At 40.8% G+C, this 72,089-nt stretch overlaps 1 protein-coding gene across 1 annotated transcript; it reads left to right on the forward strand.

The window, feature by feature from the left end:
• The first annotated feature begins 17,238 nt into the window (after positions 1 to 17,238).
• Positions 17,239 to 48,040, forward strand: LOC132419274 (uncharacterized). Its single transcript, XM_069540394.1, has 3 exons — positions 17,239 to 18,177; positions 29,713 to 29,803; positions 43,361 to 48,040. The coding sequence occupies exons 1-3, from the start codon at positions 17,239 to 17,241 to the stop codon at positions 43,492 to 43,494; spliced, it is 1,164 nt and encodes a 387-aa protein (XP_069396495.1). The 3' UTR covers positions 43,495 to 48,040.
• The last annotated feature ends 24,049 nt before the right edge of the window (positions 48,041 to 72,089 follow it).

Here is a 72,089-nt window from a genome sequence, read left to right on the forward strand (position 1 = left end):
TCGGGGGTTAAGCCCTCATTCTCAGAGTGGTATTGAGCTCCTGGTGAAATATAATCATCATTTCCTCAGAATCGAAAAGCAGTTATCTCAGGTGTATAGTCCCATTAACTATTTATACATTTACGTATGATACATGTATTTATTGTACCTACGAGGTGTGTTCTCTTTGGGAAGTACAAAGCGCTTAGAGACATAGGTTGTTCATTTTTTTGTTTTCCCACAAATACTGTGACCCTTTGAGCAGGAAGGTCTATATTTTACTAACATCTAGAACCAGCAGTTAACACGGTGTCTAAGATGTCGTCAATAATCATGAAATAGATAAACGAACACATTTTTATGTAAGGGCCAGGACATGGACAAATAGAAATTTTTCATTTTCAGTCACAAAGCAACAACAGACATAAAAATGATACAGACAACAAGTGCTACGGTCATTCAAAGAAGGCATAGAATAGATAGAAGGATCTCCTCTATGGCACAGGGAACTATACTCAATATTTTGTAATAACATCTGTATGGGGCATCTGCTCCACACCAGGCCCTATGACAGGTGCTTACATACTTTCCCTCTCCCCCATCCTATGGGGAAAGTACCTCTGCTATAGATTTAACATTTGCCTCCCCCATTAATACCTTTTTTAAACCTTATTCACATTGCATCAAAGGGATGCTTTGATGCACTGCTGAGGTCTTCTCAGCAAAGCTCATGGGAATTTGGTATATGAGGATCCACAATAGCGATCCATTTCATCGGTGTCAATCTTTCTGGACAGTTTGGGTGGAAAGGACAATTCCTGAAGGTGCGATACCTTCACCGCATGTACTAGCATTGGGTCTTGCTTGTGTGTGTGTCACCGACTTCAGCCTTGCTGTAGCAATAATAGCTAAGATACTGTAGAGCTGAGAGGCTATTTAAGTATTTATAGATATATACATAAGATAAAAGCACCTGACTTTTTTCTACCTATTGCTTACTTTCCACAGTGGTGTACACACCACCCTTTAGGAAACAGTGATGTTGTCCAATTTGTCTTCTCATTTGAAGATGAGAAATGAAGGTCTGGAGACCTTTCATTGCTCAAGATCATTCGAGTGTTTAAGGCAGGATGCTGGGGTTCCTGACTTCCAGGGAACCTAACTTTTCTCTGAAATTATACTGCCCCTTAATCTCTTAGCAGTACATAAAACAAATATTGGTGACCTCGTGACATGCCAGCCCTTGGGTGAAATGGAGATCTGTGACTGGCTCTCAAAGTTTTAAGAAATGGGAGTCTAGAAAAAAAAACCCAAAACAGTCATGCAAAGACTCACTGGGCTGGAAGGGGAGCCCGTGGTCGTCTAGCTCAGTGCTGGGCTGAACCCTGGATCGTCCAAGGAGGGTCTTGGAGGCCTCTCTGCAGGCCAAGTAGTCAAGGCATAAGGGGGAATCAGGCAGGTTTGCTTCTGTTTCTTCATGTTATTTTCATGTAAGATAGCACTGAAAACTGCAAAAGTAACACTGGAAATGTGCTGTGCTTGTCCATTTTCATCTTATAGGTAATGACATGAAGACTCAAAGGGGGATCATGTTTTTCTAGTTAATAACAGACAACATTCCTCATCCAGCATTCCTATAGCTTAAAAAAGCAATAGAGGCAAGTGGGTCCATGAACGTGGGTTTTGTGGTCACGCAGATTTGAACTTGCATCCCAGCAGGGCTTGAATGGAGTTTTTCTCTCCAAATTAGGCAAATTGCTTCTCCAAGGCTCATGGGGTGGTCAGTGTTGTTATAGGGGAGTGAGGTAAAAGCATTTTCTTCACCATATCCTGCCCCAGACATGTTATCTGAAAGGAAGGAAGGAAAAATGGGAGGGATATATGGAGAAAGAGGGAGGAAACTAAGGTGGCAGAGAACATTCCTAAAAGTCCTCCATGTTACTTCTGCTGTGCTTCCACACGCTCCTTGGGATCTCGCTTGCCAACAGAAATGTTGATTAAGCACTCTGGTTCTTATGTACTTTCTGCATGTACTTTCTGCATGTACTTTCTGCATGTACTTTCTGCATTAGGTTTCAGGGCTCTGAACTCCCCAAACTGGGGAACTTGTCATTAAAAGGTCCTTTTAAAAATCACAAGTGCCCCAAAGTTTAATGGCATTAGATTTTGGAAATGATTTCTTGAATATGACACCGAAGGCACAGGCAACAAAAGGAAAATAGAGAAATTGGACTTCATGAAAATTTTTAAAACTCTGTGCATCAAGACCCGATCAACAGAGGAAAAGGGCAATCACAGAATGAGAGGAGATGTTTGGAAATCATATATCTGATAAGGGATTAATATCTAGAGTGTACAGAGAACTCCTAAAACTCAACCACAAAGCAAACAACCTGGCTAAAGAATGGGCAAAGGACTTGATTAGACATTTCTGCTAAGAAGATACATAAATGGCCCATAAACACATCAAAAGATGCTCAGCATCACTGATCATTAGGAAAATGCAAGTCAAGACTATAGTGAGACACCACCTTACACACATTAGGGTGGCTACTATGAAAACAAAAAATAACAAGGGTTGATGAGGATGTAGGAAATTGGAACCCTGTGCACTACTGGTGAGAATGTAAAATGGTACAGCCATTGTGCAAAATATCATGGTGGTTCCTCAAAATTAAAAGTAGGATTACCATATGGTCCAGTTCCACTTCTGGGTATATACCCAACATAACTGAAAGCAGGTTTTCCAAGATACTTTGTATACCTACGTTCATAGCAGCATTGTTCACAATAACTAAACTGTGGAAGCAACCCAACTGCCCACTGACAGATGAATAGATAAGCAAAACGGGGTGTATACACAACAGAATATTATTCAGCCTTAAAGAGGAAGTTCTGACACAGGCTACAACATGGATGAATCTTGAGGACATGATGCTAACCTACCAGTCACAGAAAGACAAATGCTCTCGATTCCACTTGTATGAGGCACCTAGAGTGGTCAAGTTCATACAGACAGAAAGTCGAATGGTGGGTGCCAGGGGCTGGGGGTAGCGGTTGCTGGAGGGCAGAGAGTTCCAGTTTTTCCAGAAGAAAAGAGTTCTGGAGATTGGCTGCCGCACAACGGGAATCTCCTGAACGTTTCTAAACTCTACACTCATAAGTGATAAGATGATACAATTTTATGTGCATTTCACTACAATTAAAAACCAAACATGGACTTCCCTGGTGGCGCAGTGGTTAAGAATCCGCCTGCCAATGCAGGAGACACGGGTTCGAGCCCTGGTCCGGGAAGATCCCACATGCCGCGGAACAACTAAGCGCGTGCGCCACAACTACTGAACCTGCACTCTACAGCCTGCGAGCCACAGCTACTGAAGCCCGTGTGCCACAACTACTGAAGTGCATGCACCTAGAGCCCGTGCTCCGCAACAAGAGAAGCCACCACAGTGAGAAGCCCACACACCGCAACGAGGAGTAGCCCCCGCTCGCCGCAACTAGAGAAAGCCCGCGCACAGCAACGAAGACCCAACGCAGCCAAAAATAAACTAATTAATTAATTTAAAAATTAATTTAAAAAACTATTAAAAAAATAAAACACCAAACACAAGTGGCCCTCGGAGACACAGTAAATATTTTTGTCATTCACAGTTTAGAGCTGCCTCATTGTCAGGGTGCTAGTCGTCAGTCAACTAGCTGAGAACTGGTAGGGAGGGGATGGGAACTTCCATGAAAGAGCTTCTGAAGCTAAGTAGCCTGGTCCATTTCCTAATTTCTTCAACGAATATCTGAGTGCTTGCTGGAGCCAGTCACTGTACTTGGTCCTCGAGACAGACAGCTGTGAAAACATGTATAGAGAGCCTTGCAATCTGGGAGTGAGAGGTGGGGTAGGGAAGGACCCGCAAATGAAAGCATGGAAGTTTTTAGCATGTTACCAGATGATGCAGGTTACGGGAACAATAAAGCATCAAAGGGAAAGAGGCCTACCCTAATTAGAAGGGGACATGTGGACGGACCAGAGAGAGCAGCCACTGTAGATACGGAGAGAAAGAACATTCTAGGCAGAGAGAATAGTAAGTGCAGCAGGCTACGGGGAGGGAGCTGCTAGGAACAGCCAGGGACAGCGTGCCAGTGCGTCTGGAAGCGCTTGAGGGAAGGGGAGGGACGGTGTGTGTGTGTGTGTGTGTGTGTGTGTGTGTGTGTGTGTGAGAGAGAGAGAGAGAGAGAGAGAGAGAGAGAGAGAGAGAGAGAGAGAGACGGGGGAGGGGATGGGGAGGGGGAGAGAGGGAGAAGACTGCTTTTATTCGAATCCAGATGGGAGCCTCTGAAGGGTTTTGAGCTCCGAGCAACACGATCTGACTTGGGACTTACCAGGATCACCGTGACCGCTGTACCTAGAACGGATTGAATGGGAGGGGGCAAAGCAGAAAAACGCATTTGAAAGGGGTGCACAGAAGGGGAGAGCAGGGCTGGTGGGACCTGAGGGGAGAGGTTTTCTGTCTCTTGCAGGGTGCCGGCTAGGGTTTAGTCTGGGAGTGGCCGCCCCGCTCCCCGTCCGCAGCACTCTGCCCTCCTCACCTCCTGTAAACAGAGGCTAAGTGCATCCTTGAGGCTCTCCCAGAGAGTTGATGGCCTGCCTGGGACAGTCCTGAGTCACAGCCCCTTGGCTGTCACCAGCTCCAGGGATGCTCCTGTCCTGAGCATTAACCTCCCTCAGGGGGAGTCCTCATTCTCCAGGGAGGAAATGGATATCTCACTGCTGCGGACTCTTAACTCCTGTAAAGCTGCAGGACAAATGACTTCGCTGAACATGCTTCATGCAGGGAAGAATGGGTAATCTCAGAGAAGGGAATAAAACTTCTCAAAACTCCGAACCAGGGGATTGCAGAGAAGCTCGCTGTCTTCTCTCTTGGGTGCGTGTGTGTGAATCGGGGAAGGAGAGGGCGGGCACCGACTTGGGTCTCGGTTCGCCCCCGCGGACCATTCTTCCAGGGCAAGTTTTTCTTAGCGTCACTCGATTTCCTGAAGTGGGAGAATGAATACCCAGTGTAGAAAAGGGGGAAGAAAAGCGTGTTAGTTAGCATGAAATATGGTCATCTGATGACTTGTCCATTATGTATTTGAGGAAGCGAAGATTCTGAAGACCTTCACCTACTCAAGGAGAGGAAATTGCCTCTGTCTACACCAGGACCTCTTACTTTTGCCACTGGTGACATTTTGTGTCCAATAATTCTTTGCTGTGGGCTGTCCTGGGCATTGTGGGATACTCCTACAGTATCCCTGGCCTCTGCCCAGCGGACGCCAGCAGTCCTTCCCCAGCTGTGACAGCAGAAATGGCTCCTGAACTTGTCAATTGTCCGGGGGGGCAGGGAGCTGGGGGGAGGGGGGCAGAGTTGCTCTGGGTTGAGAGCCCCTGACCCAGGTTCAGCAGGCACATGGGTGAAGTCAGGACTGTGTATGTCATGTCCTCTCTGGATAACAATAATCGATGGAGTTAAAACTAATAGTGGCTTCTGCTTGGTCTCTGGGACAGCAGAGCATTCACTGTTCTGCCTTGAGAGAACAATTTTCCTGTGTTTTAACTAATAAGGCCCTTGTGATGGCTGGATTCTGGGCACCCCAACTAATAAGCGTGCCTATAAGGCAAAGAAACCAAAACCAACGTCCTCCCTGATTGCCAGGGAAGGGGCATGTTTTCTTTCCCCTCCCTCTCCTGGATCCATGCAGTAATTAGCCAAAGTAAAATGAATATTAGCTCATGCTTAATTGCCTTTACAGTGTACTCGCCAGCACTGATGCAGTAGTGCTAAAGCAATGTTTTTTAATAAATGTTTTTAAATTTATTTTTATTTTTGGCTACATTAGGTCTTTGTTGCTGCACGTGGGTTTTCTCTAGTTGTGGTGAGCAGGGGCTACTCTTCGTTGCGGTTCACGGGCTTCTCACTGGGTGACTTCTCTTGTTGCAGAGCACGGGCTTTAGGCGCGTGGGCTTCAGTAGTTGTGGCACGCAGGCTCCGTAGTTGTGGCACACGGGCTTAGTTGCTCCACGGCATGTGAGATCTTCCCGGACCAGGGCTCGAACCCGTGTTCCCTGCACTGGCAGGAGGATTCTTAACCACTGCACCACCAGGGAAGTCCCTAAAGCAATTTTTTTTTTAACTTTATGGCTTTAAATAATCCTTGGCTCTGAAATTCCCTGTACCCCTCAGCTACGTAACCACAGGCCCCTCTGCCCTAAATCCTTTTCTTATACTTTGTAGCTTTTTAAGCAATTCCCCTCTTTAGGAAGACATAATCCCTTCTCTGTAGAAAACATGAAAGACCTGAACAAATCAAGATTTCTCCATGGAGAATTCAGCTAGTCCTGTGCTTAGCTCCGAACAAGGAAATCCATCTCTACACCAAGCACGCCATTACCCGGACTAATGCCTGACTTGAATAACAAGCAAATTATTGTGCTTTTAATTGTACCCTGCTCAGTCACAAAGCACGTGTGAGAGAGGAATGTGCCCAGCTTCTCCAGGAGAAATAGGTCAGGCCTCTAATCCTCCTTTTCTGTCACCTTCCCCTCCCCCTTTCCAATCCTTTCTCTTCTCAGCAGAGCAGAGGGAAAAAAAAGAGACAGCTAAATTATGTTTAAAATGGAAGAGTCTCAAAGAAGAAAAACGGCGGTCAGTACTGACTTGGGAGAGGATGCATTATCTATCCACAGCCTCTGCAGTGTGGGCCATTTGAGGACAATCAGTGTTCTAACCGGCTTGCTGGAGGGCGATATCTGCGAGCCTAAACCAGGCTTTCTCAGCCTCAGCACGACTGCTGGGTGGGGTTGGATGCTTCTTTGCTGTGGGCCTGTCCTGTGATGGAAGGACTTTTAGCCTCCCCTAAGCTGTGACCATCCAAAGTGTCCCAAGACACTTTCAAATGTCTCCTGGGTGCAAAATTGCTCCTGGTTGAGAACCACGGCCCCAAGCCCTTCCGTATTGGGATGGACTTGCTCTCTCTCCCATTCTCTCCCCCCCCCCATACACAAAACCCAAGAAAATCATGGTTCCTGTGTTAAAACTGGGGAGATCAACATGCTCTTCATGTAGGTAGAATGAGCGGAAAGGAAAAAGACACTGACTTGTGTGTAGTCGGGACAGAGTGGGAACCCCCTCAACGCCAAGACTGAAAAGAGTCTTAGGATGTGGGTGTGTTTCTGGCTCCCTCTGGGAAGTGGCAATGCCCCTGGTTGAACAAGCCAACTTTTGAACGCCTCTACCCTGTGCACTTTGGAATCGGGCTTGCTGTGGGCGAGATGAGGAGTGATGGCGAGGCTGCAGAGATGAAGGCGTCTGTGAAGGTGCTGACTGTCTCCTCCCACACTACTTGGGACAGGGGAGAACTACACAGCTTCGTAGAGATACCCATTGCTCAGACAATGACGATCCTGGCTTGGACCTAAACATCGGGATGAAAGAGAGCTACTGACAAGATAGACGTTGTGCAAGCACGGGGTTGCACTTTCATTACAGTCATTGAGGCAAACATTTCACTCCTGGTGATATAAGACCTCCCCTATTTTTAGGAACTTACAAGAAGCATTATTGCTTGTTCTTACCGGCCAGAAGGAAAGGCGGGAGAACGAGCACACTGCAGTGAGCCCCCATCTCCACTAGATGGCAGTGTACATCTTCCTCAGAAGCCAGGCGGGCAGCGCTCTGGGCAGCTCGTTGGCCTAAGCAAGACAAGGGCCACTCTTCTTTCGGGAGACAGGCGTCTCCTGTCATTGTCGGCACAAACTGCCCCAAACAATTGCACTGACCACACAGCTCTAAGCCACGTTCCAGGGCACTGCCGTCTGTTCAGGAGTGAATGCTGGGAAAATGAACCACGCTGCTAATTTGCTTGATTGGGGGGAAAATAAGATCTCAAGTGACAGTGGGTGTAATTTATTTTTCCAACAAGAATAGGGGCAAAGCCATTTCATCCCCCCGCCCCAAGTGCTACCGTAAATGAAAGCAATCACCTAATTAGTCCTGAATTACTAACTGGCAGGGTAAAGATCTGCTGGAAGTCAAGCTGAAGTGGGGAGTCTGGAGAAAGGGATGTGATTTCTGCAGGGGAGGAGGGGAGGGGTAGGGCGGGGTGGGAGGGGCGGAAGGAGAGGGGAAGGCCTGAAGCCCATTGTGGCCTGCGCCCCTGTGGTCTGGGGGCCGTGCTGGCCCTGACCCTGGGAGAAAAAGAGGCTCAGTCATGTCTTCAGGCCGTTTATTTTGTGCAGGAGAATGACTTTATAAACTGAAGGAAAAAGAACCTGTTGGAGAAAACCTATCCGAGAGTTTCTCTGAAAATGCTACAGATGGAGATGAACTGGCTTGGGAAAGAGAGCACAGCCCTGTGGCGCCTGGCCACCCCGCTGCTGGTGGACCCCCCCAGGAAGGCTCTGTCACGGAAACGACAGGCAGATCTGAAACCAAGTTGGGCTTTACGTCATTAAGAAATCCCCCAAAGGAATGGAATAAAGGCCTCCTTTCACACTTTGGGTTTTGCATGTGTCCTGAGGAAGCGCCTCTTCCCCAGCTGAGACAGCGCGCTGTCCCCGCGACCCGGTGAGCGGCCCTCGTCCTGCGGGGAAAGCAAAACAGCAGCGGGGTGGGTGCGCGCCCAGAGCTGCCCCTCTCGCAATTGATTTGTTCAGGGGTGACTTCTTGCGTTCTAGTTAGATGTGACTTTAATCGAAGTGCTTTCCTAAGGCGATTTATCACAACTGTGAACCCTCGGTTTGCACAGCTGCTGCTCTTTTAGGGAAACGCACAGGCTCGGGAGGCGGAGGGGCCGGCGCGGGCTCTCCTCTTTCCCACGGACCGGCCCGCGTGCCCCTCGCCCACCGGAAATATGTGCGCCGCGTCCTCAGAGGCCGCCGCTTCTGTGCTCGGGCTCCTGTGCTGTTTCTGGCTGCTGAACAGCCATCTCCTCTCTCCTGGGAGGGGCAGCTTGTTTCCTTTTGGGGCGCTCCCCTTCTCCCCGTCTCAGCTCCTGCAGCGGAGACGAGGCTGCCCCTCTCTCCCTGCACGCTGTGGGCTGGGTGTGCAACCCGGCTCGGGCCACAGTCCCCCACCGTCCCCGCCGACCCCGCTCGGCGCCCACCACAGCCGGCAAAGCCCACACGGGGCGCCCAGTTAAAGCTGAACCGCAGATGAAAACCACGACTTTTTAGGGTGTCTTCAACATTGCATGCAACATACTTCTACTAAAAAAATTACTGTTTATCTGAAGTTCAGCTTTAACGAGGCGGGCATCCTGTATTTTGTCTGGCAGCCTTCTTGGTTCTAAAGAAAATGTTTGTCCAGAGCAGGTCAAATTGGAATCAGCCTAGGACTTTTAACTGGAGCTTTGGGGAAAAAATACTTAAAATGTATCTGTTGGGACTGCTAGGCTGGTAGGATTCATGCTTGCAACTGCTGGGAGCCAGCTTTGCTATCATGTGGGGAGAGCTGCTTGAACTAGAAGCCAACACCACAGAGAGCAGACCTGTTTCATTTGAACAGGTGGATCCAGCTGTTCCGGTGGGTGGTAGAGGTCAGGGTGCTGATGGCCAGGAGGGATAATAATTTCCTACCCCTCAAATCTGGGAAGTGAAAACAGCAGGGCTGAATGTGCCCACGGGGCATGGCTTCTGTTCAACTGGAAGAGTGGTGAATGGCTATTGGGTGACAAAAACAGCCGATCTACTATATTCTTACTTTGTTTGCTAATTGTTTTGCTGCATGTAAACTCTTTGTTGCATTAGCTCTTGTTCATGATATCATGTCTGGAGACAGGGTCTGATAGACTTACATGTGGAATTGGAGATTTAAATTTCAAATCTGCCTCTGCCTGGTTGAGTGGCTTTAGGGTCCTCGTAACCTCTACAAAGTTGAGTTTCTGGGTCTGAAACCTAAGGACAGAGGTAATCGTAATCCATTTGGGCTGCTATAACAAAATACCAGAGCCTGGGTAGCTTATGAACAACAGAAATTTATTTTTCATAGTTCTGGAGGTTGGAAGTCTAAGATCAGGGTGCGAGCACATTCACAGTCCGGTGAGTATCCTCTTCCTGGGTCAGAGTTGGCATGTTTTCTCTGTAACCTCCCATGGCAGAAAGGTCGAGGGACCTCTGCGGGGTCTCTTTTATGAGGGCACTAATTTTGTTCATGAGGGCTCTACCCTCATGACCTTATCACCTCCCAAATGCCACACCTCCTGATACCATCACTTTGGGGGTTAGGATTTCAACATATGAATTTTGGGGGAGGCAAATGTTAAATCTATAGCAGAGGTACTTTCCCCATAGGATGGGGGAGAGGGAAAGTATGTAAGCACCTGTCATAGGGCCTGGTGTGGAGCAGATGCCCCATACAGATGTTATTACAAAATATTGAGTATAGTTCCCTGTGCCATAGAGGAGATCCTTCTATCTATTCTATGCCTTCTTTGAATGACCGTAGCACTTGTTGTCTGTATCATTTTTATGTCTGTTGTTGCTTTGTGACTGAAAATGAAAAATTTCTATTTGTCCATGTCCTGGCCCTTACATAAAAATGTGTTCGTTTATCTATTTCATGATTATTGACTACATCTTAGACACCGTGTTAACTGCTGGTTCTAGATGTTAGTAAAATATAGACCTTCCTGCTCAAAGGGTCACAGTATTTGTGGGAAAACAAAAAAATGAACAACCTATGTCTCTAAGCGCTTTGTACTTCCCAAAGAGAACACACCTCGTAGGTACAATAAATACATGTATCATACGTAAATGTATAAATAGTTAATGGGACTATACACCTGAGATAACTGCTTTTCGATTCTGAGGAAATGATGATTATATTTCACCAGGAGCTCAATACCACTCTGAGAATGAGGGCTTAACCCCCGACTTGACTCACTGCATCGCTTTCCTATATAAAAATAGACAAGTCTGTACATACGCTCTAGAAAAAGGCTTATCTGGCATGCATTTCAGATAGCAAGAAGAAAACTTCAAGAGGTTCAGAGAAGCATCCAGAAGCTCAGATGACTGTCTGGCACTAATACAACTTGCTTGACAGGAAAATAGAGCTGTAAATCTCACAAAACTAGATGATCTTTTAAGAATTTCAAAACCTCCTGCTATTAATTGGAAATCCTAGAAGAATAGCTTCTTTTAAAATGTACTGATAATATGCTTTACAGCTTAATATTCAGAAGCCTATGTTTTGGCTAAGTGAGCTTCAGGAAGGAAGGAAATTTGTGGTTTACCTCCACTTACTTTGGAACCGCTGGTTCCAAACATCTACTTCTATGCACAGTCATCTTATCCTCTGTAAAATGGAGGCAACTCTAAGACAACAGAGTTACAGAGATGTTGCACAGCTCCATGTGTCATTGTCTTCATTTGTTTCAGAATACCAATAACATCTAAGCTACTACTGAAAGAGTGCTATATTATTTGGGGTCATCTAGTGCAGCTCTGTCAAAGTAAAGAAAAGGGACCTAGAATGACTATAATTTTCCCAAGAGCACACAATTATTTTATGGTAAATCTGGGACAAGAACCCTGATCTCTTTGATCCCATTCCATTGTTCTTTCATTGGGTTCTGAACAACCCAGAGAAATAAAGAGAAATAAAACTCCTGTGTGCTGTGTCACTGGTACAGGACATGGCAGGATTGGAATTGGAGCACTACATATTAAGAGGTATCTGAGAAATTCTTCAAACTAATTGAGATATATACCAGGTACATAGAAAACAGTATGATTTATGAAGATGATTCTGTGCAATGAACAGAACTGGTAACACACACTGGAAGGTGAATTCTCATTTTCTGGCCCCTTGAAAACTCCACCTCAACATACACGTTAAAATAAACATTTGAACTGGGTCATATTTAATTCTGCATGCTCTTGTAAGTCAGAAAAATATTCCATATATCATTTAAGCTGTCACTCACTTTTTAACTTGACTTTCAATTTCTAAAAGTCTTTCCAAACATAAAACAGAGGTGGGAAAATGGTATATGGGAAGCTGCAGAGATGAAATAAGCTTACTTCATTCGGCATAAAGATGAATAGCCAAACAACTTCTTCATGGCTGAAAGTGTCCAAATCTACTGTCTTCATTTTGTAGTCAAGGCTTCCGGAAAAATATGCTAATGGATTCCTTATTACCCGAATGCCCCATATCAGTTTCAGTAGGTATCATTATATATTATGGAAATTTTTCTCAGTGACAGTGAAAGACATCCTGGCTGAACATCCCCCTGCCCATGACACAGAGATGATGGTCTCAAGCTACCTTGAAGGCACTGGAGCCCACACTATCCGTTACTAATATTAATGGAGGATAAAACTTCATATTCTGTTTGCTCTATATTTGTTAAATCACTTCTTCCCTTCATTAAACTGGATGGCCCATAATTGAGTCTGTAGTGTGTCTATCATTGGAAACTGAACAAATTTTTGTTGGTTTTATTAATGTCATACGTTTCTAGGGAGGGTCTATTCAATAACTAAGTCTAGTTTCACAGTTACAAATAAATTATGATGTAACTTTGAATAAATTAAGCTCATCATAAAGGAAGGATACTGAGAGTTGCTACTACTCCTTCCTTGAGGGGCTCTTGTAAAGCACTAAGTAAAGTAACACAGGTGTATATGTATGCATATATTTTCAATGATATTTGTACAGACTTAAAAAGAACTCTACAGAATGCATTATAAAAACCTTAATGCTGTGTGTCCCTAGTTCCCAGCTCTCTCATTAAAACTACTTAAATGAACACAATCTTATCTGTTAGGATACTACTTCTTGCAGTACCCTGTCCCAACCATTTGCCATCCTCTTCCCATTAGTCCTCAAGTCAGAAGCCCCGAAGATCTGTTCATTAATTTATGAACACATTTCTTCATCCAGCCAAGAAAATTGATTGATCCCTTACCAAATTTCAGGCACCCTTCTTCAGTATGATTTATAGGCATGTTCAGGAAACACAGCAGTGATTAACACAGATGAATATAGTCTCTCTTGAGCTGAGGTGGGAGACAAAAGTAAATAAGCAAATATAAAATCATAAGTATAGTGCTTCCCTGGTGGCGCAGTGGTTGAAAGTCCCCCTGCCGATGCAGGGGATACGGGTTCGTGCCCCAGTCCGGGAAGATGCCACATGCTGCGGAGCGGCTGGGCCCGTGAGCCATGGCCGCTGAGCCTGCGCGTCCGGAGCCTGTGCTCCGCGTCGGGAGAGGCCACAACAGTGAGAGGCCCGCGTACAGCCAAAAAAAAAAAAAAAGCTATGAAAACAAAACCTATGGATGGAGACCTACATGAAAGATGGAAGAGTATAATAATGGCCAGAGTACATTACTGTGGCAGAAGCAGCAGCCCTTAAGGAGGACAACTTTGTAAATTACAAATTGGATTTAAATAGACAGGGAATTGAAAGTGGAGACATTATTTTCTGCAGAAGATGATGGACAGGGGAGAGCAAAGAAAATAAAACTGAGATTGTTAACAAAATACAATGCTAAGCATATAAGTTAGGACTGAGTCCTTAACTTTCATTTTTATTAATGACTGGGTGAGTATAGATTACTGACTACACAGAACCAAGCCTGGGAACACATTTTATATTTATGATCTTTGTGCCTAAAACTAGATTCTCCTGGAATTTAATATGACACTAGGACAATGACTGGCCAAGTTTTAGATTAATCACTCTTACACAAAGATTTTTCATTCATATAATCTCAAACAAATACTGCGTCACCAATTAAGTTCCAGATCCTATGCACTCTGGCTGAAGATATAAATATCTTGCAAGCCCAGCGTCACTTTCCTCCTTCTCTGGTAACAAATCACACTTTCTATTATGACAATGGCCCCAGTTATCGGCCCAGGAATAAACACTTGACTCAGGAAGAGCCAATTAAAGCCCTCCTTTAGAGTTGATCGAGAGCTGTAAGGTTAGAGTATTTCAATCTTATGAAATTTTTGTAAAACAACATTATTTCAAAATCTACTAAGTATTCTTTAAGTTCTAGAAACTGCATTCTGTGACTAAGAGGACAACTTATTTGCCGTCGTTTCTGCTCTGCCCACTTTATGTTTCTGGTATTGTGAGATAAAGGCAGTGGGGAATGGCAAACCAATTCTGATTCATTCAACACATGAGTGCTTCTTAGGTACAAAACACCATTCTGAACATTGTCCGAGGTAAAAAGATAAAAAATACCTAGCCCCTTATAATACCTAGCCCCTTACCCTCAAGGATCTTCCAGCTTAGCAAGGGAAATAAAACATGCACACAGATGACTGCAACAAAAAGAAGATAATGATTGCTGCCACATGTTTGGGGAGAATGAGTAGAGCAAAGAGAGAACACAGAATAAGGCAACATTCAACAGTCAGCCAAGAACTATTTGTTGAGCAGTTGCAGGCTGTGACCTGGAAATGGAAGAGGAGAGCATAAATCTTCACATGGGCAGGTGAAAATTCAAGTGTTATTACTTGTAACACAGCTCTTCAAATATATTTTTTGGCACCAAGTGCCTACTAAATAGCCTTAAATTAAAAACTAAATAAGGATACAGTCTCTATCAAATATAGCCTGAGGTACTGATGCCTAAATACTAGGATCACAGTATTTGTGTCCCCAAGGATGCCTTTCTATTGCTTTGCTTCTTTCCCCCTTTCCAAATTAGCTAATGCTGTCTTAACAGGATATCTATTTCACTTGTTCCAGCCTTTTTGATCCAATGTATTGAATAGCAGAATAGGTGAGTTACAAGAGGATATTTTGACTTCAAACAACAGAAATAAAATACTATATAATTGAAAAAAAAAAAAAAAAAAACAGAGGCAATCTTTCAGGCACATGTGGATCCAGGAGTTCACATGTTTTAACCAGGTCCCTTTCTCTCTTCCCCACCCCTTCTTCTCTCTGCCTTTTCTCCTCTCTGGTATCTCTCATTATGGGATTCAAATATTTCCCTGTTTATGTGGGAGCTTCTGGCACAGCTGCAGGCTTATACCCTCGCAGCTCCAGGGCTGCCTGGAAGGGGCGGGCGCATCACAGCATAAGGTTGCACAAGGTGTGCACTTATATAGCAGGGCATCACATCTATGAGTGATGGATGATCACATTGTATACAGGGGTAGCTTCGCATAGTGGGTTGTTTTTTTTGCGGTACGCGGGCCTCTCACAGCTGCGGCCTCCCCCGCTGCGGAGCACAGGCTCCGGACGCGCAGGCCCAGCGGCCATGGCCCACGGGCCCAGCCGCTCCGCAGCACATGGGATCCTCCCGGACCGGGGCACGAACCCGCGTCCCCTGCATCAGCAGGCGGACTCCCAACCACTGCGTCACCAGGGAAGCCCTTCGCATAGTTTTTACGTCACTTTTCTTGAAGATGGCAGTAAAATGGTATGTTTTTACAAAATCAAATAGTGTAACATTGTCCAAAAGATATACATAAAGCATTTAGAGGAAGGAGGCTCCTTTTTCTTTTAACTCCGGCACGGATTGTCTATTGGACAGTGGTAACCCTATGTCATCACCCTCGTTACTCCAGCAGAAGTCCAGGGATTAGCCCTGCATAACTCTTGTTAGCCTCTATTCCCTTCCTTGAACACTGTAGCCAGAAGGATTTTTTCCTCCTCAAACCTTAAGTATTGAAACCTGGAGGAGGGGCATGTCTGAAAAGAAAATGATGGACTGGACTCTCCCTAGAAGGACGATAAATGGGTGGTCAACAAGAAAAAAAATATCCTCTGTACCAGGAAATGTTTGAAGTGTTGTTTGGGTATCAAAAAACGGGTGCCCTACACATAAAGCAACAAAGGATATTGGTCTAAAAAGAACACCATGGCCAAAGGTGCATGGCCTATTTCAACAGAGGATTTGAAAGTTAAAAGTTAACCTGTAAAACATTCAATTCAATTTCATCATTTTACAGATGGGCAAAGTAAAACTCAGGCACAGGAACAGAAGTGCCAAGGTCATACAGGTGGTTGGTGGAAGAGACAACCAACTTCCCAACTTCTGACTTTTTAGTGGTCTGTGTGTGTGTGTGTGTGTGTTGTTTTGTTTATGTGCAAGGACATTTTTCTTTAGTACACTAACATTACAACAGGAAGTATAGTCTTGTTTTGGTTTTCTCTGCGCCCTCAATTCTGTATAAGACAGTTTCGCTGCACTCCAACAGAAAGGCTCAGCAAGAGTAGAGACCACCATAAGCAGTACACGTGGGCACCAAGGGCAGATACATTGCCCTTCCTTGTGTAGGAACTAGGGCCACTTGTTGCTTTACTGGGCCAAGTTTGGGCTGGACCTGCAGGAGGGGACACCTTTGAAAAACAGCTTCCTAACTGCACTACAACCTGCTCTGGCATCCTGATTCCACTCCCCAACCCCCCCAAATCTTCAGCCAGAAAAAAAAAAAAAAAAGAATGGATCACTGGATCGATGGGGAGATTTCTGTCTGCTCCTCCTACTGTCACCTCTTTCTTGCTATTTCCTGCCCGAGGAAACCTGACATCAGCCCAAAAGCACCTCTGGAAATGGGTAGGAGGGAGCCTTACACCTGTCAGCGCCAGAGAAGAAAGTGCGCTCTGCAGAGTTCTCAGTTGTTCCATCTCTTGCGATGAAAGGAAGAAAAGGAGCGAATCCGCCACAGATTTACTGGAGACCAGGGTTACTTCATTCGGCTCCGGCCACAGTAACCCCTGAAGACCAAAGATGCATTTCCATTCCCAGCAGTTCTTGTTGGCGTCTTTCCCTACAGGCTAGCCCAGTGCCTGGCCCCGGAGAAGTCTCTCCGTAAAGGTTCTTTAGGTCATAAATCAGGCTCCTGTGTGTATGTGTGTTTTTCTTAGGAAAAACTGGCACAGACGAGTTAGCAGTAGAGACTGGGCTCTCCCTACTACCCTTCATGCTTGGCGGCATCACCTTCGACTACCTCGCATTCTCCCGGCGCTGACAGTCCCGGCTCCGGACCTCAGGGTTGGAAGCAGTCAGCCCCAGCTAGAACCGCCCTGTCCGGGGCTGATGCCACCCTGTGCCTAGAATGTGCGTGTGGGTGCAGGCGGGCGAGCGAGCGGCTTCTACAGTGAGACCGAAGCAGGAGCTCAGCCTTCGCCTGCGACCTGCGATCCCCAGATTCCCTGGGGACCTCGAAACTCCCAATCGGAGGTACTCCCCCCCGCCCCACAGCCGCCCACCCATTCCCTCCCCCCTTACCTCAGCACGCAGCCCCTCCCTGCGTGATGTTGCAAAACCGTGGGGAGGGTGGGCGCTGGGAAGGGTGGGGAGAGCCTGAGAGCGAGCGAGGGTGGGAGGGAGTGGGCGGAGGAGGAGAGGGAGCCGAACGCGCATTTAAAGCGATAGCCATCCTCGCTCTCTCCCCAGTGCTGGGCTGTTGGAGAGCTCGAGCTGCAAGCCACCGGGCGCGAGCTCGAGCGCGGCGCGCTGGCCGGGGAACCCGAGAGCGCACGGCGCCCCAAGCTGGCAGGCGCCGCGGGACCTCCCACCCTCGCCGGCTGCCCTTCCCCGGGCGCCCCTACCCTCCTCGCCCGCAGGAGACCCTGGGCTTCGCCGGAGGAGCTCACCCCAAGGGGCCAGGGCTCCGGCGGGCCCGCCACCGTCCCCTCCAGTGCCGCCGCCACCGCCGCAGCCGCGGGAGCAGCATGGTCCAGCTGGGGAAGCTGCTCCGCGCCCTGACTTTGATGAAGTTTCCCTGCTGCGTGCTGGAGGTGCTTCTGTGCGCGCTGGCGGCGGCGGCGCGCGGCCAGGAGATGTACGCCCCGCACTCCATTCGGATCGAGGGGGACGTCACCCTCGGGGGGCTGTTCCCGGTGCACGCGAAGGGTCCCAGCGGAGTGCCCTGCGGCGACATCAAGAGGGAGAACGGGATCCACAGGCTGGAAGCGATGCTCTACGCCCTGGACCAGATCAACAGCGATCCCAACCTGCTGCCCAACGTGACGCTGGGAGCGCGGATCCTGGACACTTGTTCCAGGGACACTTATGCGCTCGAACAGTCGCTCACTTTCGTCCAGGCGCTCATCCAGAAGGACACCTCCGAAGTGCGCTGCACCAACGGCGAGCCTCCGGTTTTCGTCAAGCCCGAGAAAGTAGTTGGAGTGATTGGGGCTTCGGGGAGTTCGGTCTCCATCATGGTAGCCAACATCCTGAGGCTTTTCCAGGTAGGGGGGCGCTCCCTCCGGGGCAGAGCGCGCCATAGCTCCCCGCGCTCTTTATCCTGAAGGCTGGCTTGGACTCCAGGGGTGCGGGGTCTGGTCAGCCTTCGCTCATTTCCACCCTGGAGATCCTGCCGAATCCCTCCCACCTCACCCGAGGAGGTACTTTCCCTGCTTGATTCATTTCCCTTCCATCTCTCCCCTGTCCGCGCTCCACTCCATCCGGCTTGACATTCTGGATTTATGGCCCCATTGACAAGAAACAGTCTCCGAAAAACAAGGCGATGATTTAAATGGGTTTGCATTCGAGTGAAATACGGTTCCAAAACAGGCTTGTAAAAGTGCCGGGCTCCTGTGAGAGCCACCTAGGCGCAAGGAATATGAAAGATGAGAAGACGCCTAGAAACTAGGCATTTCTCAACTCCCCAGCTTCCCTGTCCCAAGCCGCCCGACAAGCTGCAGCTGCCTTGGAAAATTTCGAGAAGCGCTTAGGGAGGCAGTTCTTAAACCGAAGGCTAGGTCTTCACCTACATTTGGACGTGAATTGCCCATTTCGCTCGGGTTGGATTTCCCGACCTGTAACCTGTCTCTGCGAGGGCATGGGGCGGAAGGCGTGGGGACTGTCCTCAAGCGGGGAGAAGCCACCGGCAGACGTGCCCCCAGGTGATTTGCTCTGGGCAGTTGTTTGCACCGTCTAAACTGCCTTTGCGATCCGGCCACTGGCAGGAGCCGGGCGATCAGCTTTCTACTCCTGCCAGCTCAGAGCCCGGAGGTGAGCTCATGCTAACTGCGAAACACAATCGCTTTCTCTGCACCCACCCTGTGCCCATCCTTTCCCACGACCTCCCTAACGCAGCCCCCAACCCCAGTGCTGGGTTTTGAGGACGATTCTCAGAGCCAGACAAGAAGGCGCCTGGAGGGAGGCAGTAGGGTGCGCTGAGCAAGGCCGGGCGGTCCTCTAGCTCCGGGTGCAGGTGGGCAACGGCGGAAGATGCGAGGACGGCGGATCGGGCCAGCTGAGCCGTGGGCGGTGCTGCAGTGCTCTCTCACCGCCTGCTCCCGCAGCCTCGGCCCCACGGCTCCTGTGCCGCCCTGGGTATAGATGGATGGCTTCTGGATGAAGAAATTGAGTTTCAGGGTCTGCGTGACTATGGGTTCTCTTGTTTCTCTGTCTTTCTTCCTGTGTGTCTCTCTCCTTGTGTCTCTTTCTCCCTGCTTTTTTTTTTTTTTTTTGTCTCTCTGTTTTTATGTTCTCCTTCTCAATTTCTGCCTGTCTTTTCTTTCTCTACCCTTATATCCAAGTTTTTTGTTCATCTCTGTCTTGAAGTGATCCTTTCCTAATGCACAGCTCTCTCCCTGCCTGGTAGGACCCAAGCTCAGTTAGTCCCTTCTCCAGATGTTCTGGCTGACCCTTATGCTCCCCGTAGCTAAAAAGTTGGCTCCCTCTCAAGTGCCTTTCCTGAAGCATGTTGGGTTTCTGGAGGGGACGCCTTGTGATTCAAGCTGTCACTACATCAGCACCCAGGAGTATGAAGTTTGTGTTTGTGCCAGAAGGAGGGGTGCCTGTCTAAAGCTGCAGCCTGGTATGGCCCCTCTGAGCCTCTGAGCATCTCTAGCACCTCTTGAGTATGCCACCATGGAGATCTCTAGATGTTTGCAAGGCCAAAAGTGCTTCTGGGCAGCCTTCACTTTGAGGTAATGCTTTCAGGAAGAGCCTGGGTTGTTGTAAGCAAAACCTAGAAGCACTTCCTTTACCTCTGACCTTAAACTAGAGAACCTGAGGAGGCAGCGCTGCAGGGAGGATGAGGCCAGAGGTCACCTGAGAACCACAGGGGCAACTCACAGTATTTTTACTGGAGCTCTGGGGGTTGAAGGCGCATTTGCTCTTTGACATTTTAAAAATTATTTTGGTGCCTTCACTTGGAGCTTGGGCAGTACTGCAGAGGGACCTGCCTGTCGAAAAAAGAGTGAAATCTTATAGAGTCAAGAGAGAGCTTGCCGACTAGGCTGAAGGCTTGTGTTTGCTGAAAAAGATTCCAGGGGGAGCAGATTCCTTCTCTGGTGTGTGGATCTGAGGCACTTGCAAGAAAAGAGAACGCTTGCCTTACGCTTAGTTCCCCCGTTCCCTGGGCTGGGAAGGAAAGGAACTGAATGCCAACATTAGCAGTGTGGGTTGGGACCAAAACCATTCAGAGAAAACACTGTCATTTTCCTCTAATTTGCAAATTGCAGCTATTCATGTTGGATTGAACAGCTGAGGGAAAAGAGCCCCCAGTTTTCACCTGCATTTATTGAGAAGAGGCTGGTAGTAGGAGGGATGCACCAACTTGTAGCTTGTGCTGCAAGCTGGATATAAGCTTGGTGTGAGCATCCTGGTTAACCACTGCCCACGTTCAAATATACAGAGATAGATTCCAACAATCTCTTCCCGTAGCCTTATTTTTGCGTGTGATCTTAGAAGCTCCTGGCATGTAAGTCCAGTCCCCAGTTTCCCAGCCTCTGTAAACCTGCAAAATGAATAGAGAGAATAGTGGAACACAGACCCATTGTTCAAAGACACAGTCACTTTAGGGAAAGAAGAAAAGAACGGGTAGGTGAATCTTCTCTGGGATTGCAGGGTTCAGCTCAATGAAGACTGTCCTGTATAAAAGAAACTCCTCTAAATGGTTGAATTCTTAGCTCTCCAGAGATCTGAGTTTTCTTTTCCCCAGTCCCTGTGGGTTGCTGTGGGGAATGTGCCAAACCTATCATTTGAGATAAAAATTTATGGTGAGGTAAGCTTCTAGGCTGGGGGAAGGAAGACTTAGTGACTGAAATGGGGGATGCTAAGCACTGGGGGGCAAGAAGGAACAAGGAGATAGTAATGGATGTAACAAATGCTGCAGCTGCCAGCAAAGCCTGGATTGAAGCTCCTTCCTGAAAATGAGGACCCGGGCAAGAATGACCACTCAGATGTAAACAGTGTCTCTGACTGGGCATTCTCATCTGCCTGCCGGTGGGCCAGAGCTGAGCAAGTCCTTTCTCTCCTCTGTATGCACACTGAATTGGTTAGTAAGTGACATGTCAGAGGACAGGAATCATATTCAGTGGATCTTTCAAATCCAGGAGTTTGAGGCTAATGAAATTAGTGTGTGGCCAGGGCTCTGCCAACTAGAATTAAGTCACTGCAGCCACCCTGCAATGCATTTTCAGCCTGAAGGGAGCATCAGGGAGGAATTTCGGGAGATTTGTTTCTGAGCCTGTACAAAATAATACTCTCCTAATGCTAAGAAAGATTAAATGTAAATTAATATTGACTACGAGTAACATATTTAAAAAATAATCGCCGAGTGGGGGATGGCTTAAAGTGGAGAGATTATATAACGTGGTGTCCAAAGAATAAATCTCCCCTGACCACTGTTTCATGGGCTATAAGTAAGATATATTACAATGGAAATTAATGGGAACGTTTTTAGTCAAGGCTTCTCTGCTATTGACTTGAGAGCAAACACTCTGAGAGTATAAATTACTCTTGCTATGTGCTGACTCTGAATGAACAATATTTCATGTGCAGTGACATGGTCTAAGCTATAGACTTGGAATCGAATGGCATCTGTTTCAATTGTTTTGTTCTCTCAAGAGCAACTAGATAGAAAAAAGTGGTCAGTTTGACCCTTGTGGGAGCGTGTTGCAAATCTAAACCTGTGTCCCTCATACCATAAATGAAATACATTTGTAAATTTGTAAGTGTTTTCCTTCTGTTCATTGATGCTTGAGTATAATCTCAAACTTTGGGAGCAACACTTTATACATAAGTACTTGGTTTTCTTCCTTTCTTCTTTCTCTTTCTCCTCTCTCTGTTTCTCTCTCTCTCTTTCTCCATCTTATGTAATTGGATAGAACTGGGCACCTAGGATGATGTGGTGTTACTATAGTGGGATTTAAAAAAAAAAAAATCAACTCTAACTTACCCTTTTAAAAATTTCATAAATACAGGTGTCGGTGCCATTTGGAATAGTCTCTATAACAATTTCTGTCATTTACTGTTTACATTTACATTTTCATTTTACTTTTACATTACATTACATTTACATTTTGTAATGTAAATGTAATGTACATTTTGTAATGTAAATGTAAATATAAAATGTAAATTACTTTTACATTTTACATTTACATTTACGTTTTCTGTCATTTACATTTCATTTACTGTGTTTCAGCAAATTTACCTAACAGATGGTGAGTGGGCAATTTTTAAAGGGGCATTTTTTAAAAGAGCGGAGAGGGAAGGAATTAGAGACAGATATTAGATATTTGAAGTTACCTCCACGTGTATTTTATGTATGTATACCCATACAATTAAGAAGTCTTCGGATGTTTTATCTTCAAGAATAATTCAGATAATGGATTACTTGAATATCATAAACATTTAGGGTTTAACAGATTTGTTACATATAGACGTTGTATCATGGATTGAAAAGACCGTAGCCAGCGGGCAGCGGCGGGCGGAACGACCGAGGGGCGGCGCGGGCTGGGCGGCGGGTGCGGGGGTCCGTGCTTCCTCGTGGTGCAGGGCTGGGGTTCGCCGGAGACGCCGGGTTGCTCCGCGTTGCCAGGTTACCGAGCGCGTGCCCCGCGCCCGCTCTTCCGCCCGGGCCGCCCTCGGCGCTGCCTGAGCCGTGGTGCGGGCTGCGCGGGGCGTCGGTTCCGCGGAAGCCTGGGTAGGGCGCTGCGTGCGGGACTCTCGTCGCTCGTGGACGGGGCGCGAGCGCGCGGGGGACGTAGGGCCCCGACCTGGGGCTCCCCGGCGCTCCGGCTCCGCTCAGGGCGCCCGCTCAGGGGCCTCCGGCGCGAGGCCCCCTTTCTGGTCAAGATGGCGGCGCCCAGGCGGGCCGCGCCGAGGTGAGCTGGAGCTGGGCCCGGAGAGGGACGAGTCTGCCACGCCCAGGACTTGGACCCCGGGCAGGTCTCCAGTCTCCCGGGGAGCGGCGGGTGAGTGGGCGCGGCCGCGCGTAGGTCCTTCTCGTGGGGTGGTCAGCTCTCCGTGCGTCCGCAGACTTCTTTCCTCTGATAGTCAGCTCTGGGGTGGCCCAGGTTGGAGGCGAGGGTGCTTGATTGGGGAAACCTGAGGGGTTTAAGGACTCTGTTGGGATCGTTTCAGACCCCAGCAAGAAGCTGAGCAAGTTTCCTCCTGACTCTCTTCCCGGCTGTGTTTTCTCCCTTCTCTGACGACGCTAGGTTTTCTGAATCACTTTGTTACCCGGGGGGATACAGTTGGTGGTTCTGACCGTGGAACGTAGGACCCGGCGCGGGGAAGCCTGAGCTGGTTCTAGTTACTTTGTTTGCAAAGCACTTGTCTTGTCTTTGGAATCTTTGTGTATGTAACCAACGTTGGGAAGAGCCAGCGTTTTCTCCTCCACAACGCTGCGAGGGGTAACTTTATACGTAAGAAACAAGTGGGCGTTCACATCCATCTCTTTTCCAACCACTGAGCCTTGGTTGTGTTTCCTTTCTTTAAGTTTGTCTCGTTTTGAAGTGATAACAAAAACAAACAAAAAAGACCATAGCCAATTACACAAAGTATATTCTAGTCTCAGTCCTGCCATTAATTAGCTATGTTACCTTAAGTCATGTAAGTTTTCTAGGCCTCATTTTTCTCATGTGATGTTTTTTCTTTGCAAAAGTATAGTTTCTAGAAGTCTCTAATCTCTGTGTCATAGTTCAGCTTGGAGAAAAACCTGTTCTTATCCAAACTCCGTGACATTGTATTTCCAGCTCCAACTTTGGACTTTGAGTGAGTTGGGGGCAACTTTTTAAGGATATTTTCACACAGCTTTTTTAGTTAATATCTGTCTAGCTGACTTGTCATACTCAGACTTTCTCCCATATTCTTTTACCAGTGTGTTCCTTAGTCATATATATGAAGGCTGTTGTGGGAAAAATGACCTCCTGGGTCAGCTTACTGCATGGTCATCGACACAGGGCAGGGAGTAAGATTCTGTGGATTTTACAGAAGCAGATACAGGTTTCATTATCCATGTCCTCTCCCCTTTCATCTTAACAAAAACAGCAGGCTTTTCTTGGAGAACTGCCAGATAATGCCATCCTGCCTCCTCACGGCCCCCCCCCCCCCTCCCCCCCGGGGATGAGTCTCCAGGGACTGAACTCCAGTAAAGCAGGTGATTGGCTCATGGGTAGGCATCTGACCTCGGCTAAGTCTATCAGACTCCTCCCCAGGACTTTTCTCTCAGAGAAAAATGGAAGAATTGTCTTTTCTCTCTGGAATTTCTAAGCTGGGGAGATACGACTCTGGGACTCCCAGTTATCATCCAGCACAAGAAGAGACTTTCTGTAAAATAAAGTCTTGCAGAGGTAAGCAGGGCTGAGCGATGGAGAGAGAGCTGGAACCCTGCTGATACTCTGGAACTTCCAGATCCAACTGTATCTGAATATGGCTGCATCCCTGAATTTCTAGTACTTGTTTGTTGAGGTGGTTGTTGTTGTTTGGTTTTTGTTTTTAAATTTCCTTTGACTATTTTGAATTTGTTTTCAGCCATGTGCATTTGAAAGCATCATAGCTAAAAGAGCTAATTTCCTACATTAATGTCAGGTTTGCTGAGTGGCATTCCTTAAGTGAAAAATAATATCCGCTATTTTCTTTAAATAAAATCCTTCTAGCTCAGGTTTGAGATATTCAAAACTCTGCCTCCTACCCCCCTCTTTTCCAACATTTACTATATCACCTTGAAGCATTTGTGACCACATCTTTCCCATCTAGACGCAGTTGAGAGAGAGAGCAAAGACTTCTGATATAAACTGCAACCTATACGCCTCCTACCTGGAAGCTTTAGAACATACTTGATTCTTGTCATTAAAGCAAATCTTTTGTTGTTGTCTCCAGGGCACAGAAGCATTTTCATGGCATAATGGAGTACAAAGTACATTAAGCCTAACTCTACTTCTCACCCTCTTTTACTTTAAATAGGCAGAAAAGAACAATCTCAAACACATTTTCCCAACAAATAAAATACATATACGATTATGTTTAGAAGACGTTTATGCAACATATAGTTAGACTGATTAATTAATGGACCTTTCGCCAATTGGCACAGTAAATATGTATGTTCAATGTGCTTAATTAAAAAGAAGGCAATAACATATTTTTACAGGTTAATTATCGGAGAAGAGTATTGTGCCAGCACACTTGATGCTACAGTATTTCATGTTTGACAGGTAATCTTCTTTCAATTATATTTACTGCTAAATGTTTCTTGGATCAAGCTATTAAATTATAAGGTCAAAAGTAAAATGGTATGAAATTACAATGATAAAGGGACACATATCCCACTTTATGAGAATAGAAGTTCTAATTTCTTTTCAATACTACTAGTAGTGACCACAGTACTAATTTGAGCCCTTACTGTGAGCCACTGTGCCCATATACATTTAGTTCTTACAGTAGTTCTGCAAAGGGCATGTAATAATCCACACTGTAAAGCTGAAGAAGGTGCTTCTCATAGCTGAAAGTCACATAGCTGGTGAGTGGCAAAGTCTAGATTCAAACTTAGAGTCGTCTGACAATGCCCAGGTTGTTGACCACTATGTACACTGCTCAATTGTTGCACCAATAAAGAAGTGCTTGAAATAATTACAGATTTGCCTACCCTGAAACTGCAGTGATTTAAAGACATCAAAGTTGCCAGTTGCTTAACCACATCTACTTACAGTAAGAAATTACATTTTATTTCATTTCTAAAACAAGATTAATTATGCAGGCCCATAGAAACTTGAGCACACAAATCCTACCTCCAAATGAAAGATGCTTGTTTTCCACTATTCAACAGATGGCCCTGTACAGAGGCAATAAACATATAGTAGAATCTTCATTCAAATAAATGAGAAGAGAGGTTTCTTCTTGTCCTGATTCAGTGCCCATCATTATGGATTATGATGGCTCTTCCCAAACTTTACTTCATTCACTCCACTCTTTCTACAAAACTCCCGTAATGGAATCCATCATTCAGATACATGTGCAAAGCGAAAGGACTGTATTAATACAGTTGCTGAAAGTCAAGTTGATAGAGCTCAGGAAGTACATCCTAATAAATGCAACATTAATGTTTGTGTGGGCCTTGGAGTGAGGGGTAGAAGAATTTTCAGTTTAATGGAATATTTTGCCTCTTGCTATGAAAGTGTGGCTGAATAGTCTTGTAATTGGTCATTTACAGAATCCTCCATCTCTAGGTTTCATGCTTTCTTTACTCTGCAGCTGTTGATTCCTTCTCTTGTTCTGGATGGAAGATAGCAACGAAGCCACTTCAAAGGGCTCAGCCTGCCTTTTTGTGTTATTGTTTAGATGAAGATATTTCCATTTATTAAAGCACACTATTTAAACATTTTTATCATGTTTCAAACTTGACTGTGTTCTGAAGGTATGAGCACAGGCAGACATAATGGGGGATGTTTTCCAGGAGAGAACATAGACCATACCCTTATCAAAGGAATTATCAGAATTTTCATGTATGGATTGAGAACCAAATTCTGGAGTTAGACCTGAATTTAAATTCATACTCACAACTTATTACCAGTCTCATCTTGATCAAACGGTTACCACACTTCTCATCAATTTCCTTATCTTTGAAAGCGGAATAAGAGAAGTATGCCTGGTGGAGTTACACATAAAGCTCATCTGATAGAATATTCGTAAGGATTTTGCACAAAATATACATGGAAATATTTTAGCACCGAGTTTAGCATGTGATTCGTCTTCGATACATTTAAGAGCTATTATTTTATTATTATTATGCTATCATTAAATATCACTATTACTTAAATGTCATTATGGCTAAAATTGCTGTAAAACTACCGCAGTAACCCATGATGAATTCCCCTCTTCTGTTTCCTTTGTTTAAATGGAAAATATATATATAAATCTAGACAGAGAACACGTTAGTGATCCTGTTCAGTGGAGTGAGAATTTCCATGGCACTGATTAAAACAAATCCTGAATTGCATGGACTTAAGATAGCAGAGAGGGGCTTCCCTGGTGGCGCAGTTGTTGAGAGTTCGTGACCCGATCCGGGAAGATCCCACATGCTGCGGAGCGGCTGGGCCTGTGAGCCATGGCTGCTGAGCCTGCGCGTCCGGAGCCTGTGCTCCGCAACGGGAGAGGCTGCAACAGTGAGAGGCCCACGTACCGCAAAGAAGAAAAAAAGGATAGCAGAGAGGCTAAGAGATTTGAAGTTAGACATCCCCAAGTGTGAATTCTACTGTGACCCTCTTCTAGCTCTAGAACCTTGAGGAAGTTACCTAAACTTTCTGAGCTTTACTACTAGTTTCCTCACCTGTATCTTTTTCAGGACTATTTATCAAGGATCTTCCTGTTCTCTACGCTTGGACGTATCACTGAATAAATGAGACAAGAGCCTTTGCCTGCGTGCTCCTTCTTGCATGCTTTCTCCCTCCTTACACTCTCGTGTGGAAACGGATGTTATAAATAAATTCTATGCTTTGTCACAAGTTGATGGGCGCCACGGGATAAGGAAAAGGATGTGAAGCTCACTGAAGAGGCTTGGGTTGGGAGTGCTGGAGGAGTGTACAGGTAGGTTCTGATTTTAAATAGGGTAGTCAGGGTGGATTTTGTAAGTTGACATTTGAGCAAAGACTTGAAGTGAGGGAGTTGTCAGAATGTATGATGGGGAGACCACTCCCTGGGAGCAAGAATAACCAGTCCCAAAACTCTAAGGCAGAAATATGCCGGGCAGCTTGGAGGAATATCAAGGAGGCCACCCTGGCTGACTTAGTCAGTGGGGAGGAAGAGACAGCAGGACGGCTGGAGGTCGGATATGTGATGGGATGGATTGGGTAAGTCCTGGGAGGCCATCACATGCATTGTGTCTTTTACTCTAAATGTAGGCAGCCAGGGGCAGGATTTTAGCCGAGGTGTGGCATGAACTGTCTCTTGTTTGAAAAGCATAACTCTATCTGTGGCCTTGAGGATGTGGGGAGAGAGTGGAGTCAGGGAGAATCTCGGGAGGCGACTACAGGATCCTCGAGGTCTATGTTGGTGGCCTGCACCAGGCTGCTAGCGGCTGGTAATTCTCAGAAGTGGCACATTGGGAAGGTTGTGACAGCATTTCGTGGTAGATTGAGTGCAAGAATGGAAAGGAAGAGGGGGTCAAGGGTGAATTCGAGATTTAGGGCCTGGGGAACTGGAAAGGTGTGGTTACTGTCCCCTAAGATGGAAAAAGTTTGGGGTAGAGCATGTTTGGGGGATTAAAGACCAGTTTTGGAGGTATAAGATTTGAGATGTTTTCGTGACGTCCAAGTAGAGATGCTGAGTACACAGTTGGATACACAAGTCTGCAGTTCTGAAGAAAGGTCTAAACTAGAGATACACTTTAATACAATGGAGATATTAAGAATAATTACATGGAAGCGCTATTTTAAAGATAAAATGAAGTAATGCAATTAGCACTCTGTCTTCTCAAAACATTTAATAACTGTTAGCTAAAATAATTACCTGAAATGAAAAAATACCTATAGTTTGTTTTGTTGTTTGCAGTAAAAGTGAAGAAAATGTCACAATTATTTTAATAGTATTTGTGACACAGTAGTTTTAGTTAAGACACCATGACTACAAACATTTACAATAAACCTTTCAGTCTCCTACTTTTCACTCTGATAGGGTACTTGGAACCATATTTTGTAAGGTTTAAGTTAGTTGTCATAGGGTACCTCTTTAATTAGAAGTAATTCTGAACTGTCTAGTTCCATGCAGTTTTATATACATATATGTATAATTATTATTTTATGATTTATCAAACTCAGTTGAAAATTTGCATCACTGATATACATTAGAATTTAAGCATTTGCCCAGGTATTCAAGGAAAAAAATGTACTTGTCTTGTAATTTCCATAGGGGTACTTACTTTCACATCTTCCCTTCACTTTGCAATCGAAAACATGGCAGGGGAAATACTATCTTACTGGTCTTTGAGTTCCCCTTAGCTATCTGCAAGTCCTTAAACAGCCTTTGTGGCTTAACCAAAATTCTCTTCCATCTTCATTCCGCTAACAGATATTGGTCTAAGCATGTACTTATACTAAAAAATGCATGACCACGTTGTCTCTACACATCTATAATTTTATGTTAACACTATCATTATGTAAGCTATACTTTAATTGTAATTATAACAGATTTTATGTCAACACACATCCATTTCTAGTGTTCATCTGGTGTTCAAGGGGAGAGCAGCATGTCGTAAATTTTATCAAAATATAACATCTGGAGAATAGAACAGAGGGTAATTGTGTAATTCTGTATTCACTCTAATTAAGTTCAGTGGAGTTGGCATAATAGAATTAAGATGAAAAAAAAAAAAGACATTGAGGTACCATGGCTCCCTCTCCTAACACACCCTTTTCGTATCCGAGAGCAGAGACTCAGCACCTTTCTGTACAGAAATGGAGACAGGAAGAGGCCAGAGGATGAATGACAGGCCCGAATGAGGTGGAACTTTGAAGAGCAACATGGAAATGAAATACTTCTTTTGTATTTGGTAGGTGGGGAAAATGTACCAGCGTGTATGCCTACTGGGACCACGTTTTCCAGAACAGTTAAGCCCAGTGTCAACTATGCTGTCCCACCTTCCTCGTAAGTAGGAACATACTGTTACTTGAATCTTTGCTTCCTGTTTCTTGATACCTGGTTGAGAAGATTATCACAGGAACTGCATCTTGTTAGCAAATACACTGTTTTGAAATGATTGACACTCACTGAAGAGTGGCAACTCCAAGCTTGCTCTCTCTTGATCTTGGACTATTTAAGTCTGGAGTGCAGGAGTGGGTTATGGGGAAAGACCATTGGAATTCTTATGTCTTCAGCATAATGGTTATAGCATAATGGTTAGGAGTGTAGGTGCTGGTTCAAATCTCTGCTTTCCACTTGCTAACCATATGAGCTTGGGCAATTTACCTGATTACCTGAACCTCAATACTCCTGCCTATAAAATGATGTTAATAATATTTCATGCCCATAGACTTGTTTTCAATGTTAAAATGAAGTCACTTACACCAAGCACTTAATACAATGCCTAGAGCATAGTAAAGTCTATTATTATCACTATTACTACTACTACTACTATTATTATTATTACTATCACGATGCCAGGTGCTATTTTTCCTATGCCTTATTCCATTATCTTCTGCCCTGTCCCCCCATTTCTGTCTTGTTTCTGTACAAGGGTAGGTTTGTCACAGAGCATTTTCTTTCCCTAGTGTCTGACTCTTAGTCATCAAGGTGACTGGTCCACGACCCGGCATTCATTGCTGCTCGTTGAAGCAACCCATTTTGAGAAGGGGAGTTGGATATTGATGCCAAGTTGGGTCAAGGAGAGAGAATTTTCTCTCTTCTGCACTCAGAGAGCTAAGTGAAATATTCAGGCCTCAGAAGGAGAATCAGGCAAAGGGCAACATGCTTAATTTCATACCTTAGTGATTAAGAACAAGTCAGACAGGCTGGATTTGAACTCATTTCCGTCATGTACTGACAACGGGATCTTAGGTGCTTTTGTAACCCGTCTGAGGCTCAGTCAACATCTGAAAGAGACGAATAACATTATCAGGACCTAGCGTATAGCCTCGTTGTAATAAGTGAGTAAATCCTTTTAAAACGTTCAGCACGTTGTTTGGCATATAAACACTTAATAAAATTTAGCTTCTTTGACTACTACCGCTGCTAATATTATTAAGTAGCTGAGCAGATCCGAGGCCCATTTTTTTCTTAGATTGCACATAATCATTTGGACAACCAGCTCACATTGATCAACCGTTGCTTATATATAAACCCCCATGAACCCAAAGGTGCTTTAACTCTCTCCCAGTCAGAGCCTGTTCTGGGGGCAGAAGCAACACCGGCACTACCCCCGTCATCTTTGCCTTTATTGTCACTACACTCGCCTGCCGTACTGAGCACTTTCTGTTTGCCAGGCACCAAATTTAGCCCTGCGTATGCACTATAGCATATAGTTCTCACACTCAGGTGGGAGACATTATCATCATCCCCAATTTTCAGATAAAGTCGCCGAGGTGCTGGAAAGGTAAGAAACTTGACCCACAGCAAGAGATGGAGCCGGAGTATTCAAACCCTTCTCTCTGACCTCAAGAACCCTTAAATATTAGCATACTACTACATCCTGGTAAGAAAATCTGCTTCCAGCCACTCTGGTGAGAGTAGAAATGATTCTCAGTCCCCACATTCCTCTATTGCCCATGCCACCCTAGCCTCAGGACTAGGGGGAAAAGGAAGTGATCTCTTCAAAGAGCAGCCAAAGGGAACCTACTCCCTTCTGCCTTTTCGTAATCAACTAACCAATATTTTATTTCCTTCTTAAGAGTCCGCACATGTTCCTTTTGGTACTTAGCTTGGCCTTTTAGGATTCTGACATTCTGTACGTGACTCATCCACTGTATTTCATGTTAATTTATTGAGGTCAAGTATAGGGTCTTACTCATCCTGAAGTCCAGTTATCCCCTGTCACATCTAACTCCGTTCTTTTCTTCTTGTAGGACATCTGCAGATACTTATCTGAATTTTGTTGAATTGTTCTCATCAATAGTACATTAAAAGTTATACAGAAAGTGCTTTCTTATAAGGAAAACCATCTAAATAGATTTCTAGCTCTTTACTTTTTATAGCACTGTTGTAGAGATTATAGATCTCCAGGTAATATTTTTTAGATAGAGTTCTTCATATCGTCTTATTTTTACATATAACGATAAATCTGAATTTTCTCTATCAAACCTCCGAGACTTCACCGGCTTGTAACTTAGCTTGTTGATTATGTGTTGCTGATATGATATTTGATATTTGATCCTGGTAAGGATGGGGCTGGGTGGGAAGGTACATCTTAGGGCCATAAATTGGTTTTGTAGAGAACTAACATAAAGATCTAAAGTCTCATCATATTTCTGCAGAACTCATGAATCATTTTATTATAATTCCACTCATTCAGGGAGTATAAAACCATTTTCAAATTGTTATTCCTAATTTGTTCATCTTCTCTTCCTTAGTCGTAGTGAGAAGAGAGCAGGCTGAATGGAAGAAAGTCATTATGACCACTGGGGCCACTAGGGTAGGCATCAGTCCCAGAGTTTTGTTTTCATCTCTCCGCTATTAATATTGACTAATGTCTTGAGTGCTTACTTGGTGCAAATTACTTAGCCGACCATGGCAAATGGATTGTGTCATTTCATCCCCTGATAGTCATACAATTAATGTATGTATTATTATGATATCCCATAATGCATACATGGAACAGAGCCTCAGAAGTAGTTATTTGCTCACGAAAATATGGTAGATGTGGAATTTGGACTCAGGTCCGATAGACTCCTAAGTCACTCCTAGTGATTTTTACCACTAAATTAAAGTTGTATACCTCGGGAGAGTAGATAGTTTCTAAAATTTCCTCAGCTCTAACGTTTTATAATTAAATTTTTGTCTGATGGCAAGCTTAACAGTTAAGATGGGCAGGAAGGAATGCCAGCCTGTTGAATGGAATTTCCCTGAAATAAGCCTGTTTTATGACACCAGTTCACTCATTCATTCACTCAGCATGTATTGAATGTTTGCGCTGTGCAAAGGCATTTTAGGCATCACAGTGGAGTGAGCGCCCCTTCCATAGACTCTCCTGCAGCACTCAGAGAAGTCTTGGACTGGTTTGCCTGTTATGGAATGGAGCTTGGTGATAGAAGCCTGGTTTGTCCTCCACTGATAAAACTAAGACATACTCATATGAGTTTATAGGCATCTTGAAGCCGTGAGATAGTAACACACATGAATCTTACCATTTTTGCCTGGGATTAATGATATAAAGGCTTTGGATTTGGGTATGGAAAATGGGTGCAATTATGGGTGTGTTGGTTCTACATATATATGGACATCACGTGTCATCAGCCTGCAGCTACCTGCCGTTCCTCACTACTCCTTTTCACAAACCAAACAAGTACCTTCTTGTCTCTCCTGTGGATAAGCTCTTGACAGTGGCACTAGGGCCTCCCTCAATAAGTACATCATTGGCTAAACCAGTGGTTTCTCAGATATGCTCATTGAACAACCCTTAAGGTGGATTGACATTCCACTGCCTAGAATAGAATATGGTGTTCTTTAGAAATCGGGGGGAAAAAATAGGCCACCAGATGTACTTTCTTTAATTTAAATTGTTTATATATATATATATATATATGAACAGTTGTTATGTATGTGTATGTATACTCATTCATATATATGAATGATTTAAAATTGAAGAGATATATATACATACACACATATATATATGTATGTATATTTAAATTTTGGCTTCTGTTAGCAAGTAGTAAATTAAATTATTAGCAGATCCATACTGCAGGGAAATAACCAATCAGATTTCATTCAGTAGCTTGCTTTTTTGTAGATTTATGGTTGTGATTTTATATCTACAGGTATGTTTGCTGAAGAAAATATTTCTACCACTTTACACAAAATTAAATGCATTTAATACCAGTGCGGCACGTCTCAGATGTCTTAATACAGTTTTAATCCTTAATCGCATCAGAAGTATGAAATTAGAAACATACCCCAAAATCATTTGAAGATATAATTACTTTCATTTCCCTTATACTTTTGAGACTTTTGAAAAATAAGTATTTAGTTGTACTTATCTGTTTCTGTCTCTCTAAGGATAGCAAACACTGAAACACAATTCTTTTTAAAAGTCAGTATTAAAAATATATTGTCCAAGATGATCAAAACTAAGGAAGTGGCAAAGAAATTCAAAAATTTAAACTTTCAAAGGGTGCTTTTTTTGTGAATGTGTAGTACTTGTTCTTCTGAAGGAATTAATCTTCTTAAAAATTTAATTAACTTATTTTTTATTGAAGTATACTTGGTTTACAGCGTTGTGTTAATTACTGCTGTACAGCAAAGTGACTCTGTTCTACATATGTATATACATTGTTTTTCATATTCTTTTCCATTATGGTTTATCACAGGATATTGAATATAGTTCCCTGTGCTATATAGTAGGACCTTGTTGTTTAGCCAATCTATATATACCAGTTTGCATCTGCTAATCCCAAACTCCCAGTTCATCCCTCTCCCACCTGCTTCCCCCTTGGCAGCCACCAGTCTATTCTCTATGTCTCTGATTCTGTTTCTGTTTCATAGATAGGTTCATTTGTGTCATATTTTAGATTCCACATATAAGTGGTATCATGGTATTTGTCTTTCTCTTTCTGACTTACTTTGCTTAGTATGATAATCTCTAGTTGCATCCATGTTGCTGCTGCAAATGGCATTATTTCATTCTTTTTTTATGGCTGAGTAGTATTTCATTGTATACATGTACCACATCGTCTTTATCCATTCATCTGTTGATGGACATTTAGGTTGTTTCCATGTCTTGGCTATTGTGCATATTGCTGCTGTGAAGATCAGGGTGAATGTGTCTTTTTGAATTATAGTTTGGTCTGGATATACGCCCAGGAGTGGGATTGCTGGATCATATGGTAGGTCTATTTTTAGTTTTCTGAGGAACCTCCACACTGTTTTCCACAGTGGCTGCACCAACTTACATTCCCACCAACAGTGTTGTAGGAGGGTTCCCTTTTCTCCACTCCCTCTCCAGCATATGTTATTTGTAGACTTTTTAATGATGGCCATTCTGACTGGTGTGAGGTGGTACCTCATGGTAGTTTTGATTTGCATTTCTTTAGTAATTGGCAGCGTTGAGCATCTTTTCATGTGCCTATTGGCCATCTGTATTTCTTCTTTGGAGAAATGTCTCTTTAAGTCTTCTGCCTCTTTTTTTGATTGGGTTGTTTGCTTTTATTGTCATCGAGTTGTATGAGCTGTTTGTATATTTTGGAAATTAAGCCCTTGCTGGTCGCATCATTTGCAAATATTTTCTCCCATTCTGTAGGTTGTCTTTTCATTTTGTTTATGGTTTCCTTTGCTGTGCAAAAGCTCGTAAGTTTGATTCGGTCCCCTTTGTTTATTTTCATTTTTATTTCTATTGTCTTGGGAGACTGACCTAAGAAAACATTGGTATGATTTATGTCAGAGAATATTTTGCCTATGTTCTCTTTTAGAAGTTTTATGGTGTCATGTCTTATGTTTAAGTCTTTAAGACATTATGAGTTTATTTTCGTGTATGGTGAAAGGATGTGTTCTAACTTCACTGGTTTATATAAGGCTGTCCAGCTTTACCAACACCACTTGAGGAAGAGCCTGTCTCTTTCCCATTATATATTCTTGCCTCCTTTGTCAAAGATTAATTGTCAAAGATTAACTGAGGTGTTTGGGTTTATTTCTGGGCTCTGTATTCTGTTCCATTGATCCATATGTCTGCTTTTGTGCCAATACCATGCTGTTTTGATTACTATGACTTTGGAGTACTGGCTGAGCCTGGGGTGGCTATGCCTCCAACGTTGTTCTTTTTCTTCAGGATTGCTTTGGCAATTCTGGGTCTTTTATGGTTCTGTATGAATTTTAGGATTATTTGTTCTAATTGCGTGAAAAATGTCATGGATGATTTGATAGGGATCGCATTAAATCTGTAGATTGCTTTGGGTAGTATGAGCATTTTAACAATACTAATTCCTCCAACCCAAGAACATGTGATGTCTTTCCATTTCTTTGAATCATCTTCACTTTCCTTTATTAATGTCTTAACAGTTCTCAGCGTATAAGTCTTTTGCCTTCTTGGTGAGGTTTATTCCTAAGTATTTTATTTTTGGGGTTGTGATTTTAAAAGGCATTGTTTTTTTACATTCCCTTTCCGATATTTCATTGTTGGTATAAAGAAATGCAACCAATTTCTGTATGTTAATCTTGTATTCTGCTACCTTGCTGAATTCGTTTATCAGTTGTAGTAGTTTTCATGTAGAGTCTTTAGGGTTTTCTATATATAGTATCATATCATCTGCATCTAATGACAATTTTACCTCTTCCTGAAGGAATTAATCTTGAAGTTCTACTAAGACTTTTGGGATACCTGTTTTAATGAGCCACTACTTCCTGCCTGAGATTGCACTATGCACCAGAGATTCTAGAATTAGCATAATAAAACGAATAATGCAAACAACAGCAACAAATCTTCACAAACCTTCCTTGCAAGGAAGTAGAGTCCACTGGAAAAACAGACAAGTGAAACACACATTCAAAATGGCAGTGATTCTCAAACATTTATGTTTTGAGACATAAAACATGAAAAATCATGACAAGCATGATAACCAGGGCAATTACTAGAGCCCTTCTCCAGCTGGTCAGGTGTAAGGTCCTGTAACTCTTTTTTGGTGAATGCCTCCAGGAGAGTCTGAGACAGATGTTCTCAGTTGTCGTCAACCTTTAGTGTGCATCAGATTTGCCTGAGAATATTGTTAAAACACAGATTGCTGGGCTCCAGTGCCAGAGTTCTAACCAGTTCCCAGGTGTGGCTGATATTGCTGGCCCAGGGACCACATTTTGAGAACCACCTTTCAAAACTCTGCAGTATGCGGTTGTGTGTGTTGTGAATGAGACGAGCCCAGAGAACCAAAGGAGGGCAAAGGGACGCTGCCCTAAATTAGTCAAAGGTAACAATAGCAGCTAGAATTGATTGACCCAAGAAAAAATTATAAGAACTTTACCTGCATGTGCTCATTTAATCCTTTCAGTAAGGTACATAGGTGCTACTTAGTGTTCCTCTTTTACAGGGGTGTCCAGAGAAGGTAACTACTTTGCCCACGTCCTAAACTGGTAAGTAACAGATTAAGAATTCAAGTCTAGGAAGTCTGATTCCAGAGCCCACACCTCTACCCTTTCTGCATGTAGAGAGGAGTAAAGGGTTGTCAGTGAAGCCTTCCTGGGGGCCCTGGCCTCTGAGTGTAGATAGAAGGATGAGTGGACATAAAGATCATTATTTGTGTGTGGTGGGGGTAGGGGAGGAAGTGTGAGGGCTTCCAGAAGAGCCCGCCCTCCCCATGCATCTGCTATAAGCAAGTCTGATGATCAGGAGTCTGGAACATGAGTATGACTATGGGATACTGAGAAGGGTTCTAGAACCCTGAGGTTAGAGTTCTGGATCAGTTAGTAGGTAACAGAAAGTGAATGAGTGATTTACCTTACTTTCCACGGGTAGCAGGAAGTTTGGAGATAGACCCTCTAGCGTTAGTCCAGCTGCTGAAGGGCATCACCAGAGGACTGGGTTGCTTCGCTCTTCCAGCTTCCACATCTGTAGCATGTCCACATAGCTTCACAGTGACCCCAGAATCTCCAATAGTGTTCCAACAATTTGGGCAGGAAGAAAGAAAAGGGAAAAAAAAAAGAAATTAAGTAAGAAAAAAAAGGCAGTGTCTAACTCAGAGAGCAAATATTTTACCACAGATGGTCAACGGACTTGCACTTAGATCTCATCAGCTCGGATTTTAAACTGGCCACCTTAGCCTTAAGGATAATGGGGTCTCCTAAACCAGGGCTCTGATAGTAAGGAATAAGGAGAGAGTGGTACTGCTTAGCAGTGCCTGCTGTCCCAAACAAATATTATCCCCAAACTATTTTTTTTATCCTATATTTTACTTTAAAGAATGGAGGGGAAACATTATGTATCTGTAAATAGCCTTTTAGAAAGGGTACAATTATATAGTTATACAACCCCCTGGAGGGCTCCTTTCTTCTAAAATCTCTTTAAAAACTGTTCAAGGTTAAGGACATTTTTATCTTAATTTAGTAACTTGCAGTCGATTATCTTGGAATGACATCCTCTCTCTGCAGATGTTCTGTCAGGCTTTAGAAAATTCTAGAAGTGGACAGAGAAGTGTTATGGTACATGTATTTGCAATATGCACGTCTTTGAAATGAAATCCATTTAGGGACCAAAAGGCATTTCATGTCTTTGCTATACATTTTCACATATTTGCCTTTCCAGAATTCCTTTGAGCAAATCTGTTAGATGTACCCCATCCGTTTCTCCCATCTGAATTCTTTATTACTAAACATTCTTCAGTATGCTCTCACTCCCCTCTGTCAAAGGCGTTTCTCTGGGTCCTCACCCTTCTCATCTCATATGTGAATGCGTATCTTAAACTGAAGCAACAGTCTGCTATGACTTCTCCATAGCTTGAAGAACCCGTCTTTGTGGGGAAAAAAGTAGACTTACTAACTTAAAAGGTAAAATGCGCGCAATGTTTCTGAGAATTAAAAACTAAGATAAAAACATAAGCAATGGAAAAAACTTAACAGTGGATCCTTTGCAAAGACTTTATTTTACAGAGAAGGCAACTGAGGTTTAAAGAAAAAATGCGTTAGTTAAACACTAAATAATAAACCTTAAACCTCAGTGGAGCAACACACGGACAGTTCATTTCTCACTCACTCAGGAGTGTAGTATGGACTTTGGTGGTCTGCGGGTCAGTTTTCTGCTCAGTTATTCAGGGACCCACCACCTTCATCAAGTGGCTCTACGTTTGTCCTAAAGAGGAAAGGAGAGAGGAAGCTGCGAGCTACAATTATCAACTCGTTATCCTTCAGACATAAACTCTTCAGGTCACCTCTGGTCACATTCTTTGGGATAGAACCATACCCAGATGCGAGCGGAGATGGAGAATGTTGCTCCTATCTTGGTCCTAGTGATGCCTCTACAGGCTGGAGAAGCTAATTAAAGTGTAGTCAACAGCTCGTTGTTTCTGCCACAATGAGTGATTAGCCTAAGACTGTGGATTAATTATGTGTGTGTGTCACATATACATATAATACACACAAACATATATATGTGTGTGTATATATACATTTTTTAGCATGAGTTGACACATGGGACTTCTGCCGTATCAAAAGAGTACAAACTGCCTCTTGTTGCTTTTTCTTAATTGAAGTTGACTACTACTATCTATTTCCCTTCATTTTGCTACCTCCCCCCGCCTTTCAGTATTATATGAAAATTCTGAAAGAAAGAATTTCAAAGTTTCCAGTGCTTTTAAAGGTAATAGAATACTCAGACCTTAACAATTTTCCTGTGTGAAACTTTTGCCAGACTAAAATAGTTAACTTATGAAAAGTAAATTTAGATTGATACAAAAGAGAAAATAAGCTGATTTTTTTTTTTTTTACACAAATGCCCTGAGCCAGGGTGGAAAATAAATGGAAAACTGGAGGAATTTAGATCCTTTTGTTGTAAATTTAAATATTTTTAATTGTAAAAATAATACAGGCTCATTGCAGAAACTCCAAAATTGAAAGGATTTAAAGAAAAAAGGAAAAATAACTCAAAATCCCATTTCTGATAAATCATCTCTGTAACATTTTTGAGGGTATCTTTGGAAACTTTTTTGTGACGGGGTGCATATAAATACAATGCAAGTATAAAATACCTTTAATTATTATATCAAACTACAAAACAGTTCTATAACATTTTTATTTAGTAATATAAGTATGATTACTCATCACCTAATAAAAATCTGCAGCATCATTTTTCATGGTTGAACAGCATTCTATTATTTATTTAACCAGTCCCTACTGTTCAACATTTAGATTATTCCTGTTTTGCTTTGCTAAACAATGAGACAAGCATCCTTGTTCATATGTCTTTGAGCATTTGTTTATTTCCTTAGAATGGACTTCTAGAACTTGAATGGCTGGTTGTCAGTTCTGGTACATACTGACATATTGTCTTCCAGAAAGGTTACCGTGCTTTTTATTTCTACCAAGAATTTAACATCCAGTGTGGTTTCTTACACACACTCATCAGTACCAGTATTATCAATATCAATACCAGTATTATCAAGTTTTTTAAAACTTTGTCATTCTAGTCAGTAAAATATGACACCTGAATTATTTTATTTGTATTTCTTTGATTAATAATAGCAAGGTTGAACATATTTGCATATCTTTATTGGCTGTTAATACTTTTTAGTTTGTGACTTTATGGCATCCATTTTTCATCGATGTATAACAGCCTTTTATATATCAATGTGTTTATTTTGTTGTTTGTTGTAAATGCAATTTTTTTCTCTTCATTTATTAATTTTTATTTTGTGTGTGTTGAACTGCTTTAATACTGTCAAGTCCATTCAAAAACCCTTTAATGAACACAACAAATGTGGAAAATCAGTCATTCTCCTGCATTTTGTAATCAATTTATTTCCTTTTGGGCAGTACGGAAATGTAAGTTCTTATTTCAACTTATGGTTGGAAAGAATCTATTCCCTCGGAAAGGGATTATAGTCTCCATGATGCAGTAATGGGAGATTTTATAGGGTAGGCAGGGTCTACAGAAGAAAAAACCCTAAATCACACTCCATTGGTGGTTGCCTTATTTATAAAAATGGCGTTTGAGGTTGTGTGACTGCCATCAGGTAAGCAAAATTAATTTTTAGCATGAAGTACTCCTATCAGCAAGAACAGCCTAGGATAGGCTAGCAGTAAGAAGTGAGGGGTTATGGGATTGGGGCATAGCCTCTGTTTCCTCCAATGCAGCTGGAAATTTAAACTCTGGGGCTCCTGCTTGATCCAATCAGCCCAGCTAGTATGTGTTGCCAGGTAGGGTGAGTAGACTCAGAAGTACAAGAGCTCATCCTTGGTCCCCTCTGGAAATGAGCAGAGAATACTGTGTCAAGCAGAGGTGATCAGTCCATGGTCTGGAGACTTGGATCTCCTCACATAGTCCTTAAAGTCAGGGTGAGACAAAATGCCAATACAAATCATATTGATGACAGTATCAATGAGGTGACATTGAGTCCTTTGACCCAACGTGTGTCTGCAGTGTGCCATCCATTAGTAAATGGGCAAAGCCATTTGACAGATCTATCTGATACAATGAATGAATCTGACACTCATATTTTGAAAAACTGAAACTGTATCCATTTGTCAAGAACAGTGGCTACTTGTTCTGCTTTATTCCCCCTGGTAGAACTAGGTGACATTGCAGGCAGTAAGACGTTCCGGCATTTCACCCTGGAGTAGCCCCAAAACTGAAGAAGCTGTCTTATCAGTAGTTAGCTCCTTGTCACCAAGAATATTAAAGTAGATTTGTATGATTAGCAAATTAAAGAGACTGTAGTGCCTACCACTACTGTATTCACTAAGGCACCCAAGTTATTCTAAAGAAATCCTAATAATACATTAGGACCGTTTTGAATATTTTTATTTGATTAGCCGTAATCTTCTAGTTTATAACATCCATCACCATTTTGACCACTGAAACTTGGCCTGCTTTTCTTACAGCCTAGCCCTGTGGTCTTGGGCTAATCACTAACCCGCTTAGATACAATTTTCTTCTCTATGAAATAGAAACAATATTATATGCTTTGAAGGACTGCAGGAAGGTGAGCTGTAATGTTTATCAAGTGCCTAGTAAGTAGCCTGGCCCATAATAAATACTTGGCTAATTGTAGATGTTAGTTTCATTTTTAGTTTTATTTCCAAACATTGCTCTTTACTTTTGGAACTCTAAAATTTGTTTTGAGAGTGGAGGACTTGTTGTTTGGATTCCTCCAACACTCTCTGCATATTCTGTACTTCTATCCCTACATCATTTATATTAATGGAATAAATGATCTTTGGTCTGGTGATTCCAAGGTGACGAGGAGCTAAGTGGAGGTTCAGTATACACCTGGAAGTATGTACTTTCATGCCCAGTGCAAATGTGGGAAAGGCATTATTCCCACACTATAAAGGGGGTAAAGACCTCCAACTTGAGGAGACTCTGGGTTGAGAGATGAGAGATTTACAGGTACTGTGTTTATCCTACAGGGTGCCACAGGGGCTTTTATGTTCTGTAGCAAGAATTTGCACCTTATACCCTTGTAGTTAGAAGCAAAGCATACCACATAACTAATATCTAGTAAGCATTAGAGTTAGAATAAATACCATTTATTTAACGTTTCCTTTGTGTTAAGCATTTTACAGTTACAACATATGGATGGATACTATATTGTAATGGTTAAGAGTGTAGTTTTTTGAGCTGGATAATCCTGGATTGGAGTCTCATCTTTATTACCTCTTTTTTTTTTCTGTTTTATTGAGGTATAATTGACAAAATTGTAAGATAGTCAAAGAGTATATCATGATGATTTGATATACATATCTGTTGTAAAAGGATCCTTCCCATCACGTTAATTAATACATCTAACAGCTCATGACACCTTTTTCCTTTTTTTCTTTTTTTGGTGAGAACACTTAAGTTCTATTCTCTCAGAAAATGTTAGTTATACAATACAGTATTATTGACTGTAGTAACTATGTTATACAGTAGATCCTCAGACCTTATTCATCCTGCAGCTGAAAGTTTGTACCCTTTTACCAGTCTTCCCCTCTTTTCCCCACCCACACCCCAGCCCCTGGCAACCAGTTTTCTACTCTGTTTCTATGAGTGTGGCTTTTTTTCTTTTTAGATTCCATATATAAATGATATCATTCGTATTTATCCTGTCTGGCTTATTTCATCAGCATAATGTACTCCTGTTTCATCTATATTGTCACAAATGAAAGGATCTCCTTCATTTTTTTAAGGCTGAATAATATTCCATTACCTCTTAAATGAGTGACTGTTGGTACATTGTTTACACTTTCTAAGCCTCAGGGTTTCTTTTCTTCTGTAAAAAAAAAAAAATATATATATATATATATATATATATATATATATACACACTAACAGGTTATTTTCTGATATGTGGAATGTTTGTTGAATCAACAAATAATTAGTTGAGATCATAAATGTGACACTTAGCACTGTATTAACATTTATTAATACTCTCCCTGTTAATTTCTACAATAAATTGTATAATAAGTAACAATAATAATAGTACTACTAGTAGTTTTAGAAAATGCATAGGATGTGCCAGGCATCATATACTGTACTACCCTCCTTCATGTGTACCACAAGTTACATGTGGATATCATCTTCCACGTTGTTTCCTTTAAAGAAAATTGAAGCTCGGCAAGATTGAGTAACTTGCTCCAGATGTGAACTCAGGTCTGAATCACTCCACATATAGGTTCTTAATGACTCCATGTCTTTAATTCCACATCTGCATTTGCTTGTTGTTGTTGTTTTTAACTTTCCAAGCATCTGATCTGAAATTCCTTTCTCTTTGGGGAGTTTTCCACTTTGTGGGTCTTGGTGAGAAACAGAGCCTTCCTCTTGTTACATAAGCTGAACATGTCAGATATACTGTTTACTCACATGCTCTGTCTCCCTTACAGATGGAAAACAGTCGGGCGACCTCCGGTTGGCCAACTGCACCCCTCTCTTGGATTTTGAATTACAAATAAATGATGTAAAGAAGCAAGGCCAGCAGTGCTGGGTCAACCTCCTGTTTCCTGTTCCTGCTTGGTAGCAAGGCCAGCTAGGACTTATAACATCACTTTGGCCTGATCCTATAATTGCAATAGCGTAGCCTTGGCTTTCGGTTGTTTAGTCTGCTTCTAGTTACTGAGACCTAACCATAAACCTCCAAACGTTTCCTTTTCTGCTCAAATTAGCCGTATCTGGTTCCTGATGATTACAAATAAGACCCTTCCTGATATACAATGGTGACCTACTTATCCAGGCAGATGTAACATCGTCCTGGCAGGGACAGAGGGCAGGCAAGTTCCTTGAACAGGTGAACAAGAAGAAAAAGACCTAAGAAGGAAGAATTGAAGCCAGTTCTGCTTGTGTTATAATTCTACCCTCAGCTGCCTCTGTTTCACAGACCACATGCTAAGGACCATGTCCCTTCGCCTGTAACAGACGAGCAAAGTAGACCCAGGCCTTCCGACCCAGAGACCAGCTGAGCTGTACCGTGGACAATCTAGGATGTGAAAGACTTCATTCAATGTCTTTGTCACTTGACACATTGTTCCTCTCTTTGGGAAGTAGCTTCTTTGTGTGACAAGAATATGCTAAACCAACACTTAAGTGGACAGAGGTGAAAGATGCCAAAATTAGCTACAGAAAAAAAGGCGTAAAGACTTGTATTTTCTGTTATTTGAAGGTGTTAAGACCCCACATAGAATATGAGTCCTTTAAAGGAAAGTTGTGAATGGCCCAGGGAATGTTGCATTTCCATGTGGCAATATGTTCTTGATCGGTCATGATGATGATGATGGTAGCATCAGTAGCATTTATCAGTGTTTCCTGGGTGAGAGGCACTTTATCCTAATGACCTTTTATCCCCATGACGACCCTGTGAAGTAGGAAATACTGTTTCAGCATCTTCAGGGTTTTTCTTTTTCTTTTTTTTTTCATCAGGAATTTACCCTAGGTCACAGTTGGGTGGTAGAACGACCAGAACTGGACACTAGGCTTTCCTGAATTCCCAGAGTGTGATCTTAGCAGTTGTAGTGCCTGATGCAGAGCCATGTAAATGTTGCCAAAGCAATGAAATGTGTACCTATTTCTAACAGATTCTGAGTCAGAAGCTCTGGGGTTAAGTGCAGAGCAGTTGAGTGTGATTGTCTTTACAGACAGTAGATAACTTAAGAGAAGTTGTTTAAAAGTATATTTGCGTATTGCACTACACTGTCATATCTGTGACTGGTTAGCTATTGAGTAACTAACACAAATCCCAATCCCATCTCTAATCTCATTCATCTCTTGTATGATATTTGACCTAATTGAGGCAGTATTTTTTTTTGTTCTTTCCCACAAACACACATCGAACATCCAAAACATGCTTACCATTTGTGAGCATATTCTCTTAGTTATTTAGGAGTTGAGTAAGAGTGAGAGAGAAGGGCTTCCCTGGTGGCGCAGTGGTTGAGTGTTCTGCCCGCCGATGCAGGGGACGCGGGTTCGTGCCCCGGTCCGGGAAGATCCCACATGCCGCGGAGCGGCTGGGCCCGTGAGCCATGGCCACTGAGCTTGCGCGTCCGGAGCCTGTGCTCCGCAACGGGAGAGGCCACAACAGTGAGAGGCCCGCGGACCGCAAAAAAAAAAAAAAAAAAGAGTGAGAGAGAAAAAGACACATAAATATGAAATACGGTCATCATTTTTTTAATATCCTTTATGTTGTTAATCCCTCTTAGCATTTACTGCCATTCACTCATTTGTATTATTTGGGGTATAGCAGTTTATTCACACAGCATTTTTACATATGGCTTATCATTTGTATTCTATTTTAATAACACTAATAATTATAGACTATTGACAAACTCATCAGACCCTACATATTCATTTCAAAATCATGAAAATAAGGTGGAAAATGAGGTGTAAAGTGGAAAATCTATGTGTATGTTTTCATTGGTGGAATGAGGAGCTACCTGAATATCACTCCTTTAGCTTTTCCTTCAAATGGTGCACTTTTTCCTCCATGCATAGGAGTCCCTTCCATTAGGTAAACAGTAGTCTTGAGGGCAAACCTCAGAAGTAGAAACAGGAGAACTTTTCAGTTATGGTAAAATCAAACATATTTTTCTTCAGTAGTGAAACAAAAATTCTTCATGAGAAGTTCAACCACCGTGAGTTCCATGGTGAAAAACTTTCCACTTATAGATGCAACTTCCCCCAGAATTCTGAGAAATGTCGGTAGTAGAGAGGGGTGTTGCATATACCTGTTTCATTTCCCTCTGACTTTTCCTTCTCCTTTCTCTATTGACATTAAAATCTATAGTGAAAGCACATAGTAAGCAGTCTAGGACAATTGATATGACATTTGATCTAAATCTCCAAAGTCTATTTTAGATGGGGATGCTATGAGAGTCAACAGGAGGGGAAAAAATCTAGAATTATTCTTATGTGATCAAATGTACTAAAACAACAAAAGCAAATCTTATTTCTAGCTAATAAAATCACATTCCTTATATGATGTCATATTATGGCAGAAAAGAAATATATGTGTCTATTTTCTTCTATATTAAAACTGCTAAGGAGTGGGGACCAATGAACTAAATCAATTGTTTTGGGTTCAAGTTGTAGTTTTTAGTAGCCATCCTTCTTAGCAAGTTTTCAGAAGCAAATGTAGTTCGTTTACTATCACCACTAAATGTGCAATTGTGTAGATTTGTGGAAAAAAGTATTATCAAATATATATACTTCAAAATGATTTGTGTAAATTTATCTATTCATATTATTATTCTCCCCAAGTAAATCAAAATCTACTATATACTGTGTTTTTCTTCTATAGCTTAAAAGGGGAATGTATGTTGAAACTTATTCAAATATTTATTAGGTGTCTACTAAGTGCCAGGCACTCTACTAGGCAGTAGAGATGTTGTATTAGAGGTGGAAAATGTCCTTGACTTCCAGAACTGATACTCTTGTAAGAGAAATACTGGGTCAAACTAAGTCAACAGTTTCTTTGCTACAGAGCTTTTTACGAGTCTTGTGAATTATGAGCCTCTGATAAGGAGATGTAGTGGAAAACAGATCCCAAATTTATTTGAAATCTTTTCCTTCATGGACTGTCTCATAGGATTTATGATCCACTGAACACACCTTGAGAGACACTAGTATTCTGCAGTGGTTAGTTAATTGTTTTCTATTAAACAACTATATACTGAATCCATGATATTATTATCTGGATTTTTTTGGAGGATACAATGATGTACATGGCCACTGTGATGATAAGGGGGTCCAGTTTAGTTAAGAAGAGAAACCACAGGAGCTGTAACTTAATGTAACAAAGAAATACACATATACATATATTTATATGTAAATTACTATTTATATAGTATACAGTGTCTTCTGAAGAAGATAGAGTTGTTTGTAACTTGGGATCTCACAGGAGGTTTCACAGAGAAGGTAGACCCTGAGCTGGGCAGAATTTCAGTAAGTTAATTTGGTTCTGACCGTACGATAAAATCGGGTATCTGCACTGGTCAATCTGACCTTGATGGAACAGCATTCCATTTGCAGGGAATAGTGTGATCAAACATGCAGTGGTGGAGATTGCCAGATTGTAATATTCCAGTACCTGGAAAGTGTTGGAACATCTGCTTTCTCCACGGTCTAGAAAAGTGAATCTCGAGTGAAATGCAGGTATAATGGAGGCCAGTGCTCTTTGCTTTGTACACTGCTCTGATTCTACAGCATGCAACAATGTAGTGATCTGTTTCAGATTGTCATTATTCGAGAGGGTTCTTAGTAACAGGAGTGGAAAAGGAAGACCTCTCTTCCTGTGTTTCTGCCCTATGCTCTTAAGCCAGAAAAGGTACCAACATCACTGACCTGACCTTGTCTCAGGTATCTATCAGGATCTACTAGAATCATTCTAGTGAAAGGTAACTAGACGTCCAAAGGACTTAAAAGATACACTATAACCTTTGTATACTTTATATACCTGGTGAAACAAAAATGTCACCTGAGTGGTCCCCTTCCCTAGAAATACCAGTGTGTTTTTCCAGTGCATGGCAGAACTTTGCAGGTAAAACTGGGATAAAGGTGAAGAACAGTCTTAAAATTTTAGTCCTTGAACAGCACCCTAACACACAACAGGTTTTCAATAATCTTAGCAACAGTATTCACAAATAATGACCATCAGCGTAACTGCTCTTTTGTGCCAAAATACATTACCATATTACTTTTTTTTCCTTCAGCTTTACAACTTGGGTTCTATTATTGTTTCCATTTTACAGATTAGGAAAGTGAGGCTCAGAGATGCTAAATCACTTGGGCAAGGTCACAGAGCTTGTAGGAGATAAACCTGTACCATTACTGTTGGATCCTACAAAGCAGACCATAATTTAAGTCCTTCAAAATATACCTCAGAATATTTGAGTAAATTAATGAATAAATCCTCCTAGTCAGACTGACCAGATCATTATATTAGGTTCAGCTATAAGTGGAGGAAAGTCATAATCATAGTTGGACGGTTAATACAGTAATTTACTTGCTTTGAATTTTCTAAATGATGTTTAGCTGGTAGTTTCATGATGATAGCCATCGAATAAAAACAGGCATATTTTGGTGTTTGGAATGAGATCTCATATTGAGTAAAACACATATTGATTCCTAGACCTATATGATGTGAGTAACAGATGACATTGAGATGTCATCTAGAAGTACTCCTGTGCAGTTCATCATGTCAACCCAGCTAATAATTTTAGAATGTTCAGAGTGAATAATATATGCAACCATAAAGCATATTTCTAATCAATGCAAATAATATTTTTCCTATGCTAAACCCAGAGTTAAGTTATAACATGCATCATAAGATTAATGGGCCATTTTTTCTTCATCACTTTGCTAAATGACTTAGTCTGGAAACCATTCAGAAGGTTGCGAATTGGAGCTGAGCAGTAGTAGTGAGACTGTGCCTCTGATGATGAAACTATTTCCACCCCGACCCCTACCGCTCCCTTCTTGGGAAAGAAGGCAACATTTCTCCTAGAAAAAGTCACAGGTTCATAAGCTGGCTTGTGTGATACGTTTGGAGGAATAGTGTGTCTTTTAAGCAGGGCCTATCTCGGCATATAAAATAATTTTTACCTACCATTTAATGAAATTAATGCTCACTTTGAGGCTAGGTCTTTTGCCATTTGACTCCTGGATCACGTCTATGGATATATTTTTTTCTTGAGACGAAGTGTGAACCCAACATAGTATCCATCATTCAGTCTATCTAGCTGATGTACATCATCTGAAGCACAAGCTCCCTGAGGCCAGGCACTTTATCTGCTCTATCAGTGTAGCCCTGATGCCTAGTGTCTAGCTTTTGGAGATTCTTAATAAACGTTTGTACTGAATAAGGTATGTATATGGTCAACAAAAGTTGGCTTCCCATTTTACAGTCAAGAGTATCCTACTCATGGTCTGTGAACAGTGGATAGCAGAATCTTACTATGTTATTTTTCTGTTCCCTTTGCAAGTTTCCTGAAAGGGCATTCCTGTCCTTAGAATGTCCATCTCCTCCCATCTTCCTGGAGAATAACTCTTCTTTCTTAAATACTTAGCCCCATTATTGACTCTGTAAGATTGAATGTATTACCTCCTTACAAACAGGAAAATGCAGTGCTTTTTTTTTTTTCGACAATTTATCACCAGAAAATTATTCTAACACCTGAAATTCTGGACCTAAAATGCCTGGACTAGTGGTTCTCAAAGTCTGGTACCCAGACCAGCACATCAGCTGCACGTAGGAATTTTTAGAAGTGAAAGTCTTGGGCCCTACTCCAGACCTACAGACTCGGACACTCTGGGGGTGGGGCCCACTACCTGTTTCAGCAAGCTCTCTTGGTGATGCTGATGCATACTCAAGTTTGAGACCCACTGCTTAGACCTAGAACTTAAGGTTTAGGCTTTGGACAGATCTGAGTCCTAAACACTACTGAGACACTGGAGTGACCATGAGCAAGTTACTTCTGGGAACCTCTTAGCATCTGTGTGCCTTGCTTAGCTAATAGTGATTTAAATTAATTAGAATAATGCACACGGTGTACTCAAGAGAGTAACCAAAGCATGCTTTATGTTCCATAAATTCTAGCTGTTTACCATTATCATCAGTCAGAGCTTACTGACACATCCTGAAGACATTCTTCTAATTGTAATAATGTGGTTTGTAAAATTAACAGCTTAGAAGAGCATATTACGAAGTTCATCAGACAGGGTCTCAGCAGGAAATCAGTGGTACATCAATAAGGATAAATTGATCCCAATGTAGAGAATCAAGAGATAGTGTAGTGCCCTGTGTTCAGTAAAAGTGTGGCTACTTTACAGGAGATGAAAGAGAAAGGAAGCCTTGCTGGAGGGAGAGTCCTCCCCAAAGATGCTGTGATGCCCCACAGAGAAGCACTATACGTTAGTTGGGGGATGCAGCCAACTCCCAGCAATTTGGCAAGAATTAATACCCTAACTTCACTCCCCTCCTTCATTCCCTACAATCTTCTATTGGTTCTCTTCATTGGTGAGCCAAACAGAAGCCAGAGCAAGGACACTTACTAGGATAGGCCATGCAAGCCATCCACATAGAGTTGGGTGGAGAAAGGATGTGGAAGGGCAAATAGGACATATTTCCCGCTGGTGGTGAGCGAGCTGTAAAATCACTCGCCCTTCTGACATCATTGCCATTGCAGGAGCACGGAGGAGCAAGTGGTTAGTTCTGACTTGGCAGATCCAGGAGACTGCAGGACAGCACTGGTATATGAGTTGGGCTTTAAAGGTAGATTTGAATTTTAATGGAGAGTATGGAGTAAGAAATGGTGAAGAACCAAAGGAAAGGGAGATTCATTGCAAATGGAGAAAAGAAAAGTGGCATAAAGACAAGAGAAGTCAAGACTTATGGAAGAGATAGCAAATACTCTGCGTGTGACTGGAGCAGAGAATGGGTAGACGAAGGCTGGAAGTTAAGATGAAGTCATCCTTGAATAACATTAAAGTTTCCTCCTTTAACCTCAATTTCCACCTTCTACTCCCTTCACTAACATTGGAAAATTAAAAGTGAATTTGACTGGGTTGGTGGCAATGGCAGTATGAAGCAAAGAGAGGAGAATAAGAGTAAAAAATTTAGTAGTACCTTGGTGAAGCTGGGTAAATGATGGGTGGTGGTGTCACGTCAAAGCATGGGCAAGTGATTGTGACAAATATAGGCTTATTTCTTGACTATATGACTTCAGTTAAGGTACTTAAGCCCTCGAGGCTGCAGTCTCCCAACCTGTAAAATGGGGATAAAACCTCGCTTCCTCCAAGGTTTCTGTGAGGATCTAATGAGAAATGGAAGTAAGAGTTGAGTCCAGTAATCTGTTTTTAATACATATAAACTAATGTGAGGATAAGGGTAAGAATACTTGCTATCGTTTATTGAATACTTATTATGTGTCCAATATTGTGCTAGTCTATTTACATATCTTTTCTCACTTAGCTTTCTTTTCTCTTATCTGCCTTTCTATAGGCAAGCAATAACTGATGGCTCAGTTATGAGGAAACGCAGTTGTGAGGAAAATGTCAGAGGGAAAATGTACCAGAAAGTTAATTCCTAATGGATCTGTCAGCCTTAAACAGAGCATGTCTGTGCTAAAATGTGTAAAATATCTGTGCTAAAACTACTCAATTGGACAAGTTTTGATAAAGTATTAACTTAATGAATAGGCATAAACAGCTTGGAGCTTTTTGGAGGGTATGTGGTAATATTAGTATTGGTGTGATGACTTTTGAAAGTTCTATGGCATATAGAAGTCAAAAAGAAGACCCGGAAAGGGGGAAAACTCTCTCTGAAAGTTATTGGGGAAGTCTGGCTAGTAAGACTCCAAAAGGGAGAATCAGTAAGAGGCCAGGTTATTATTCATAGGCCTTCTAAGAATGTGTCCATGAGAAATATTTACGATGATTGGATGCCGGAATAAAGGAGAACACTGGCTCCATAAATGGTAACTTATTTTACACAAACAGGCTAATGATAAAAATAATGAAAATCTGATGGATTTTTGAGAGTTTCATTGACCAAACTGAGACAAAAGTGCATAACAGCTAGATGCTCATAGTTTTGATCAGTTCACTTTGGAGTCAAGCCAAGATAGCACCTGAAATGGTAAGGGACGTTTATGCAAGGTCACAAAGATTTTTGGTGGTGCATTTGGGATATAAACCCATTTCCATAAGAATTCCTTCAGAAGTCAAATGTTTGCTTGTCAAAAATAGCATGAACTTACTTCCAGGAAAAGTTCTTAAGAAAAAATAATTTGAGTAATGAAGAACACTGATGTAACAGTTAATTTAAGAACCCAGAAATAGAGGTAAAGAGTAAAGCAATTATGGGTTAAGAGTCTGCATAAATTCCCCTGGAAGGGGGATATGGTCAGAGATGGCAATTTGAAAACAGTGAGTCACCAAGAGTAAAAGTTTAAATTACAAGCTGTTTTGGGGGGTCTTCAAGAGAGATTTTATAGATTGAACAACAGCCGCAGCAAGGATAAGGTATAACGCTGTCATGTAGACTGCAGCCTGTAAAGAAAGCATTGCAGAAAAGCCACATCACCCTGAATTTATATTTCCGTGCATTTGAACAGATTGGAGAGCAGTGAAGTTGCTTTCAGAGCGAGTGATGTAAGTCAGCCAGCTTGTGAATAATACGAGATATTTTTGCATTTACATTAACTTATGTCCGTAAATAATGAACTTTAACAATGAACAAAATCCATAATCCTGATAATGCTAAGAAAACTGGAAAGATACCTTTACCTTGAAAAGACAGGATAAAGAAGACAGCATAGAAATTTAGGGAGATTGCAGTTTTGGAAAAATTATATTAACATTTATTAGCTGCTACAGCTTTGAAATGTGATGATTTAAAGAAAGAAGTAGACTGTTGATTTCTAAAAGGTAATGTGTTGGCTGAAAGAGCAGAGGATCTTGTTGAGACCTAAAGTGTTCTTTTAAGGATATATTTCAATGTCATTTCAAAAAATAAACACACTTCCCATAACAAAACAGTGAGGTTAATGGAATAATGCAGGTGAAAGCTTTTTGGCCCGAAGGAGTTCCATCCTTTGGAACAAAGTTTTATCGTTGAACACACCATGACCCAGGCCTGTGAGTGCCAGCACAGTGGCTGTTTTTACAAGAGCTGGTACAATATTCACAGTAGTTCTGGCCTTAGCACTAGGCGAGGATCATTCTTTTTGTATCTTCCTGATTGCTTCCTCTACAGAAATGGGATAATCCCTCCTCTTCTAAACTGGAAAGTAGTTTTTTCCCTCAATAAAACTAGTTTCTTCTCCAGGTTGAGCTTTTCCAACTCTTAGAGGTCTAAAATGAATGATATGAAACATACTATATTTGCATCTATTTTTATTTAAGAGTTATCTAAGGAGATTTATCTAATTAAATAGGAATTTCCTAAGAGATGCCAAAATAAACAATCAACAAGTTTTCTTTAAAGATCTTATATAACAAGATCCCCCTAAGAGTTAAAATATAAGTAGGTATACAATTTAACTATTTGAAGATAATTTTTCTTCTTACCACTGAAGCAATAAGCAGGTAGTAGTACAATTTGGGGAAAACAATATTTCTGGCTTTTGTTTGTTTTATTTTAATTTGTGATATTCATGAGATCTTTTGTGAATCTTTTGGGTATATAGTAAAATGAATGGGTTTTTAACTTTGTATTGACTCGTAGTTTTGTAGGTTTAAAATTTTTCTTCTGGCTTTAATTTATACTATCTCCTTTTACTTTTTCATTTAGAAATAATGTATTTTTCTCAGGATTGCAATCTCAGTGCAGTCCTCTACTTTTCTATTTGTTGGACGTTCTCTTAGACGTCTACATTTTTGTCTAGTTAGTACAGTTCTAGTTTTTTATACAATTGATAAGAACTCTTTAATCTTATGAATTCTTTATATTTTCTCTTTGGAGACAAGATTTATAGGGATTTCCTTGGGCTTAAACTAGAAAGAAAAACGAATTTGCATATGAAATGTTGAAGACTTCGTTACAAAGTGGGTTAACATTATATGTATGTTTGAAATAAACTACTTCAACCAGAGCATCTAGCTGTTAACCTCCAGATTAATATCTATCATAAAATATGTGCATGCTTCCAACACATGGCATTGCCTCCTATTCCTGCATGTCCAGGAGAAATTGTTTTGTCTTGTAGCAAAAGGCATTAGCTCTTTGCACATTTTTTTTTTTTTAATGACAGCTATCCAAAAATCAAGCTGAACCCTTGTATGTGAGGACAGAAAAGGACAATTTTTAGACAGGTCTAATATCCAGTTGTACCTTTCAGTCACTTAGAAGGCTTAGACCCCAGAAGCCCAAAGTCACAGGTTTTTTAGGGTTATGGTGGTATATACCTCCAGTTTATAGGAAAAAAATGCGTTGTAGAAAATCCAAGTTAAATTAGGACTAAAATCCAAGTTAAATCTAGAACTAAAGTTTTACTGCCCCAAATACTTGTAAACTCTAGGTTACTGCTCTGTTGTCCATTTCATCAGTTGCAGAATATTCAAGTTAGTCTTTCAGTGCTAACAAGAACATAAAACTGCATTATGTCTAAAAGCAGAACATGATTGCCAAGCCAGATCTGCGCATTACCTGAGAGTTTGGGGGGCCACCCAAGCGGCATCTACTTGTTTGCTACTGACCTTCAGTTAGACTTGCTCAAGAATTGTTACAAGGTAATAACATACACGCTTATGTACTCTTGAGTTTATTGAAAACACACAGCAAATGTGCACACACACACACACATACACACCAGCACACCCGCACGCACCTACTCTAGAGCCTAGAATTTTAAGAGTCAGAACTTTTTATTTGCTTCTGGATTAAGATGGACCCTGTATTTCCTCAGCATGCTAATTAGAAACTCTATAAACAATTCAAAACCAGCTTCTTAAAATTCTCTTTTACAAAAATTGATGTTAAATATTGTCCTCAGAGAGTTCTACTCTGACTTTTCAAATTGTTTTTTTCTCCCTTCATGGGATAAACAGTTAGGGTTTCTTTTTGTGTGTTTTTTATCTCTCATTGTAAAAAATCCTATCTTAAAAGCTGATTTATTATTTCTTCCTTAGCATGGGTGACATGGGAACAAAGATGATATTTCATCAGTCTTGTTTTTATTTAAGTTGAAAGGTTATATATTTCTACTATCTACTGCAATAATGCTAAATATTTTTATAGTGCTTGTAAATCTTATGACATTATATTTTTAGTTTGTATTTAAGGCATTTACTCAAAAGGGACCATACGCCTCAGTTCATGTTACTCTACCATCAGTGTGTACGGTCACTCTATTTTCTAATACTTTTAAGATTGGTTTTGGCCCCGACGTGTGTCTTTAGAGATGTGTCTGTGTCTTTAGAGATGTAGAAGTTTTTGTATTCAGATGTTGAGTCCTTTATTGGGTTTTAGATAATGTATATGTCTTCTACCCATCAACTGTTTTTCAGTCTGACTTTGGTATCCTTTATTGTACATAAAATTCTAATTTTTTATTAAAGTATAATTGATTTACAGTATTATGTTAATTTCAGGTGTACAACATGGTGATTCAATATTTTTATAGATTAGGCTCCATTGAAAGTTATTATAAAATATTGGCTATATTCCCCATGGCCTACAATATATCCTTGTATCTCATTTATTTTATACATAGTTGTCTGCACTTCCTAATTCCCAGTCTGTATCTTGTCCCTCTCGCTTCCCTCTCCCCACTGGTAACCACTAGATTGTTTTCTATATCTGTGAATCTGTTTCTGTTTTGTTGTATTCATTCATTTGTCTTATTTTTTAGATTCTACTTATAAGTGATATCATTACAGTATTTGTCTTCGTCTGACTTATTTCACTAAGCATAATACCCTCCAGGTCCATCTATGTTGTTGCAAATGGCACAATTTAATCATTTTTTATGGCTGAGCAGTGTTGCATTGTGTGTATATGGCACGTATTCTTTGTTCGTTCATCTGTTGATGGACACTTAGGTTGCTTCCGTATCTTGGCTATTGTAAACAATGCTGTTATAAACACTGGATGTGGGTGCATGCATCTTTTCAAATCAGTGTTTCTGTTTTCTTCAGATATATACCCAGGAGTGGAATTACTGGATTATATGGTTGTTCTGTTTTTGTTTTTATTAACATCTTTATTGGAGTATAGTTGCTTTACAATGGTGTGTTAGTTTCTGCTTTATAACAAAGTGAGTCAGCTATACATATACATATGTCCCCATATCTTCTTCCTCTTGTGTCTCCCTCGCACCCTCCCTATCCCACCCCTCTAGTGGCTACATCAGTTAACATTCCCACCAACAGTGTACCAGGGTTCCCTTTTCTCCACATCCTCGCCAAGGCTTGTTCGTTTTGTTCTTTTTTATGATAGCCATTCTGACATGTGTGAGGTGATCTCTCATTGTTGTTTTGATTTGCATTTCCCTGATGGCTAGTGATGTTGAGCGTCTTTTCATGTGCCTGTTGGCCATCTGTATGTTTTCTCTGGAAAAATGTCTATTCAGCTCTTCTGCCCATTTTTTTAAATCAGATTTTTTATATTAATAAATTTATAATTTTAATATAGTTAAATTCATCACTTTTGCCTCATACAATGTATGTTTCTTTATTTTTCAAAGATCTATTTCATCTCTTAGCCTGAAATCACAAATATATTCCCGTGCAATTTCTTTTGTTCTCTCTAGATTTTATTTTTCACATTTAGATATTAAAACTATTGTATTTTAGTTTTGTACATTAGGTGGAATTATATAACATAATGGTTAATAGAATGATTTCTGTGGGGTTTAAGTTCCAGCTCCACCATGTACTTCTTAGGCTAGCCATTTTATCTCTCATACCTCAGTTTTTCCACCTGTAAAATGAGGATAATAGTTTATGCCTTGTGGATTTTTTTGTGAAGATTAGGTGAGCTATATAGGACTGGGTACAACATAAGTGATATCACTAGGTTAAGATCCAGTCTCATATCTCTTTTGAAAATGAGACTGTTTCCCCAAAAGCTGTAATTCAACTTCCTCCATTGGACTATGATTCCATCTCTTTCATGTGCCGACTTCCTCTCTGTATATAGCTCTATTTCTAGGCCACCTGTTTGATTTGTTTTCTTGTTTGCTGTTTCTTCCAAGGGCATCACACAGTTCTTATCTATCATGACTTCCCAATATATCTTAATGTGTAGGGCACATTCTCCATTTTGAGCTTATTTTTCAAAACTACCTTAGCTGTATGGAGAACTTTATTCTTCCAGATACATTTTATTTTATTTTAATGTTTTTTTAGGAGATAGAGCAATCTGCTCTTTTTTTTTCTTTCTTTCTTTTTTTTTTTTTTTGGCTGCGTTGCGTCTTCATTGCTGCGTGTGAGCTTTGTCTAGTTGCAGCGAGGGGTGGGGCAGGAGGCTACTCTTTGTTGTGGTGCACAGGCTTCTCATTGCAGTGGCTTCCCTCGTTGCGGAGCACAGGCTCCAGGCTCGTGGGCTTCAGTAGTTGTGGCTCGTGGGCTCTAGAGTGCAGGCTCAGCAGTTGTGTTGCACCAGCTTAGTTGCTCCGTGGCATGTGGGATCTTCCTGGACCAGGGATTGAACCCATGTTCCCTCCATTGGCAGGCAGATTCTCAACCACTGCACCACCAGGGAAGTCCCCCAGATACATTTTAGAATCACTTTTTTATGCTGTCCCTCAAAAAAAAAGAGCTTGGCCTTGTATTACAGTTGCATTTAATTTTATAGATTAATACAAGGACATTTATATTATTATAGTAAGTCATCTCATCCATACCTGTGATATATATTTCTTTTACTCATGTGTCTTCTAATAAAGTTTTCATTTTGAAGATTTTCTGCATAATTTATTAGGCGAAACCCCACACTCTCTATAGGTTTTGTTACTATGGTAAATTCATCTTGTATTGTATCTAGATATTGATGGTATGGAGGAACACAATTGATTTTGGTGCATTAATTTTTTTCCAGCCCCTATGTTGAGCTCTTTTCTTAGATTTAATAGCTTATTGATTTTCCTGTGTTTCCAATGAAATACATAATCAAAACAATCTATAAATATGACATTTTTATCTATATTCTTCTAAACCTTCTCTCTCTTTCTATTTCTCTCAATACACAGCTCCAAAAAGGTCAGTTCCAATAGACCAGTAATGTTAGAAATCTTTATCTCAATTCTCTCCTTAAAGGAAATGCTAATTTTTTAAAAAAATTAGTCATATAATAATTTGTGTTAGTGTATACATGTGCCATGTATTTTTGGCATATAGCCTTTATCAAGGAAAGATAGTTATTATTTGGATCTAGTTTTATAAAATTTACCCTACCCAATAGATTTTGAACCTCATGGGATGCTTTTTATCTCTTCTATCTAAAAAGAATGATGATATGATTTTCTCCTTTTATTTAACTAATACAGTGAATCACATGATTTGACTGGCTGATACTGAACCAACCTTGCATTCTCAAGGATAAACCCACTTGACCAAATCGTATTATAGTATAGATTAGCTTCTGCTGTATTACAAACCACCTCAAAACTTAGTGGCTTAGGGAGATCAGCTTGGTGCTTTGTGACCACCTAGAGGGGTGGGATAGGGCGGGTGGGAGGGAGGGAGACACAAGAGGAAAGAGATATGGGAACATATGTATATGTATAACTGATTCACTTTGTTATAAAGCAGAAACTAACACACCATTGTAAAGAAATTATACTCCAATAAAGATATAAAAAACAAAACAACAACAACAAAAAACTTAGTGGCTTAAAATAGCAATTACTTGGCAACTTGGGACTGGATTCATCTGGGTAGTGTTTTACTTTTGGTTTTATCTGGGCTCCTTCATGCAGTTTTAGTCAACTGATGGATCAGCTGAGTGAGAGCTGGTCTGAGACAGCCTCACTCACAGGTTTGGTGGTTGGCATGGACAGTGGGAGCACCTGGTCCACTTGTCTTCAGAACCTAGTGGGCTAGTCCTCGGCAACTGAGCCATCAAGCTCTTTTGCTATTGTCTCATCATGTGGGTTGAGTATGCCAAAGCCCAGTCCTGCTGAAGTGGTGACTCAGGAATGAGGGTGTCAGAAGGGGATTGTACCATAATTTTTGAAACATCCTATCACAATGTTTTTAATATACGTTAAAACTCTGTGGAATAATATTGTATTTAGGCTTTTGACTTATATTTTTAACAAGGAAAATTTGATTGTAATGTTTTTTTTATATTGCCCCTGTTTGGTATAATATTCTTCTTGCACCTCTAGCCCCATTATTCTAGCTTGGGGTACTTAAAATGTATTGAAGGGGATAGAAATGAGTATTGCATCTTAAATAAAATAGTCTTGGACAAGTGGTTCCCACTTATCACTGAGGTTGTTCAACAGGCTGCACTCTCACAGTGGCCTATTGAACCCTTATGCACACCAAGCATTACATCTCACTTATACCTTACTAGCATTCTTGTGCTGGTTCCTTGATTTTAATTTAAAAAGTAATAAGTCCTTGAAAAAATACAAAGTAAGAAGCAAAACCCCTCCATCACCCTAGTCTCTTTCCCTCACAGGGGAAGCAACTATAAAGTTAAGATGTCAATTAAAAAATATTTACAAGATGAAAATGATTCTTAAAAGTCCTTGGGGGCATTTAATCGTTGAAGGGTATGCTGAAGAAGGTAAGTAACAGTTTGACCTCCAATCCAGAGACTATTGGCAATAAGTGTAAACAGTGCTCTAACAACATGGCCTAATAGAACTATAGAACTAAAGAAAAAGCTAGGATTAGGATTATTGGGCCTGAATTCACATTGTTCCTAATGAAGAACCTTAAAATCATGAAATATTGACTGATCTCTAATTCTAAGTCATTCCAGAATGCTATTTTCTATGTCGAGGAGTGGAGTTTGAGAGAGAAATAAGAAGGAATAAAGTCCAGTTTGGTTTTAAAGAATCATGGAGAAATGAAGATTATTTCTTTCATAATTTCCCTGTAGATAGAGCTCTTCTATGACTGACTGTTTCACTAAAGCAGGGAAATACAGAGTGTTATCCAGAAAATCATATCAGTTTACTTCCAGTCAGTCCTCTTCTGGGCAAACACATCTTTAACTTCATTTGTATTATATAGTATTTTAAATTATGAATTGTTTTGTCTTCTCAGGTCAGTTTCTTTTAGCCACGTGGGTTTGTTCTCTGTTTATTCCTTCCTCCTTCCCTCTCTTCCTTCTTCTCTCCTGTACTCCCTTTTTTATTTGTGAATTGGAAAGACGATTTCCTTATATATGCTAAACTATGCAATAGCAAAACCCCAAAATATAACTAACGTTTTATGAAGAAGACAATAATGAAAAAAAATTATAGTGGAAAAATCTTAGGAAACTGGAAGGAATTTGGGGGGTCTTTCTGTCTCGAAGTAGATTTGGAATGTGAATTTCAGGTTCTCTTTTTTAATGCAGGGTTGCTAGTTGAGCCTTTATTTTGTTTCCAGAAAAACAATCAGCTTACATATTTTTTTAACAAGGTTTTCTTCACCTTTGGAAATTAGTAATGATTAAAAAGAATATTATATAGTTAAGCGATGTCTAATTTTTTTCCTCATGGGTTCACCGTAGTTCAGGTTATAGCCCTGATCTGTTTAATCCTCCAACAATCCTGAGAGAGGGAGCAAAGGGGCAGATGTTCTTTCCTCATTTCACAGATGAGAAAACTGAGGTTCAAAGATTCAAAGTGAGGTTAAGTGCTTCTGCCAAGATCATTCTCTGAGGTGAAGCCGGAGCCAGGAATAGCACCTCATCCTCTCGTTTTCTCTCATGTGATTCTCCATCCGCTGACCCACTCTCACTATAAAAACACACTGTACCAGGCCTCACACAATCCCTGAAACGTCCTTTTAGTAGGACACTATGGTAGTGACAAGATTGAACAGATATAAAGAATGCTGTAAAAAAGGACCTGTCTTTTTTGTTGACTCCATCCCATAAACTTCCACAGCCACACTGCATGAGAAACATGAGACATCCATTAAGATCATGTTCCCATTAGTTCCCAAAATCTAGCTAGAACTAGATTTGGCAGAAATTGAAGACACATCTTGTGGCCCGACTGCTGAAAATGAGTGTCTCGGGAGTCAGAGAGGCATCGCTGCTCAACGAAGTCAAGAATGCCCTTTGCTAATTGTTTCTCCTCCATTTCTGAGGGAATATAAATTCATGATCGGCACCATATATTATACTTCAATACTATTCACCATCCATCTTGTACGTATTTGCAGGAAAGAATGTTGCCCAAGTCATTATATCCCGCCATGATTCACAGTCGTTATGACCTTAGGTGGCAGCTCAGCAGGAGCTTACCGGTGCCTTAAATCATCCCTGTTGTGGACATACAAGAGCGTGACCTCCGACTTCCCAAGCTGTCTCTTCGTGAAATGAAAATGGAACTGAGAGTTTAGGGGAAAGTTTTGAAAGTGTCTGGCTCTTGTAGTCATCTAATGAGGTCCTCATTTCTAGCTGCTAAGCATGCCCTTTAATTGGTGGTCACTCGAAAATCAATGATAATATAACTGTCCAACTCTTTGGAGCTATTTTTCTCTCTGCTTTCTATCCTGCAAGTGCACGATAAAAGAAAACACCCATTCAGCCATTATCTTGTGTCACTTACTATTATTCAGAGATCAGTCTTCCTTTATGTGCTCTTTCAGGAAAGACCTGGGTTGTATTTTTCACTTGCCTTTCAGGCAGAGAGTAGAGTCCTTGGCACAGATTAAGTCCTCAAAAATGTTAGATGCGTGGATGGGTGGGCAGTGGATTGCAGCACATGAGCAACTACAGTAACATTGTGATTTTTTACTGTACATGACAAGGAAATGACCTCAGTTGGGGAAATAAATGCCTAGCACATATGCCACCACTTTCCCCTTCCATCTTCATTACAGTCCTTACTAATCTATTATGACATTTTTTCCCATTGGGTCTAGACATGACCTCAGGATGCTTGTAGAATATAAACAGTCCTGTGCAATGTAAACCTTGTATAATGTAAACAATGCTTTACTGTTTGATTTGAGTTGGGACACGAGAAGAATCCTATTTTCCGTCCATAACATAGACGTTGGGAATAACAGCTAATGCTTATGTAAACATATAGATTCATAGGATAGAAAAAATAATTTTTAAGAAATGACCTAGTACAGACTCAGGGGGAAAATATATGTTAACTTGATTATAGAAATTTGGTTCAGCCACTCAGCTTCAACCTTCAAAAATCATGTCACTTTTTATTTTAAACCAACATGTGAATCCAAGGTATAGCAAAATAAACCATAAACCTTGCAGAACAGGGCCCTTCTAGATACGATCTCGTTAGGACCTGATCCTCCATGGTTGTATCTACACAGAGGGGTAATGCCAGGTCCCCTACTGGGAAGTTGAATTGGAGGAAGAGATAGACATAGAGGTACTATGGATAATTCTAGACTGACATGGTCATCAAGAAGTCCTATGAAAAATAATTTCTGGTGAGTATAGAGTAAATCAGCAATGAGAAATGGAGAGGATTGGAATTAAGTAGACTCATCACTGGTCTGTGGTTATTACCAGTGTACCAGTTTAGCAATGAATTACTCAAGGTAGTTGATGCTAGGTAGTCTAACAAACACTCCTGAAAGCCAAGTGTCTTAACTTAATAAATGTTTATTTCTCTTGTCAGAGACCAGTGTGAATTAGGTGGTTCATTCTTAGCAGATTGCTTTCAAGTAGTGAATCAGGAACCCATGCCCCCTCCACCTTGAGGTGTTGTCTTAAATGCATGACTACCTAAACGACAGCAGAAGGGAACATGGGCAATCATGCATAATATCTCCTGGCTGGGCCTGAAAGTGGTAGACCCATACCCTTTCAACAAGAATGCAAAAACTTGACCTCTGCCTGGCTCCAAGGGAGGTTAGAAAAGGTCATTGTTCTGTGTGTCCAGGAAGAGGAGAATGAAATGCATGTCACTGTGTCATCCATAGCTGAAGGCGGGTAATCTGTGAGAGAGCAATGTTTGCAGATGGTGATACATGAAGATTGAGGAAGATTGATTTCTCAGTCATTGAGGAGTACTGTTCCATCTAACTGAGTTCGGAATGGTAATAAAGTCATCCGCTGAAAACTTACCCATCTAGTTTGTGTGCAAGATATTATGAATTATAGTCTTACCGTTAATTTAGCAGACCCACAAATATTTACATCTACCAAGCACCGTGCTGGCGACTGCAGCTTACCAGTACTTCTTTCCTGGGCCCTGGATAATTTCCAGTAGCTGGTATCAGGATCTAAGCTATCTACTTGATGTGGACACTCGTCCCCTTATAGCCCTCTCACAGGAGGCTTTAACCATTCGTGGCCAAAAACAAAGGAAATGGGCAAGAGTTACTGCTCTGCTTATCAGAAAGTGTCTCCTAGAGTCTTGTCTCCTAAATTATTTTTCTGGCCCCTTTATAGTAATTCTTTCTTTATTCACATTTCTTGGCCTATTGAACGCTATAATCAAATCCTCCCTCAATTTTCTTTTTTCTGAAGTATATAAAACTACATTTTCTTCAGCCTTTTTTTAAAAAATTGATAATTATCTTGTTTATTTGTATTTGGAAAATCTAATGAGATCACATATTTAAAAATCACATACTATCAAAAGATAAATAGTAGTAGTAATTCCTTCTGGAATATTTTTGCCCCTCATCCAACCAACGTTAGGTCCCTTACCCCTTTTCTTAGGAACTTTTATTAATTTCTTATGTGTCTATCCGAAGTTTTTTGTGGCAAAGGTACATGTGTATGTTTCAGAGGTTACTGTTGTCATGAATTCACAGAAGCCAGAGCCTGGAAAGCATTAAGTGGTCCTGAGCACCCCATTTCCAATGAGAGAGCGTAGCAGTGCTCAAACGGCTGGGTGTCCTATAATTCAACTCAATTCTGGCACTATCTACCTGTAGATAGCATCAGATCTCACATGTTAAGGGCTCACTCAGTCCAGCAGGAATGCACACACACACTTCAGGTGCCAGTCACCAAGTATATGTTGTCACCTGTGCTTCTGACCCTTGTGCCACAGATCAGAGGTTCCAACGACCCCCTTCTTAGCTTTAATTAATTTGCTCAAGTGACTCATAGAACTCACAGAAATATTCTATTAACTAGATTAACCGGTGTATTATAAAATGATAAAACTCAGCGACAGCCAGGTAGAAAACATGTATAGGATGAGGTATGGGGAGAAAGCATGGAAGCCCACTCTCCCCAAATCTCCATGTGCTCACCAACTGGGAAGCTCCCTGAACCCTGTCCTTGGGGGTTTATGGAGGCTTCAGTACACAGGTGTGACTGAATAACTCATTGGCCATGGGCGATTGAGCTCAATCTTGAGTGACTCTTCCCTGCCCTGAGGGCAAGGGGGTGGGACTGAAAGTTCCAACCTCTAATCACAAGGTTGGCTCCACAGGCTGCCTGCTCCCATCCTTAGGTGCTTCTGGAAGATCACCTTGTTAACATAACAAAAGACACCATTATCATCTCATCACATAGGAAATCCCAAGGGTTTTAGAAACTCCGTGGCAGAAACTGGGACAGAGACCAAAAATATAATTCTTATTACTCCCAAATCACAGTTATCTAGGTAAATGTTTGTATCACCCCAAACAGGCAGTAGTCACCAGGGAAAATAAGTTAATTGCCAGTCTTTTCTATTAATTTTTTAAAAATCAGATTTAAGAAGAGAATTTTTTTAATGGCCAGTGAAAATGTCTCTTACTTTAGCTCTTGCCTTTTTCTACTTATTATTTATTTTTTCAATTTTTAGTTTCGTTTTGAAAAGTGTCTTTAAGTTATTTTAAGGTTAGAACCGAACCTTCCAGGGTTAAAAAAATATTGCGTCTCTTGAAAGAGATTATTTTAGACTTAGTGAAACGGATTTGATGCTAGAGAACATGTGACATCATACATTTGAAGTTTTTGAAATGGTTTACATTATATCAGCTACATTTTAAGTCCAGCAACTGTAACCAAAAAAAAGAAAGAAAAAACCCTACTAATGAAGGCAACTTTGCAGATTGATGGCATTAGATTATCAATTAAGATCTCAGTTTTAAACCAGATTTTTCCTCTAAATAGTGATCCAAAGAACACTAGTTTTACGGTCATTCTAATTAGTCAGACAGCCTTCTGATTGTTTAGTGCCTTCACTTGAAGTTTGTTAAATATTTTGACTATCACCTATGCTCCCATGGGACATTAGTGAATGTGAAGTCAACAAAAAAGAAATGTAAGAAAAAGGAATTTGTAGTAAAATAAACGAGAAATCCTGGGTTCAGTAAATTTAAACATGTTTCGTGACTGGAGGACTTTTGAGATGTGGAATGAGCTCTAATGTGCTCTGTGAATTTCACTGTTAAGTAGAGTTTTGTCTGAAGTGTTTTTACACTTTATTTGGCTCTACAACCCTTTGTCAGTGGAACATTTTAAAGGACTCTTTGTTTCTAGCAACTTTGGAAAATGCTGTTCTGGTCTCAGTTAAGCCCTTGAAATCTTAGCATTTGGAAGGAGATCCACACACAAGCTCATCCAATCTCTGGTACAGAAATGTACCATGTATCCACGCTATAGGCTCACTCAGCTGTGGATGAGTATTTTGATAACAAAATGCCCACTACCCATAAATCAGCTGATTCTATAGTTGGAATGCTGGTCTGTTAGGAGGTTTTAACTTTTTAAGTGCCTTTTACTATTAGAAAATTTTAAGTTTTAAAATTTTGTCTGTTGGACCTAGATCTGATCTCTGGATTAAGATAAGTCCTACTCAAGTAAAAGAATCCTTATTTTTCAAGGATGATTTGTACATGAAAAAAAAATCCATATACTTAAAATCATCTGTAAATAGTGACTGAAGAGTAATTGAAAATACATTTGAAAATAATTTTCATTTATGTCAAAATATGTTATTATATAAACGAATCCAGTATATTTTCTCTTATAGCCAGTAAAATTTAGGTTAAATTTTAATTAAGCACAAGTGCTACAAGTAAAAAAAAGAATTACATTCTGTTTCGAGTGATTATTTCAGCAAAACTGGTTTATGGGACAGTAAACTGTCCTTCACTGCATGTTCAATGTTAGCAGCTCAAACAGGCTAATTCTGGTAAAAATTCAACAGTTTTCCAAGGCCTTCTCTTAATTATTTGATACTCAATTGTTTTTTCTTTTACTTCTATTGTATCTCTTTTTTAAATTGTTAACTACACATCCTCATTTATCAATGGCTTTGTATGTTTAACCCAGCAGATCTCTGGTATTATTTACAATGGCTTCATGATATTATATCTTTAAAATTCAGAATTTCACTTTAAAGTTGATTTGAATTTTATTTCTATTATACAGTATTATGTTTGTGTTATGAATCCATCAGTGAGTAATTTTCTGAAACAGGATGAGCAGTTTGCTGACTTAGAAGGGCTGGAATCTATAGACACCTTAAAATTAGGATGTAGATAACGAATAGTTGGATGACAAGAAACCCTGTTATATGAAAACAGGAATGATCCTTTATTTGTGAAGTAGTGTTCCTAGTCAAGCCAGAAGGCTGTTCCATTAAAGGTTTAGCATTTTATTGATTTTAGTAGTAAGGGTAAGGATAAGTGGTCTTCAGCCCGTCACAATCTTCCACCCAACCTTTCTTCATATGAATTTCCTGCAGTAGAAAAATTAGACAACCAGGCTGAATGATTGAGTCCCTGACTATGACTAGCAATGAACTACTCAGCCCTGGCTTCCTGGGCATGCCATCCTTCAAAAACAGCCTGCCAGATGGACTCTCAATCCCCTAGCTTGGCATTCAAGATACTCATACTCTAATCCACCAAAATCCACTTCCAGTAGTTCTCCCCACTTCTTTCATACAGCAAATATCCATTCACCCAACTGCATTCAATTATCTGGAGTGCAGGTTCTTTTCCTTATATTCCAATATATCCCTATTTCATCTGCCTAGGAAGCCTTTCAACTTCTTCACAATCTTAAATCCTACATGGTCTTTACTTTCCTACCTTTACAACTTGACCTTAAGAAAAATTTTGCTTTCCAAGATCTATAAGTCAATCAATCAATAAACCATTAATAAGTTCATAGGCTGCTTCAATACAGTTCTCCTCAATACAAATATAGTTGTCAATCCTTAATAATAACAGCTTATATTTGATCACATAGAAATGTATTTTAACTCACATATTTATTATCTAAAATGATAGTATAGCACTCTTCATTTTGTTGGTTATTTTCACATATTTTAATGTCAGTATCACCTCTTTGAAGACTTAAAGTATATGTTGTCCATTTTTTCAGTATTTTAGTGTCCTGCCCTGTTTTACACTTAGTGGGTGTTCAATAAATGACTTCGACACTTCACAGAATGGAGAAAATTTTCCCAAATCCTACAAGCGTTGATCCTCTCTGACTTTGCACATCACTTGTTAATGGCAGCTGGGTAGTTGTGTTTGATAGAAATTCAAGAAAAAATTTCTACATGTTTCAAAACCAAAGCCACAGTCATATGAGGACGTTAGTCAGCATCATGAATATATTTTTTAAACATATACAATGGAGAATTGCACTTTTATGATTTTGTGATGAATCACATGTAAAACAGTCATTCACATTTTATTTATTTATTTATTATTATTATTTTTAAATATCTTTATTGGAGTATAATTGCTTTACAATGGTGTGTTAGTTTCTGCTTTATAACAAAGTGAATCAGCTCTACATATACATATATCCCCACATCTCCTCCCTCTTGCATCTCCCTCCCACCCTCCCTATCCCACCCCTCTAGGTGGTCACAAAGCACTGAGCTGATCTCCCTGTGCTATGTGGCTACTTCCCACTAGCTGTCTATTTTACATTTGGTAGTGTATATATGTCCATGCCACTCTCTCTTTGTCCCAGCTTACCCTTCCCCCTTCCTATGTCCTCAAGTCCATTCTCTATGTCTGCGTATTTATTCCTGTCCTGCCCCTAGGTTCTTCAGAACGATCTTTTCTTTCTTTCTTTCTTTTTTTTTTAGATTCCATATATATGTGTTAGCATATGGGATTTGTTTTTCTCTTTCTGACGTACTTCACTTTGTATGACAGACTCTAGGTCAATCCACCTCACTATGAATAACTCAATTTCGTTTCTCTTTACAGCTGAGTAATATTCCATTGTATATACGTGCCACATCTTCATTATCCATTCATCTGTCGCTGGACACTTAGGCTGCTTCCATGTCCTGGCTATTGTAAATAGAGCTTCAAAGAACATTCTGGTACATGTCTCTTTTTGAATGATGATTTTCTCAGGGTATATGCCCAGCAGTGGGATTGCTGGGTCGTATGGTAGTTCTATTTTTAGTTTTTTAAGGACCCGACATACGGTTCTCCATAGTGACTGTATCAATTTACATTGCCACCAACAGTACAAGAGTGTTCCCTTTTCTCCACACCCTCTCCAGCATTTATTGTTTGTAGATTTTTTTGATGATGGCCATTCTGACCGGTGTGAGGTGATACCTCATTGCACTTTTGATTTGCATTTCTCTAATGATTAGTGATGTTGAACATCCTTTCATGGGTTTGTTGTCAATCTGTATATTTTCTTTGGAGAAATGTCTGTTTAGGGTTTCTGCCCATTTTGGGATTGGCTTGTTTGTTTTTTTGATGTTGAGCTGTATGAGCTGCTTGTATATTTTGAGATTAATCCTTTGTCAGTTTCTTCATTTGCAAATATTTTCTCCCATTCTCAGGATTGTCTTTTCATCTTGTTTATGGTTTGCTTTGCTGTGCAAAAGCTTTTAAGTTTCATTAGGTCCCATTTGTTTATTTTTGTTTTTATTTCCATTTCTCTTGGAGGTGGGTCAAAAAGGATCTTGCTGTGATTTATGTCATAGAGTATTCTGCCTATGTTTTCCTCTAAGAGTTTTATAGCGTCTGGTCTTACATTTAGGTCTTTAATCCATTTTGAGTTTATTTTTGTGTATGGTGTTAGGGAGTGTTCTAATTTCATTCTTTTACATGTAGCTGTCCAGTTTTCCCAGCACCATTATTGAAGAGGCTGTCTTTTCTCCATTGTCTATTCTTGCCTCCTTTATGAAAAATAAGGTGACCATATGTGCGTGGGTTTCTCTCTGGGCTTTCTATCCTGTTCCGTTGATGTATATTTCTGTCTTTGTGCCAGTACCATACTGTCTTGGTTACTGTACCTTTGTAATATAGTCTGAGGCCTGGGAGTGTAATTCCTCTAGCTCTGTTTTTCTTTCTCAAGATTGCTTTTGGTATTCAGGGTCTTTTTTGTTTCCATACAAATTGTGAATTTTTTTGTTCTAATTCTGTGAAAAATGCCATTGGTAGTTGGATAGGTATTGCATTGAATCTGTAGATTGCTGTGGGTAGTATTGTCATTTTCACAATGTTGATTCTTCCAATCCAAGAACATGGTATATCTCTCCATCTGTTTGTATCATGTTTAATTTCTTTCCTCAGTGTCTTACCGTTTTCTGCATAAAGGTCTTTTGTCTCCTTAGGTAGGTTTATTCCTAGGTATTTTATTCTTTTTGTTGCAGTGGTAAATGGGAGTGTTTCCTTAATTTGTGTTTCAGATTTTTCATTATTAGTGTATAGGAATGCAAGAGATTTCTGTTCATTTATTTTGTATCCTGCTATATAACCAAATTCATTGATTAGCTCTAGTAATGTTCTGGTAGCATCTTTAGGATTCTCTATGTATAGTATCATGTCATCTGCAAACAGTGACAGCTTTACTTCTTCTTTTCCAATTCGGATTCCTTTTATTTCTTTTTCTTCTCTGATTTCTGTGGCTAGAACTTGCAAAACTATGTTGAATAATAGTGGTGAGAGTGAACAACCTTGTCTGGTTCCTCATCTTAGAGGAAATGGTTTCAGTTTTTCACCCTTGAAAACGGTGTTGGCTGTGGGTTTGTCATATATGGCCTTTATTATGTTGAGGCAAGTTCCCTCTATGCCTACTTTCTGGAGGGTTTTTATCGTAAATGGGTGTTGAATTTTGTGGAAAGCTTTTCCTGCATCTATTGAGATGATCATATGGTTTTTCTCCTTCTATTTGTTAATATGGTTTATCACATTGATTGATTTGCATATATTGAAGAATGCTTTCATTCCTGGGATAAACCCCACTTGATCATGGTGTAGGATCCTTTTAATGTGCTGTTGGATTCTGTTTGCTAGTATTTTGTTGAGGATTTTTGCATCTATGTTCATCAGTGATATTGGTCTGTAGTTTTCTTTCTTTGTGACATCTTTGTCTGGTTTTGGTATCAGGGTGATGGTGGCCTCGTAGAATGAGTTTGGGAATGTTTCTCCCTCTGCTATATTTTGGAAGAGTTTGAGAAGGATAGGTGTTAGCTCTTCTCTAAATGTTTGCTAGAACTCGCCTGTGAAACCATCTGGTCCTGGGCTTTTGTTTGTTGGAAGATTTTTAATCACAGTCTCTATTTCAGTGCTTCTGATTGGTGTCTTTATATTTTCTATTTCTTCCTGGTTCAGTCTCAGAAGGTTGTGCATTTCTAAGAATTTGTGTGTTTCTTCCAGGTTGTCCATTTTATTGGCATAGCGCTGCTTGTAGTGATCTCTCATGATCCATTGTATTTCTGCAGTGTCTGTTGTTACTTCTCCTTTTTCATTTCTAATTCTATTGATTTGAGTCTTCTTCCTTTTTTTCTTAATGAGTCTGGCTAATGGTTTATCAATTTTGTTTATCTTCTCAAAGAACCAGCTTTTAGTTTTATTGATTTTTGCTCTCGTTTCCTTCATTTGTTTTTCATTTATTTCTGATCTGATTTTTATGATTTCTTTCCTTCTGCCAACTTTGGGTTTTTTTCTTGTTCTTCTTTCCCTATTTGCTTTAAGTGTAAGGTTAGATTGTTTATTTGAGTTGTTTCTTCCTTCTTGAGGTAGGCTTGTATTGCTATAAACTGCCCTCTTACAACGGCTTTTGCAGCATCCCGTAGGTTTTGCGTCATCGTGTTTTCATTGTCATTCGTTTCTAGGTATTTTTTGATTTCTTCTGTGATCTCTTGGTAATTTAGTAACATATTGTTTAGCCTCCATGTTTTTGTATTTTTTACAGTTTTTTTCCTGTAATTGATATCTAGTCTTGTAGCATTATGGTCAGAATAGGTACTTGATACAATTTTAATTTTCTTACATTTACCAGGGCTTGACTTGTGGCAAGTCTCAATATATGCTCTATCCTGGAGAATGTTCCATGAGCACTTGAGAAGAAAGTGTATTCTGTTCTTCATGGATGGAATGTTCTATAAATATCAATTAAGTCCATCTTGTTTAATGTGTCATTTAAAGCTTGTGTTTCCTTATTTATTTTCATTTTGGATGATCTGTCCTTTGGTGAAAGTGGGGTGTTAAAGTCCCCTCCTATGATTGTGTTACTGTTGATTTCCCCTTCTATGGCTGTTAGCATTTGCCTTATGTATTGAGGTGCTCCTATTTTAGGTACGTAAATATTTACAATTGTTATATCTTCTTCTTGGATCGATCCCTTGATCATTATGTAGTGTCCTTCTTTGTCTCTTGTAATAGTATTTATTTTAAAGTCTATTTTGTCTGATATGAGAATTGCTATTCCAGCTTTCTTTTGATATCCATTTGCATGGAATATCTTTCCATCCCCTCACTTTCAGTCTGTATGTGTCCCTCATATGTGTCTGAAGTGGTTCCTTTGTAGACAGCATATATAGGGGTCTTGTTTTTGTGTCCATTCAGCCCGTCTATGTCCTTTGGTTGGAGCATTTAATTCATTTACATTAAGGTAGTTATTGATATGTATGTTCCTATTCCCATTTTCTTAATTCTTTTGGGTTTGTTATTGGAGGTTTTTTCCTTCTCTTGTGTTTCCTATCTAGAGAATTTCCTTTAGCATTTGTAGCAAAGCTGGTTTTGTGGTGCTGAATTCTCTTAGCCTTGGCTTGTCTGTAAAGGTTTTAATTTCTCCGTCAAATCTGAATGAGATCCTTGCTGGGTAGAATTATCTTGGTTGTAGGTTTTTCCCTTTCATCACTTTGAATATGTCTTGCCACTCCCTTCTGGCTTGCAGAGTTTCTGCTGAAAGGTCAGTTGTTAACCTTATGGGGATTCCCTTGTATGTTATTTGTTGTTTTCCCTTGCTGCTTTTAATATTTTTTCTTTGTATTTAATTGTTGATAGTTTGATTAATATGTGTCTTGGCATGTTTCTCCTTGGATATTTCCTGTATGGCACTGTCTGCGCTTCCTGGACTTGATTGCCTATTTCCTTTCCCATATAAGGGAAGTTTCCAACTGTATTCTCCTCAAATATTTTCTCAGTCCCTTTCTTTTTCTCTTCTTCTTCTGCGACCCCTATAATTCGAATGTTGGTGTGTTTAGTGTTGTCCCAGAGGTCTCTGAGACTGTCCTCAATTCTTTTTATTGTTTTTTCTTTATTCTGCTCTGCAGTAGTTATTTCTACTACTTTATCTTCCAG

This window comes from Delphinus delphis, unplaced genomic scaffold (assembly GCF_949987515.2).
Source record: "Delphinus delphis unplaced genomic scaffold, mDelDel1.2 scaffold_78, whole genome shotgun sequence".
NCBI lineage: Eukaryota > Metazoa > Chordata > Mammalia > Artiodactyla > Delphinidae > Delphinus > Delphinus delphis.

Excerpts from the sequence above, each read along its gene's own strand:
- LOC132419274 (XM_069540394.1), top strand. The coding sequence starts at position 17,239 with ATGTTGCAAAACCGTGGGGAGGGTGGGCGCTGGGAAGGGTGGGGAGAG. Across the intron at positions 18,178-29,712 it reads ACATCCTGAGGCTTTTCCAG|GTGGGGAAAATGTACCAGCG; the intron begins GTAGGGGGGCGC and ends TGTATTTGGTAG. Across the intron at positions 29,804-43,360 it reads TATGCTGTCCCACCTTCCTC|ATGGAAAACAGTCGGGCGAC; the intron begins GTAAGTAGGAAC and ends TCTCCCTTACAG.